Genomic DNA, 72,089 nt, shown 5'->3' with positions numbered 1-72,089 from the left:
CTAAAATCCATCAAATGAGCCTACTCATACTGGAAAGAAACTCTTCTGATGGTCAGGTTTGTCCCCTGAACTTGATGAGGACCTTTCAAACCTTCCTCAGACTGCAGAGCATTCTAGTATACTTCCACCAAAACTTTCTTCCCTTTCTCCTTTACCCTGAAGGAATTTGTGGTCTAATGGCTCTGCCACGCTTTCCTGCCTTGTCCACATTTTTTTTCTCGTATTTACAATCCCAACAGTCACCTGTTTCTCAAGAACCGCTCTCACAATCCCTAATCCTTTCCTTTCTCAGGCAAGAGCTGGTTTCCAGCCTGAGGGCAGGGTTGAGCAAGTAGGAGGGGTCAGTATCCTCAGAGCAGGGGCGCCTGGATGGCTCAGTAGGTTAAGCCTCAATTCTTGATTTCGGCTCAGGTCATGATCTCAGGGTCATGATCTCAGGGTCATGAGACTGAGTCCCACATTGGGCTCTGTGCTGGGCATGGAGCCTGCTTGGGATTCTCTCTCTCTCCCTCTCCCTCTGCCCCCCACCCCCACCCCCCACCCTGTGCATACTCTCTTGCTCTCTCTCTTAAAAAAAAAAATCCCCATAGCAAAGACCGGCCGGCTTGGGAGCAGGTGGGGCCCAGAAGTTTCTAGAAGTGAAGCACAGTGTCTCCCTGGAGTCCACATTCCAGACTTCTTCATGAAGAAGCATTTTGTGCATTTCTCAGGAGTTTAATGTATTCTTTTAATAATTTCTTTTTTCTTTCTCTTCCTTTCTGCAGAGAAAATGGTAACAAATTTAAATTGTCTCATTTTGGTGAATGCTGACTTTTGATGGAGTTATATTTTTGTGGGGATTTTATTGTAATCCCATTTTGCAGTGGCTTCTACAGCCAATTAGAGTTTGTAAATGGAATCATTTCTCTAATTTCTCTTTCCACAGTTGCATTGTTAGTGTATAAGAAAGCAACTGATTTCTGTGCATTGATTTTGTATCCTGCCACATTACTGAATTGTTGTATGAGTTCTAGTAATTTGGGGGTGGAGTCTTTTGGGTTTTCCACATAAAGTATCATGTCATCTGCAAAAAGAGAGAGTTTGACTTCTTCTTTGCCAATTTGAATACTTTTATTTCTTTTTGTTGTCTGATTGCTGTTGCTAGGACTTCTAGTACTATGTTGAACAATAGTGGTGAGAGTGGGCATCTTTGACGTGTTCCTGATCTTAAGGGAAAGGCTCCATTGAGGATGATATTCGCTGTGTGTTTTTCATAGATGGATTTTATGAACTTGAGGAATGTTTCCTCTATCTCTATACTCTGAAAAGTTTTAATCAGGAAAGGATGCTGTATTTTGTCAAATGCTTTTTCTGCCTCAATTGAGAGGACCATATGGTTCTTCTCTCTCTTATTAATGTGTTCTATCACATTGATTGATTTCTGAATGTTGAACCACCCTTGTATCCTGGGGATAAATCCCACTTGGTTGTGGTGGATGGTCCTTTTAATGTATTGTTGGATCCTATTAGCTAGGCTTTTGTTGAGAATTTTGGAATCCATATTCATCAGGAATATCAGTCTGAAATTCTCCTTTTTGATGGGGTCTTTGCCTGGTTTGGGGATTAAGGTAATGCTGGCCTTATAGAATGAGTCTGAAAGCTTTCTTTCTGTTTCTTTTTTTTGAAACAGCTTCAGGAGAATATGTATTATTTCTTCTTTGAATGTTTGGTAGAACTCCCCAGGGAATCCATCAGGCCCTGGACTCTTGTTTTTTGGGAGGTTTTTGATCACTGCTTCAGTCTCGTTACTGGTTATTGGCCTATTCAGGTTGTCAGTTTCTTCCTGTTTCAGTCTTGGTAGTTTATAGGTTTCCCGGAAGGCATCCATTTCTTCCAGGTTGCTTAATTTATTGGCATATAGTTGTTGATAATAATTTCTAATAATTGTTTCTATTTCCTTGGTGTTAGTCTTCATCTCTTCCCTTTCATTCATAATTTTATTAATCTGAGTCCTTTCTCTTTTCTTTTGGATAAGTCTGGCCAGTGGTTTATTGATCTTATTAATTCTTTCAAAGAACCAACTTCTAGTTTCATTGATCTGATCTATTGTGTTTCTGGTTTCTAATTCATTGACCTTTGCTCTAATCTTAATTATTTCTCTTCTAATGCATGGTATAGGCATCGTTTGTTGCTTTTTTCTAGTTCTTTAAGACGTAAAGTTAGTTGGTGAATTCAGGAGTTTTCTATTTTTTTGAGTGAGGCTTGGATGGCTATGTGTTTCCTCCTTAGGACTGCCTTTGCAGTATCCCATAGGTTTTGGACTGATGTGCTTTCGTTCTCATTGGTTTCCATGAATTGTTTAAGTTCTTCTTTGATTTCCTGGTTGACCCAAACATTCTTGAACAGAGTGGCCTTTAGCTTCCAAGTGTTTGAATTTCTTCCAAATTTTTTTCTTATGATTGAGTTTCAGCTTTAAAGCATTATGGTCTGAGAATATGCAGAGAATAATCTCAATCTTTTGGTATCAGTTGAGACCTGATTTGTGACCCATTATGTGGTCTATTCTGGAGAAAGTTCCATGTGTGTTTGAGAAGAATGAGCATTCTGTTGTTTTAGGGTGGAATGTTCTGTATATATCTATGAGGTCCATCTGGTCCAGTGTGTCTGCTCTTCTTTCTTTGTTGATTTTCTGCTTAGATGATCTGTCTGTTGCTGAGAGTGGAGTATTGAGGTCTCCTACAATTAACATATTATTATCAATATGACTCTTTATTTTGGTTAACAGTTGGCTTATGTAGTTGGCTGCTCCCATGTTGGGGATGTAGATATTTACAATTGTTAGATCTTCTTGTTGGATAGACCCTTTAAGAATGATATAGTGTCCTTCTGTGTCTCTAATTACAGTCTTTAGTTTAAAATCTAATTTGTCTGATATAAGAATTGCTACCGCAGGTTTCTTTTGAGGTTCATTGGCATGGAAGATGGATCTCCATCCCTTCACTCAGTCTGGATGTATCTTTAGATTCAAAATGAGTCTCTTGTAGACAGCATATGGATGGGTCCTGTCTTTTTATCCAATCTGCAGCCCTGTGCCATTTTTATGGGAGCATTTAGGCTATTCAAGTTGAGAGTGATTATTGAAAGATATGAATTTATTGTCATCATGTCCTTGTTTCAATAGATTGTCTCTGTAAATTTCTGTTCTGTATAACTCTTGGGGTCTTTCTTCTTTTATAGAACCCCCCCCCCCTTAATATTTCTTGCAGGGCCGGCTTAATGGTCACATATTCTTTCAGTTTCTGCTGGTCTTGGAAGCTCTGCATCTCTCCATCAATTCTAAATGACAGCCTTGTCGGATAAAGTATTCTTGGCTGCATGTTCTTCTCATTTAGTACCCTGAATATGTCTTGCCAGGCCTTTCTGGCTTGCCAGGTCTCTGTGGATAGGTCTGACATTATTCTGATGTTCCTCCCTCTGTACGTAAGGAATCTCTTCCCCCTAACTGCCCTTAAGATGGTTTCCTTGGTTCTAAGATTTGCGAGTTTTACTATTACATGCCAGGGCATCGGTCTATTTTCCTTGATCTTGGGAGAGATCCTCTCTGCCTCCAGGACACAAATGTTTGTTTCATTCCCCAGATTAGGGAAGTTCACAGCTATCATTTGCTCAAATATATCTTCTAGTCCTCTCTCTCTCTCCACCCCCTCAGGGATCCCAATAATTCTGACATTGGAACATTTCATGGTGTCACTTATTTCTCTAATTCTTTTTTCATGGATTTTGAGCTGTTTCTCCCTGGCCTCCTCTTTTTCCTTCTTTTCTATCAAATGGTCTTCTAGATCACTAATTTGTTCTTCTGCCTTCTTTACCCTAGCTGTTAGAGTATCTAGATTAGACTGGATCTCATTGATAGCATTTTTAAGTTCTGTCAGTTCAGCTTTCATTTCTACCCTTAGAGATTCTATGCTGCCTTTAATCGATTTCTCCATTCTAGCTATTGTCTTCATAACTGTTACCCTGAAGTCCATTTTCAACATCTTGGTTATATCTGTAACCATTTGTAAATCTGTAGCAGAAGTCACAGTCTCTGAGTCTTTCCTATTTTGGGGGTTCCTCCTCTTAGTCATTCTTGAAACCAACAGCCTGTGATATTCTGTTTGTAGAGATCCAGATATATCTTCTTATATCTCAGGCTGATTTCATGGGTGTTCAGAGTGGTCTGGTCGATATCCAGCTCAATTCAGGGGACCAGTTGGAATAGGGTCCCCTACTCCTCTGCCATCTTTCCCCCGTCCCACTTTTATTTATTTTTTAAATTAAATTCAATTTGCCAACATATAATACATCATTAGTTTTTGATGTCAATCGGAGAAAGACAAAATTCATATGGTTTCACTCATATGTGGAATATAAGGAATAGCACAGAGGATCATAGGGAAAGGGAGGGAAAACTGAATAGGAAGAAATCAGAGAGGGAGACAAACCATGAGAGACTCTTGGCTCTGGGAAACAAACTGCAGGTTGCGGAAAGGGAGGTGGGTGAGGGGGTGGGGTAACTGTAACTGGGTGATTAAGGAGGCATTAAGGAGGGCACATGATGTGATGAGCACTGGGTGTTATATGCAACTAATGAATCAAGAATCAGAAACTCTTGTTGAGAGCTTCAATTATAGCCATTATAGTGAGTGCATTTATTTATTTATTTTTTGTAATAATTAAAAACACTTTATTCAAGATACTAAATTTACATATATACACTATGGCTTTAATTAAGAAAATATAAACAAAAATTAATAGAAGATAATATTCCAAATATTAAAGTTGTTGCTTCTTGGTGATGGAATTATATATGTTTACTTTTCCAGCTTTCTGAATCTTTCATCTTTTTTTTTAAATTTTTTTATTGTTATGTTAATCCCCATACATTACATCATTAGTTTTAGATATAGTGTTCCATGATTCATTGTTTGTGCATAACACCCAGTGCTCCATGCAGAACGTGCCCTCCTCAATACCCATCACCAGGCTAACCCATCCTCCCACCCCCCTCCCCTCTAGAACCCTCAGTTTGTTTTTCAGAGTCCATCATCTCTCATGGTTCGTCTCCCCCTCCGATTTCCCCCCCTTCATTCTTCCCCTCCTGCTACATTCTTCTTCTTCTTTTTTTCTTTCTTAACATATATTGCATTATTTGTTTCAGAGGTACAGATCTGAGATTCAACAGTCAACCCTCCCCAGTGTCCATCACCTAGTCACCCCATCCCTCCCACCCCACCCCCCACTCCAGCAACCCTCAGTTTGTTTCCTGAGATTAAGAATTCCTCATATCAGTGAGGTCATATGATACATGTCTTTCTCTGTTTGACTTATTTCGCTCAGCATAATACCCTCCAGTTCCATCCACGTCGTTGCAAATGGCAAGATCTCATTCCTTTTGATGGCTGCATAATATTCCATTGTATATATATACCACCTCTTCTTTATCCATTCATCTGTTGATGGACATCTTGGCTCTTTCCACAGTTTGGCTATTGTGGACATTGCTGCTATAAACATCGGGGTGCACGTACCCTTTCGGGTCCCTACTTTTGTATCTTTGGGGTAAATACCCAGGAGTGCAATTGCTGGATCATATGGTAGCTCTATTTTCAACTTTTTGAGGAACCTCCATACTGTTTTCCAGAGTGGCTGCACCAGCTTGCATTCCCACCAACAGTGTAGGAAGGTTCCCCTTTCTCCGCATCCCCGCCAACATCTGTCATTTCCTGACTTGTTAATTTTAGCCATTCTGACTGGTGTGAGGTGGTATCTCATTGAGGTTTTGATTTGGATTTCCCTGATGCCGAGCGATATTGAACACTTTTTCATGTGTCTGCTGGCCGTTTGGATGTCTTCTTTGGAAAAATGTCTGTTCATGTCTTCTGCCCATTTCTTGATTGGATTCTTTGTTCTTTTGGTGTTGAGTTTGATGAGTTCTTTATAGATTTTGGATACTAGCCCTTTATCTGATATGTCATTTGCAAATATCTTCTCCCATTCTGTCAGTTGTCTTTTGGTTTTGTTGACTGTTTCCTTTGCTTTGCAAAAGCTTTTTATCTTGATGAAGTCCCAATAGTTCATTTTTGCCCTTGCTTCCCTTGCCTTTGGCGATGTTTCTAGGAAGAAGTTGCTGCGGCTGAGGTCGAAGAGGTTGCTGCCTGTGTTCTCCTTTAGGATTTTGATGGACTCCTGTCTCACATTGAGGTCTTTCAACCATTTGGAGTCTATTTTTGTGTGTGGTGTAAGGAAATGGTCCAGTTTCATTCTTCTGCATGTGGCTGTCCAATTTTCCCAACACCATTTGTTGAAGAGACTGTCTTTTTTCCATTGGACATTCTTTCCTGCTTTGTCAAAGATTAGTTGACCATATAGTTGAGGGTCCATTTTTGGGCTCTCTATTCTGTTCCATTGATCTATGTGTCTGTTTTTGTGCCAGTACCATACTGTCTTGATGATGATAGCTTTGTAGTAGAGCTGGAAGTCCGGAATTGTGATGCCGCCAGCTTTGCTTTTCTTTTTCAACATTCCTCTGGCTATGCGGGGTCTTTTCTGGTTCCATACAAATTTTAGGATTATTTGTTCCATTTCTTTGAAGAAAGTGGATGGTATTTTGATGGGGATTGCATTGAATGTGTAGATTGCTCTAGGTAGGATTGACATCTTCACAATATTTGTTCTTCCAATCCATGAGCATGGAACGTTTTTCCATTTCTTTGTGTCTTCCTCAATTTCTTTCATGAGTATTTTATAGTTTTCTGAGTACAGATCCTTTGCCTCTTTGGTTAGATTTATTCCTAGGTATCTTATGGTTTTGGGTGCAATTGTAAATGGGATCGACTCCTTAATTTCTCTTTCTTCTGACTTGTTGTTGGTGTATAGGAATGCCACTGACTTCTGTGCATTGATTTTATATCCTGCCACTTGACTGAATTCCTGTATGAGTTCTAGCAGTTTTGGGGTGGAGTCTTTGGGATTTTCCACATAAAGTATCATATCATCTGCAAAGAGTGAGAGTTTGACTTCTTCTTTGCCGATTTGGATGCCTTTGATTTCTTTTTGTTGTCTGATTGCTGTGGCTAGGACTTCCAATACTATGTTGAATAGCAGTGGTGATAGTGGACATCCCTGCCGCGTTCCTGACCTTAGGGGGAAAGCTCTCAGTTTTTCCCCATTGAGAATGATATTCGCTGTAGGTTTTTCATAGATGGCTTTTATGATATTGAGGTATGTACCCTCTATGCCTATACTCTGAAGAGTTTTGATCAAGAAAGGATGCTGTACTTTGTCAAATGCTTTTTCTGCATCTATTGAGAGGATCATATGATTCTTGTTCTTTCTTTTGTTAATGTATTGTATCACGTTGATTGATTTGCGGATGTTGAACCAACCTTGCAGCCCAGGGATAAATCCGACTTGGTCGTGGTGAATAATCCTTTTAATGTACTGTTGGATCCTATTGGCTAGTATTTTGGTGAGAATTTTTGCATCCATGTTCATCAGGGATATTGGTCTGTAATTCTCCTTTTTGATGGGGTCTTTGTCTGGTTTTGGGATCAAGGTAATGCTGGCCTCATAAAATGAGTTTGGAAGTTTTCCTTCCATTTCTATTTTTTGGAACAGTTTCAGAAGGATAGGTATTAATTCTTCTTGAAATGTTTGGTAGAATTCCCCTGGGAAGCCATCTGGCCCTGGGCTTTTGTGTTTTGGGAGATTTTTGATGACTGCTTCTATTTCCTTAGTGGTTATAGGTCTGTTCAGGTTTTCTATTTCTTCCTGGTTCAGTTTTGGTAGTTGATACATCTCTAGGAATGCATCCATTACTTCCAGGTTATCTAATTTGCTGGCATAGAGTTGCTCATAATATGTTCTTATAATTGTTTGTATTTCTTTGGTGTTGGTTGTGATTTCTCCTCTTTCATTCATGATTTTGTTGATTTGGGTCATTTCTCTTTTCTTTTTGATAAGTCTGGCCAGGGCCTTATCAATCTTGTTAATTCTTTCAAAGAACCAGCTCCTAGTTTCGTTGATCTGTTCTACTGTTCTTTTGGTTTCTATTTCATTGATTTCTGCTCTGATCTTTATTATTTCTCTTCTCCTGCTGGGTTTAGGCTTTAGTTGCTGTTCTTTCTCCAGCTCCTTTAGGTGTAGGGTTAGGTTGTGTACTTGAGACCTTTCTTGTTTCTTGAGAAAGGCTTGTATTGCTATATACTTTCCTCTTAGAACTGCCTTTGCTGTATCCCAAAGATTTTGAATAGTTGTGTTTTCATTTTCATTGGTTTCCATGAATTTTTTTAATTCTTCTTTAATTTCCTGGTTGACCCATTCATTCTTCAGTAGGATGCTCTTTAGCCTCCATGTATTTGAGTTCTTTCCGACTTTCCTCTTGTGATTGAGTTCTAGTTTCAAAGCATTGTGGTCTGAAAATAGGCAGGGAATGATCCCAATCTTTTGGTACCGGTTGAGACCTGATTTATGACCTAGGATGTGATCGATTCTGGAGAATGTTCCATGGGCACTAGGGAAGAATGTGTATTCCGTTGCTTTGGGATGGAATGTTCTGAATATGTCTGTGAAGTCCATTTGGTCCAGTGTGTCATTTAAAGTCTTTATTTCCTTGTTGATCTTTTGCTTAGACGATCTGTCCATTTCAGTGAGGGGGGTGTTAAAGTCCCCCACTATTATTGTATTGTTGTCGATGTGTTTCTTTGCTTTTGTTATTAATTGCCTTATATAATTGGCTGCTCCCATGTTAGGGGCATAGATATTTATAATTGTTAGATCTTCTTGTTGGATAGACCCTTTAAGTATGATATAGTGTCCTTCCTCATCTCTTATTACAGTCTTTGGTTTAAAATCTAATTTGTCTGATATAAGGATTGCCACCCCAGCTTTCTTTTGGTGTCCATTAGCATGGTAAATGGTTTTCCACCCCCTCACTTTAAATCTGGGGGTGTCTTTGGGTCTAAAATGAGTCTCTTGCAGACAGCATATCGATGGGTCTTGTTTCTTAATCCAATCTGATAGCCTGTGTCTTTTGATTGGGGCATTTAGCCCATTTACATTCAGGGTAACTATTGAAAGATAGGAATTTAGTGCCATTGTATTGCCTGTAAAGTGACTGTTACTGTATATTGTTTGTGTTCCTTTCTGGTCTATGTTGCTTTTCGGCTCTCCCTTTGCTTAGAGGACCCCTTTCAATATTTCTTGTAGGGCTGGTTTCGTGTTTGCAAATTCCTTTAGTTTTTGTTTGTCCTGGAAGCTTTTTATCTCTCCTTCTATTTTCAATGACAGCCTAGCTGGATATAGTATTCTTGGCTGCATATTTTTCTCATTTAGTGCTCTGAATATGTCCTGCCAGTCCTTTCTGGCCTGCCAGGTCTCTGTGGATAAGTCTGTTGCCAATCTAATGTTTCTACCATTGTAGGTTACATATCTCTTCTCCCGAGCTGCTTTCAGGATTTTCTCTTTGTCTCTGAGACTCGTAAGTTTTACTATTAGATGTCGGGGTGTTGACCTATTTTTATTGATTTTGAGAGGGGTTCTCTGTGTTTCCTGGATTTTGATGCCTGTTTCCTTCCCCAAATTAGGGAAGTTCTCTGCTATAATTTGCTCCATTATACCTTCTGCCCCCCTCTCTCTTTCTTCTTCTTCTGGGATCCCAATTATTCTAATGTTGTTTCGTCTTATGGTATCGTTTATCTCTCGAATTCTGCCCTCGTGATCCAGTAGTTGTTTATCTCTCTTTTTCTCAGCTTCTTTATTTTCCATCATTTGGTCTTCTATCTCACTGATTCTTTCTTCTGCCTCATTTATCCTAGCAGTTAGCGCCCCCATATTTGATTGCACCTCATTAATAGCCTTTTTGATTTCTACTTGGTTAGATTTTAGTTCTCTTACTTCTCCAGAAAGGGTTTCTCTAATAACTTCCATGCTTTTTTCAAGCCCAGCTAGTATCTTTAAAGTGATGATTCTACATAGGACAGAAAGGGAAGTACCTTAACTTATGTGTACTGGTTGACAATTTAGGTGATGTTTTGATGTACAGAATGAAAAAGAGGAATAAATTATTTGAAGTAGAAAAAAAAAATAAATAAAGTGATGATTCTGAACTCTAGATCTGACATCGTACTAATGTCCGTATTGAGTAGGTCCCTGGCAGTCGGTAGTACCTCTTGTTCTTTTTGTTGAGGTGATTTTTTCCGTCTTGTCATTTTGTGCAGAGGAGAACAGATTAATGAGAGAACAAAATGCTAGCAGGGTAACAACGTCCCCAGAAAATATACTCTAAACAAATCAGAAAAGACCTGAAGCAGTGGGAAAAGAAAGGGAAAGAGAGAAAAAAGAAAAAGAAAGAAAAAAAGAAAAAAGAAAAAGATAAAGATAAAGATAAAAACAAACAAAAGCAGAACAAAACAAAACAAAACAAAAACAGAATGTGATCAAATATGATCAGGCTGGTTTATAGATCAGTGCCACACACTAGATTTTGGGTGTATTTTGGTCTGTTAAAAGAAAGTCCCTCCTATGGGCGCCTGGGTGGCTCAGATGGTTAAGCGTCTGCCTTCGGCTCAGGTCGTGATCCCAGGGTCCTGGGATCGAGTCCTGCATTGGGCTCTCTGCTCCTTGGGAGCCTGCTTCTCCCTCTGCATCTCTCTCTCTCTGTCTCTCATGAATAAATAAATAAAATCTTTAAAAAAAAAAAAAAAAAGAAAGTCCCTCCCAAAATTTTAAAGAAAGAAAAACTTATATATGTACAAAAATAAGGGTTGATATGATGAAGGGATGGAATATGACTGTAAAGATGGAAATTATAAAAAATTTTAAAAAAGGATTTGACAAGTTGTTTGAAAAAAGAAAGAAGAGGATTAAAAAAAAGAAAGAAAAAAGAGAGAGAATGTGATCAGGCAGGGGAGTAGAAAAAAACCATACACTAGAGATTTAGAGTATATTTTGATCTGTTAGAAGAAACTATCTCAAGATTTTAAAGAGAGAACAACTTATATATATATGCCAAAAATACCGGTAACTACTATGAAGGGATAGAATATGACTTTAAAAATGAAAAATAAAAATGTTTTTTTTTAAAAAGGGGATTGATAAGATGTTGGTTGAAAAAGGGAAAAAGAAAAATTCAAAAAAAAAGAAAAAAAGAAAAAAGAAAAAAAGACAGTTAAAAAAAATAATTAACTTTGAAAGACTAAAGAATCATGGTAAAAAAAAGCCATGAATTCTATGTGCAGTATTCCCCTAGCGCTGGAGTTCTGCCGTTCTCACTGATCGGTGAACCTGGTCTTGGCTGGCTGTTCTCGCTGATCTTCTGGGGGAGGGGCCTGTTGCCGTGGTTCCCAAATGTCTTTGCCCCGCCCTTGCTGGTCCGGGCTAAGTAATCTGCTCGGGTTTGCCCTCGGGAGCTTTTGTTCCCTGCAAGCTTTCCGTACAGCTTTGGAGGTGGAGAGTGAAAATAGCGGCCTCCCAGTCTCCGCCCCGGAGGAGCCGAGAACTCGGGGTCCCGCTCCTCAGCGAGCCCCCAGAGAAAAGCAGTCAGTCACTCCCGTCTCCCTGGTCTCCGGCCGCACTCCGTGCTCACCCGGCCTGTGACTGCGCGTTTCTATCTCTGGCACCCGACTTGGTGTGGAGTCTCCAAACCCAGCAGATCCCCGCGGTGCGCTCCCGCACCTCTCCTCCCGGGGGAAGGAAGGTGAGTCTCCCCAGATCTGCCACTTGTTGGGTCCCTGCTGGAGGAGCAGTGGCCCGACTGTGCCGCGGATCACGGTTTATGGCAACCCCGAGCTGAGAGCCCGCGCCTGGGCTCCGTCTCTGCAGCCGGCTTCCCCGCTCCGATCCTTGGGAGCTCTGCCGCACTCAGGCACCCCTGGTCTTTCTGTGACCCCGAGGGTCCTGAGACCACACTGTCCCGCGAGGTTTCCACCCCCCGCTTAGCCACCAGAGTGACGTCCCTCAGCGGAGCAGACTTCTTAAAAGTTCCGATTTTGTGCTCCGCGGCTCTATCACTTGCCAGAAGCGGCTGACGGAGGCCCCTCCCCCGCCGTCTCTCCTCCCGAATATCGCCTCGGATTCACTTCTCCACACGTCCTACCTTCCAGAAAGTGGTCGCTTTTCTGTTCAGAGAGTTGTTGCTATTCTTTTCTTCGATCTCCTGTTGAGTTTGTAGGTGTTCAGAATGGTTTGATCCCTATCCAGCTGAATTCCTGAGAGGAGACGAAATCCAGGTCTCCTACTCCTCCGCCATCTTGCTCCGCCCCTCTGAATCTTTCATCTTAATGAGAAACATGTATTTACTATCATAAGGGAAAAAAATAATCCTCAATAAAGCAACAAAATATCTAAAGGCTTTCAATGCTAAATAATCTAATTTTATCTAACTTAACTTTCCCAGGGATATATACCAAAGTGTTTCCTCCCTTTCCCAGGTTGACATTTTGAGTTAGGCTGGCTTTATTAAGATCCAGGGAGGAATAGAAAGCTTTCTGGATGCTTTCCAATCAAGCTGAATACCTTCAGCTTGTACAGCCATGATTGCTATCCATCCCACAGTGCTTTCTAAACTACTATATGAGCATATGGATCTTGGCTGTCCTGAACCTGCTTATTCCTTTACAAACATCCTAATGCTGCTAGTTCCTCTGACACCAGCGTAGAGCTATTACAACAAACTCTATAAGGCACATATTACAAAGTAGTTTTGTGTTTTCATGATGATTACCAAAGTTCCACATCACTCAAAATTGTAAATGCCACTTGGTTAGCACATAACTAACTGAAATTCCAGCCCAAATTAATGTTTTCCATTCATCCAAGTACGAATGAATCAACTGTGCATATGGCACCATTCCGGGTCCCACCAAAGAGCCTAAACTCTTAAAATGAATTATGTACCTATAATATAGGAAGCTAAGTGTCTTAACAGAGCCATTCATGGAAGGGTCTGAAGGAGTTTGGAAATGAATTTTTTTTCCATCTCTGTGAAAAAAGTTGTTTTAGAGAGATAGCCAGTATTGACCACAGGGTTATCAATTGATTATGGAACCCATGTTAATGGAGGCACAGTTTGCCTTAGGACAAGTATCTAGTGGCCAAAATCAAGGAAAGAGCTTTTCCACTTTTCCCATACCTAGCTTCTATCTGGCTGTTTGTTCACTTCCCAAATTCCTCTTGTCTTAACTTTCAGGACACCTATACAAAAATTATATACTGTCTTTTAAAAGATGCCTCAGGCAATCATCAATACAAAAGGCAAGGGCACTATCACTCAACTTAACACTTTTCAGATCCAGAAATACCTAAATATCACAATGTTAAGTTACATAAAAATAGATTATTTAGCATGGCATTGTACTTATAAGCCCTACAAGAAAATGTAAATAAGTAGAAAAACACGGCATTTATAACTGGAAGCCTCAAAATAGTAAAGATGCCAATTTTTCCTAAAGTGACTCAGAATCAAGAAAAAAAATCTGTCAAAATCCCAGCAAGATTTTCTGTAGATAAAACCAAGTTTATCTTAAAATTTATATGAAATTATGAAGAACTAGAATTGCCAAGATAATGTTGAAGAAACAATTTGAAAAAGTCAAAATACCTGATTTTGAGTCTTAGTATCTTAGTATCTACTTATTATATAGATATAATAATTAAGACAGTGTGGTATTGGTGGATATGCATATTCGATATACCAAGGTCTGCGGGGGTATCAATTGCTTCACTCTATCTATGTGAAATGTCCAGAAAAGACAAAGCAGTAGGGAGCAGATTAGTGGTTGCCTTCGATGGGAATGGGAAGACAGATTACCTACAGTCAGGTTAGAAGAAGCTTTTCTGGGGTAATGTAAATAACCTAAAATCGGATTGTGGTGATGGTTATGTATCTCTCTGTATTTGTCTTGGTACCAAGACCAATTAAATCCCTTTCAAAATGATTTTGGCAACAAACTGCCAGACTCTTCAGACATGACCTCTTTATGTCTGACCATTTTAAAAATGGCAGCTGCCCCTGGAGGCTCTGCCCGATTGACGTCCATAGAGAACCAAGATCTTCCACTGCTTGAACATCAAAAGCAGTTAAGTGCCAAGAGCTGACCTGGACCAGACTGAGGCCTATGTCAACTGCGGGCCCACCAACTGACTTCACGTTTGGTTTGTTCACTTCCTACACCCTTCTGTTATCTTGTTTGTTGTGTGGCTTGTCTTCTGTCCTGCTCTGTGTGCTGTGTAAGAAGCCAAGTTTAATCACATGGCAAATTGTCATTGACTTTAGAATTCTGAACCTGCTTTATAATTGTGATTTAACTTTGCTTTATTACTGAATAAAGCTGACATTGTGGAAAGACACAACTCGTGTGTGCGCCTTTATAGTGGGCTCATGACAGTTGTGTCCCACATGTTCTCTAACTTAGTTCTTATAAAAACCTCACTAGACATTGTCTCCATTCTTTAGCAACATGAAAGTGAGATGGGGAGTTTCACAATATTTAAAACCTGCTATTTTGGTAATGAAAAGGCAATTTTAATAGAGCTGTTCTATTACTTTTAAAATAGATTCATTGAGATATTTACTTAGCAAAAAAATCATTCTTAGGTATAACACAACAATGTTTGTAAATACACAGAGATACATAACCATCACCACAACCGATATTAGGTTATTTATATTACCCCAGAAAAGCTTCTTCTAACCTGACTGTAGGTAATCTGTCTTCCCATTCCCATTGAAGGCAACCACTAATCTGCTCCCTATTGCTTTGTCTTTTCTGGACATTTCACATAGATAGAGTGAAGCAATACATAGGTGTTCATAATTGCTTCTTTCACTAAGCATAATGATTTAGAAGTTCATATACTTCAAATAATCTATAAGGAGTTCATTATTTTTACATGATGAATGGGATATTCCATTTTGTATTGATGAACCATATTATGTTTGTTTACCAGTTGATGGGTACTTGGATTGTTTCTGCTTTTCCGTTCTTATGAACAATGTTATTAAGAACATTAGTGGGGGGCCTGGGTGGCTCAGTCGGTTGAGCATCTGCCTTCCGCTCAGGTCATGACCCCAGGGTCCTGAGATCAAGCTCTGTGTGGGGCTCCCTGCTCAGCAGGGAGTCTGCTTGTCTCTCTCTTCCTCTGCCCCTCCCCTCTGCTGGTGCGCTCTCACATGCGCGCTCTCTCTCTCTCTCAAATATATAAATAAAATATTTTAAAAAAGAACATTAGTATGCAAGTATTTGTATGGACATATGGATTTTGTTTCTTTTTCTCTTGGGTGAATAACAGGAGTGGAATGGATGGTTCATATGACAGGTGTATGTTGAACTTAAGAACTTGTTTTCCAAAGTGGCTTCTCATGTTCTCTCTAGCAATGCATGAGGTTACACTTTGTCTAAACTTTGTCTACACCCTCATGAACACATTTTTTAATTGTCCTTTTTTAGATTATAGCCATTTTGACATTTATTATTTTCATAATACCATTTAAATCATTAAATGAAATCAGTGTATATACCTTATGATCATAATTTTTTAAAAATATCAAATCTAAATAAAGATAATATATCAAAATATTAAAATTGGTTGCATCTGGGTGATAGAGTTAAGGTTTTCTTTTTTTGCATTTTTGTTTCTCTTTTGTTTCTCTTTGTAATGAAGATATATTTACCATCACAATGGAAAAATTAACTTCAATAAATAAAAAAAGTGTCAACGTATTTTATTGCTAATCTGACCTAGTTTTACCCAATTTAACATTCCCCAATAGTGACCAAAGTTTCCCCACCTGTCCCCAGATCGACATGCAAAGTAATCATTGCTTTTATTAAGCTCCAGGGAAGAAATGAAAAGCATTCTGGGCACTCTTTCAAACCAGCAGGATGTCAGGATACAGTCATTATTGCCATCCGCTATGGACTGAATGATCGTGTCCTCCGAAACTCATATGTTGAAATCTTAACGCCCAAGGTGATGGTGCAGAGAGGTGGGGCTTTTGGGGGAGATGGCATAAGGACAGAATCCTCCTGATCAGGATTCCTGCTCTTACGAAAGAGACCCTAGAGCACTAGCTTGCCCTTCTGCTATGTGAGGTTACAGTGAGAAGGTGGCCATTGAGGAAGCTGGGTCTCACCGGACACTGAATCTGCTGGCACCATGACCTTGGACTTCCCAGCCTCTGGAACCATGAGAAAAAAATACTGGTGTTTATAAAACACCTAGTTTGGGGTATTTTTGTTATAGCAGCTAAGACACCATCCATTCCATAATGCTTTTTGAACCAGTAAGTGGACACTCAGAAATTAGCTTTTCTGACCCATCTTGTTCTTCTACAAAAGGCTTCTTGGTGCTGTGGCCCTCCAACTCCTCTGTGTTAGAGCTATTACATGGTATAAGGCACGTGGTTGCAACTAGTTTTGCGTTTTGCTGATCATTGCAAAAGCCACCTCACTGGACACAATTGTAAGTGGCAGTTGGTACCTAAACTGGGAAGCTCATCCAAAATAATATTTTCAATTCATACAACAAATATTAATTGTGAAACCTGAGATTATAGAGTAAGAGTTGGATATAGAATCCAAAGGTCTAGGGGGAACAGAATGGCTTAAGAAAAGTGTTTTGTGGCCAGACCAAAGAAAGACCCCTGTGTTTCCCTTCACCTAGCATCCAACTCAAATGGATTTGCCCTGCTCCTTCTTCATAGTCACCACCAAGACCCCTCTTGCTTCTAGTTACTCTCCAGATACATATACAAAGTCTGGATATCCTGAACTGAACAAATGCTTCAGATAACCATCAGTCCAAATGCAGGTAGAGAGTATACTTTAATAAAACTGTCCAATATGAAAAATCCAAAGTATACTAACCAGAGTTTTATTTATTCTATACCGTGACATGGCACTTAAAATTCATACATCCTTTGAGGTAATAATATTTAATAAAAGATGCATAAAATAACATTTACTAAAATACTATATGTCAAATGCCATTGTTCTATAATAGTTGAATTATTCGAAATGACAAAGCAAAACTTGCAAATACAGGTGTCTGCAGTGTTTGTTTGTTTGATAAATAATTTATACTCAGTAGTAAGTCATTCAATTCACCAAGGGTGAATTAATTAATATCAAAGGACCACTTTTATTTTTTCCTCTCTCTTTTTTTTTAATTTAAATTCAATTAGCCAACATATAGTACATCATTAGTCTCAGGTAGTGTTCAACAATTTATCAGTTGCATATAACACCCAGTGCTCATCACATCACGTGCCCTCCTTAATGCCCATCACCCAATTTCACCACCCCCCCACTGACCTCCCCTCCAGCAACCCTTAGTTTGTTTCCCATAGTTAAGAGTCTCTCATGGTTTTTCTCCCTCTTTGATGATTTCCCATTCAGTTTTTCTTCCCTTACCCATGCATAATTCACTTTTAAAAATGTGACATATTCTCCATCTGAGGATTCAGGAATGCTTGGGATACTTAACATTGTGAAGGACCATAACTCTAGATTACCATATCCACATAACATTATTCAGTAAACCCCAGCAAGGCCTAGAGTTTACTAATTTTACTGTTCTAAGCTAAAAAAAAAAAATTGCTCTTCTAATAGTAGTAAATGTAGGTTAACCCCGCCAGAATTAGGTATAGGAGATATGTCTATTATAAAGTTTGACTGATTTTCATTGTTTTAGGTTTATTGAAGTAAATTCACACACAGTAAAATGCAACTTTTATAGCTATAAATTAGACACACTTACACAGTTATGTAAGCCACTCCACAATTAAGTTACAGAATTTTTCCATCATCCTAAAAAATTACCTTGTGACATCTTGTAAATTCCTTCCACCAACCCTAACCTCTGAAAACCACTTACCTAATTTCTGTGTTTATTAACTATATTTGTGTTGAATTCAATTTAGAGTCACAGAAATTGTATAAATAGAAGTGAGTTCCTGACAGTATTTAACTAGCTTCATGCAGTGCTAACCCTTTACATAACCAAGACATGATGACAAAACCAGCAAATTGACATGGTATACTAGTATTGACTAAATTAAAGACCATACTGAGACTTCACCATTTTAAAAAGGAATTCTACTTCTGTTTTTCCTTTTGGTGCCTCATTCTATGAAACTTTCCATTTAAGGGGAGCTGTGACATTGGGAAGAGTGGAGCCTGCTCTCAGTTCCCATTTGCCCTGTTTTCATCATCTCGGTCTCAAAGTCATAGTACTTCCTACCTTTTCCTCAGCTTCAGTGGCAAGTGCATTATGTTCTTCATGAACCTATATTATATAATCCATTGTCTAACGTTAACTTTCCTGGTTGATATCAAAACCTTTTAGCCTTCTGTGCTAATAGGCAGTTTTTCTTGCTTGCTCTCTGCTGATTAATACATATAAAAGAAGTCCAGTGAAATATACATAAGCACGTCCTACAATTTTCAATTCTAGACTTGCATTCACTTTTCTCACAAACATCTTAGGTCAGAACAATTAGTCTGCTGAGCATTTCTCTGATGGTGTCTACATAAAAAATTAAGTATGCATAATTTCACTTTAAAATATTAAAGGAACATTTTCTAGACTTGAAAGAATTTAGGTTCTTGTATTGAATTGGCTATGAATATTACCAGTTTCAAAGTTTCTTTCTAAATCCTAGATTTCTTCAGTGTTAAAAAATCACCAGACAAATAAGTGACAAATAGGGTCATACACAACTTAACTGTGGACAGTTTGAATATATTATCTCTAGTATTTGTGACAAATCTATGGGACAGAAATTATTGCTCTCATATTTAAAATATGTAAATGTGGGGCACCTGGGTTGCTCAGTCAGTTAAGTGTCTGACTTGGTTTCAGCTCAGATTGTGATCTCAGGGTCCTGGGATCGAACCTTGTGTGGGGCTCTGCATTCTGTGGGAAGTCTGCTTGAGGACTCTCTCCCTCTGCCCCTCCCCCTGCACTCACACACTTTCTCTCTCTCAAATAAATAAATATTTTTAAAAACCTTAAAATACATAATATGCATTAGAAAGTTTAGACGTAGACGGGATTTGAACTGAACTCCCAAAGATCATTCCACTGAGTCAGTCTGTACAGCTGATTGATTAGTTACAAAGAAAATAACTAAAAAATCTCTCCTTTACTTTAAAAGCTTTCAGTAGCTCCCATGTACCTCTGAAGTAAAGATATATTTATTTAACATATAATATAGGCCAGTGTCCCATCTGGTCTCAATTTCCGTCCCCAGCCTTTCTTCTCTCCTATCCCAGAATTCACATTCTGTATTTATCCCAGGGGTTCTCACACCTGCCTGCACTTAAATTTCAAAACACACCAATACCAAGGATTCATGTATTAATCATTGATTCACAGTCTTGATGGCGAGTTGGTGCATCCTTAGGCTTTAAGAAGTTTCCAGGTGGTTCTAACATTCATGGATTTTTTTAAACCACAAAGGATTTAAACACTTGTTGAATTAACATTTACATTTACAAACTCTTTTTTCCCTGTTTGATGCCCTTGTTCCTTTCCTTGCTCACATGCCTGGAGTTTTCACATATCTGACCTATCTTACAATCCATAACCACACTTACTACCCTCCTCTCTTCTCATACTTCAGGGTTCATCAGACTAAATTGTCTCCAAGCTTCCTGCTGAGGAAAGATGTATTGTGAAGTATTTGTGAGGCATCTCTCATGACCTACTTTACAACCTCCAGGGAGGACACAGACTACCTCTGTGTTTTGTTTGCCCCAGGCCATCTGTCTTACCCCATAAAGCTCCTCACTCATATATCAATAAAAGAGACTCAGCTGGATGAATATGGGTGGTTGCATACTTGGTATGATCTCAATACTCTCAAATTGTTATGAGTTGTTTTGTGATCTAAAATGTGACCTATCTTGGAGAATGTTCCATGGGTGCTTGAGTAAAATGTGTATTCTGATTCTGTGGGTACAATGTTGGTATATATCTGTTAGGTCCCTTCAGGCTGCAGTGTTGTTCACATCTGTTGTTTTCTTATTGATCTGTCTGGATGTTCTATTATTGAAAATGGGGTATTTAAATTCCCCTGCTATTATTTGTTGCTATGATATGCTTTGATTTCATTCTCTATTTCTTTTATATCTTTAAGAGATATTATCTTTTTGATTACCATGGGCTTACATAAAACATCTTATGGTTATAGCAATCTATTTTATGCTGCTAATAATTTAACTCTAATCACATACAAAAACTCTACACTTTTACTTTTATTTTTATGTTATTGATGGCATACTTTGCCCATTTTTAAATGTAACTTTTTTATTGTTGAGAAAAACACTATTTTTTAAATTGTTGAGTTGTAAGAGTTCTTATGTATTCCGGATACAAGTCTCTTATTAGATATATGGTTTGTAAATACTTTTTCCCATTCTGTGGGTTGCTTTTTCTTTTTATTATGTTAATCACCATACATTACATCATTAGTTTTTGATGTAGTGTTCCATGATTCATTGTTTGCGTATAACACCCAGTGCTCCATGCAAAACATGCCCTCTTTAATACCCATCACCAGGCTAACCCATCCCCCCATTCCCTCTCCCCTCTAGAACCCTCAGTTTGTTTTTCAGAGTCCATAGTCTCTCATGGTTCTTCTCCCCCTCCAATTTCCCCCCTTCATTCTTCCCCTCCTGCTATCTTCTTCTTCTTCTTCTCTTTTTTTTAACATATAATATATTATTTGTTTCAGAGGTACAGGTCTGTGATTCAACAGTCTTACACAATTCACAGCTCTATGTGCTATGGTGAGCGCTGCTTTTTCTTTTTATGGTGTCCTTCAAAGCATAAAACTTTTAGTTTTGGTGAAGCCCAATTTATCTATTTTTTGCTTTGTTGCTTGTGCTCTTGGTGTCAAATAAAAGAAAGGACTGCCTTATCCAAGATCAGGAAGATTTTCTCCTACATTTTCTTCTAGGGGTCTTATAGTTTTAACTCTTGTCTTGTTTACATTTAGTCTATAATCCATTATGAGTTAATATTCGTGTATGGTGTAAGAAGGTGTCCAACTATATTATTTTGCATGCAGACATCCAATTGTATCAGCACTTTAAAATTATATATTGCTTAGGAACAAATTAAACAAAGAAGTGTATGATTTATATACTGAAAAATACAAAATATTGTTGAGGAAATTAAAGAAGACCTACATAACTAGAAATACATCCCAGACACATAACTGGAAATAGTTTTAGACTTAACGTGTCTAAATGGTCATACTTCCCAAAATGATCTACAGATTCAACACATTCAAAATTTCAGATGCCTTTTTTGGACAGAAATTCAGAAGGTTATTGAACATACTTTCTGTAATTTCAATCCTCTGAAATTGAGTCAAGTTTATTTCATAATCTAACATTTGTTATGTCATATAGAATGTTGTGTGTGCTAGAGAAGAAATAATATCCTGCTCTTTGGGGGTGAAATTTTCTGAAGATATCTGTTAGATCTATTGGTTTATAGTGATCTTCAAGTCTTTAATTTCCTTGTGAGCTTCTGCCTACTTGTTCTATCTCATTGAACATGGAATATTGAAGTCTCTAAGTACCACTGTCAGATTGTCTATTTCTTTTCTCAATTCTGTCAGGTTTTCCTTCACGTGTTTAAGGCTCAATTATTAAGTGGATATATGTTTTAATTTTATGTCTTTTTGATGGATTGACACTTTTCTCATAAAATTTTCTTTTTATCAATCAATAATTTTTGTCTTATATTTCATCTGATGTTGGTGTAGCTACTTCAGCTCTCTTCTTTTAAAAAAAAAAAAAAGACTTATTTATTTGTTTGAGGGAGAGGGAGAGAGAAACTTAAGCAGACTCTGTGCTGAATGTGGAGCCCAACACAGGGCTCGATCTCACGACCCTGAGATCACAACCTGAGCCGAAAGCAAGAGTTGGATGCTTAACCATCTTCACCACCCAGGTGCCCCTCAGCTCTTTTCTTATTATTTGCATGGCATATCTTTTTTCATTATTTTACTCTCACATTATTTGTGTCTTTAAATCTAAAGTCTTTCTGTTGTAGACAGCATTCAGTTGGTTCATTTTTCTTTTATCCTGCAAATCTCTGCCTTCTGATTGGAGTGTTTGGTTCCATTTACATTTCATGTAATAAGTGGTAAGTTAAGGCTTATCTCTGTTCTGTTGTTTTACTAGGTATTTTCCAAATATCTAATCTCCTCTCTGTTCCTCTATTGCTACTTTATTTTGATAAACTTTTGTTTTCTGGAATAGCATTTTCATTCCTTAATAATTTATTTACTATATACTTTGAAGTTATGTATCTTCCAACATGAGATGTTCTGAGCATGTCTGTTTTGGACTTCTTTAGGGATAAGATCCATTTGTTGGCCACATTCTTCCACTTATATACAGTTAGAAGAGGATTACAAGCCTGCCTCCAGTTTCAAAGTTCAGCTTCTTTGATTTCCCCGATAATTGAAATTATCTGCCTACATGGAAGATATAGGAATTCAGGAAAACATGTCAGTTATCTGTTTTTATCGTTCTCCATAAATTTGACTCTCTGTCTTCAATTTCTAAAACACTCTCCTAAGCATCATAGATTTCAGGATATTGGAAAGGGGAACCTAATGATCATCTAGTTCACCATTCTCAAGCCAGCATTATTTTGGGAACTTCTAAATTGATATGACAGGCTGGATGTGAAAGATTCACTCATCACCACTTCAAACAAGATTTTTTATTTTCCTCTCTCTATATAGATATGGATTCCACAAATATCAAATTTCAAGAGATAAAGTTAATGTTAAGACATTTTGTAAATCATCTTTGTGCTCCAAAGTTGTCATTTTACAGAAGACAAAATACCTATGAATCAATTTAATCAGAGAGATTTCTTCACACATAGAGGACTTTAAAAATAGGAAGATATATCATGTTTTTAGATGAAAATTCTTGAAAGTATAAAAGACAAAAATTGTGACTCTATTAACTTGTTTGGACAATTTTATTTTGACTTTTAATGGATAAATCTTATAACTGAACACAATGGCTTTAAGATAAAAAAATACAATTTCCTAGATAATTTTGATAGTAGAAATAGCATAATTCTATATAGGTATTACAATATTTATTATAGAGTATAGATCTATAAATACTTATAAACCTTATTTAAATCTATAATTATCTGTTAATAAAAGGTAAAATAAAAAATTAAATAGCTCTACTGAGTCTAATATGTTTGTAGTGTAGAAAACTTTTAAGAGGTCATGCCTATGTCTAATTATAGTTTCTCAAACTCTTTTTCTTGCTCTGATTCTCTTACCCCTTTCTAGGCCACTTGTTTGGAAAAGTTGCACATCTCTTCTATATCTTAGAATCTGTAACTGTTCTTGTTACTTTTTCCTTCCCCATATTTATCACATCAGATTGTCTTCAAATTCTCTCTAATCTTGCATGAGCTACTGTAGAGCCTCTAGGCAGAACATAAGACTACCCCTAAGTCTTATCCACCTTGGGCCATTTGTTTTACCCATCAAGTTCCTCACACACAGATAGATCAAAGAACTCCTCAATTGGATCTGTGCAAATGAGGGAAAAAGTCACACAAGATAACCAATCTCCAGAGCTGTTAACCTCCATCTTCACTACCTTCTCTGTGGGAGGTAGGTCATGTGGGGGGTCATGAAATGTAGCCATGGTGTATAACTTTCCTTCCAGAAACAATATAGCTCCTATTTTCCTGAGGAAAATACTGAGATTCAAAAGTAAATGCTTTCTTTAAATGGAACAAACATTCTTGTAGGCTAACCAAAGGACTGGGAGAGTAAGTGCTCTTTCTTATTTATGAAAAGAGGACTTTATTCCTACATTTTTTCTTTTGCTAACTACATAGTTAGGAGGTCTTCTGTTCACATGTTGTGTCTTGTTGATCTTTGGGGTTGGGGTAAGAAAAAGGGACTAGTTGACTTTAATTTGGATTCTAGATGTTAGAAAAGTTCCTTTGCAAGTAGTAAAATTTTGGAAAAGTGGATCCAGATTCTGTTTGTCCATTGGAAATGTATAGAATATACACATGTATCTCTTTGCTCTGCCAACTGAAAGCACCTGGGAACAGCAAATAGCATACCTAACACCTAGATTGTGATTTCTAAATCCTTGTCTCCAATGAAAGGAAGTCAGTCTTTGGAGAAATGGCTGATTTTAGGACTGAGGCATCTTGCAGTGCCAGAAAATAAGGAAGTGAAATAACAAAACAATGGTGGTGGACACAAAGAGACACAGATCCCAATGACCCAAACTGGAAAGAAGTATGCTTTGGTAAAAAGTGTGCTTATGAGGATAAGCATATATTTCAGGGTAGAGACTGTTCAAATGAACAACATGAGTTCAAATTGACTTTTTGGAATATGATTAACAAATTGGTTGTAAGTTGCTTGAGGTAAATGATCTTATCTGTTTTGTTTACCATTCTATCCCTACTGTCTCTCACCACAGCTGGCATAGAGTAGACATTTAATAATGTATGTTGAATTTTTAAAAAGCTTTAATGCAGATATTAACAAATATTAGTTCTCATGCATCTATTACCTAGAGCAAAGGATATTGCGTAGCCTATTGGAAAAATTTCTGCAAGAGCTTGTAACAATTTGGTCACACAGTTCTCTAGGTGCCTACACTAACTTAAGGATGGAATGGATGAATAAAAGTGTACTATTCACTTGTTTTTTTTTTTTATTTTTTTAAAATTCCATTTAGTTAACACATAGTATATTCTTAGTTTCATGGGTAGAATTTAGTGACTCATCAGTTGCATATAACACCCAGTGCTCATTACATCAAGTGCCCTCCTTAATGCCCATCACCCAGTTATCCCATCCCCTCACCAACCTCCCCTCCAGCAACCCTCAGTTTGTTTCTTATAGTTAAGTCTCTTATAGTTTGCCTCCCCCTCTGTTTTATCTTATTTTATTTTTCCCTCCCTTCTCCTATATTCATCTATTTTGTTTCTTAAATTCCACATATGAGTGAAATCATACAGTGTTTATTTTTCTCTGACTGACTTATTTCACTTAGCATAATACCCTCTAGTTCCATCCACATCATTGCAAATGGCAAGATTTCATTCTTTTTGATGACTGAGTAATATTCCCCTGTGTGTGTGTGTGTGTGTGTGTGTGTGTGTGTGTGTGTACACATCTTCTTTATTCATTCATCTGCCAATGGATATCTGGGCTCTTTCCATAGTTTGGCTATTGTGGACATTGCTGCTATAAACACTGGGGTGCATGTGCCCCTTTGAATCACTATTTTTGTATCCTTTGGGTAAATACCTAGAGGTGCAATTGCTGGGTCTTAGGTAGTTCTATTTTTAACTTATCGAGGAACCTCCATACTATTTTCCAGAGTGGCTGCACCAGCTTGCATTCCCACCAACAGTGTAAAAAGGTTCCCCTTCCTCCACATCCTTGCCAGCATCTATCATTTCCTGACTTGTTAATTTTAGCCATTCTGACTGGTGTGAGGTCGTATCTCATTATGGTTTTGATCTGTATTTCCCTGACACTGAGTGATGTTGAGCATTTTTTCATGTGTCTGTTGGCCACTTGTATGTCTTCTTTGGAGAAATGTCTGTTCATGTCTTCTGCCCATTTCTTGACTGGATTCTTTGATTTCGGGGGTTGAGTTTGATAAGTTCTTTATAGATTTCAGATACTAGCCCTTTATCTGATAAGACATTTGCAAATATCTTCTCCCATTCTGTAGGCTGCCTTTTGGTTTTGTTGATTGTTTCCTTTGCTGTGCAAAAGCTTTTTATCTTGATGAAGTCCCAATAGTTCATTTTTGCTTTTGTTTCCCTTGCCTTTGGAGAGTGTCTAGCAAGAAGTTGCTGCAGCTGAGGTTGAAGAGGTTACCACTGCCTGTGTTCTCCTCTAGGATTTTGATGGACTCCTGTCTCACATTTAGGTCTTTCATCCATTTTGAATTTATTTTTGTGTATGATATAAGAAAGTGGTCCAGTTTCATGCTTCTGCATGCCCAATTTTCCCAACCATTTGTTGAAGAGACTGTCTCTTTTCCATTGGATATTCTTTCCTCCTTTGTCAAAGATTAGTTGACCATAGAGTTAAGGGTCCATTTCTGTGTTCTCTATTCTATTCCATTGATCTGTATGTCTGTTTTTGTGTTAATACCATACTGTCTTGATGATTACAGTTTTGTAATAGAGCTTGAAGTCTGGAATTGTGATGCCTCCAGCTTTGGTTTTCTTTTTCAACATTACTTTGGCTATTCAGGATCTTTTGGGGTTCCATACATATTTTAGGATTGTTTGTTCCAGCTCTGTGAAAAATGTCGATGGTATTTTGATAGGGATTGCTTTGAATGTGTAGATTGCTTTGGGTAGTATAGACATTTTAACAATATTTGTTCTTCAAATCCATTAAAATGGATTGTTTTTCCATTTCTTGGTGTCTTCTTCAATTTCTTTCATAAGTGTTCTATAGTTTTCAAAGTACAGATCTTTTACCTCATTGGTTAAGTTTATTCCAGCTTATGGTTTTTGGTGTGACTGTAAATGGTATCTATTCCTTGATTTCTCTTTCTGCTGCTTCATTTTTAGTGTATAGAAATGCAACTGACTTTTGTGTGTTGATTTTATATCCTGCGACTTTGCTGAATTTCTGTATCAGTTCTGGCAATTTTTTGGTGGAGGCTTTTGGATTTTCTACATAGAGTATCATGTTCTCTGTGAAGAGTGAAAGTTTGACTTCTTTGCTGGTTTGGATGCCTTTTATTTCTTTTTGTTATCTGATTGCTGAGGTTAAGACTTCCAGTACTATTTTGAACAACAGTGGTGAGAATGGACATCCCTGTCATGTTCCTGACCTTAGCAGAAAAGCTCTCAGTTTTTGATATTTGTTGTGGGTCTTTTGTATATGGTTTTTATAATGTTGAGGTATGTTCCCTTTATTCCTACATGGTGGAGGGTTTTTATCAAGAAAGGATACTGTATTTTGTCAAATGCTTTTTCTGCATTTATTGAGAGGATCATATGGTTCAATTTACTTACATATTCACTGAGCAACTTCAATTCGTCTTGTCTGGTAAATGTTTCCTAAACACCAGAAGTCTCACAGGATTTCTATTTAGATGCAGCATTTCATTCAGTCAAAAACACATACTATGTTCTCAAGTTCCCTGATCATAAGATTTACGTGATGCAGTTGTTAATCCACTGTAACCCAATGACCCTATCCTGGAAATTTTAATGCATATGAATGGTGTGATCTCAGGAATCTATTATGTAAAGGCACTCAGATCATTCTTATCATTGTGTGTATTTGGAATGCACTTCCATACATGACATCCTATTATGTGATAAACATTTCCCTAGGCTTCCATTAAAGAATGATAAATAATATAGTAAATACATATCTTATAACCTTTTTATTTAAAACAATGTCTAATGACAGAACTGTTTTATATCTTATAAGTCTCAAACAAATAAGAGTAATACATTTTAGAAGTTCAATAAAAAACTTGATACAATTAGGATTTTAGAAACATATTTTCACCAAATCTTATAATTGGATGGAACATGAAAGGGCCTCAAGTCCCATTTTTCCTAGAAATAAGGTGTCTCCTAACCAGTAGGTATTTCTAGGGTTTAGTTGAGAAGTTCATGTGTAACTGTAAAATATGGGAGAAAATGGGATGGCAAGAGGAGCCACATGATTACACATGTGATTACACAGCCACAACACAACATCAGCAATCAGTATAATAAGCAAATCTAAATAGACCCTCCACTTTCTCTAAGGCAAGTTAGAGATCTTAGCATTCAGCTATAACAAACTAGTTTGTCTCAAAATAACCCTTTCTTTGAAAACAGCTAGAAAAATTAGGTTAAATAAATCAATAGTATATATAATTTATCATATAAATATTTATATAATTTATTTTATATAATAAAAAATATATATTTATATAATAAATATATATATATAACTTACATATGTGTAGTCCAAACCCTTTGTGGCAGATGAAGAAATGGAAGCCCACACTGTTGATGTGACTTAGTCAAGGTTGCACAGTTCATGGAAGAGTTGGGATCAGAGCCCATATTACACCAATTTCCAGAGTTCCAGCACTTTCCTCCACATGTATCTGAAGTGGGTAGGATCTTGCTTTGTTTCTTTGGTCTTAGTCTAAACTCCCTGTAATCAATACCACTAATTCTATGGAGCAAGATGCTACTGTCATGTGAAATTTTCAGTCCTTCCTGTGCAAGGAGAAAGGGACTAGTGAAGACTGTGTTTGGGGGGGGGGGAGGGGGAGTGGTGTGACTTTAAAATAGTCAGCATAATTGGCTGAAGGAAACACCATAGTGGGAGTAGTGACTCATGTTCAATAGTGAAGAAAACTGCATATCGACCATGAGTTTGTGAGTGGGCTCTGGAGTCAGATGATCTGAGCTTGAATCCATGCTCTATCACTTACTAGCTATGGGACCTTGAACAAGTTACCAATCTCTGTACTCTATATCCTCTGTAATGAAGATAATTATAGCACCTACAGCATGGCATTACTGTGAGACTGAATGAGTTGATACAAGTAAAATTCTTAGATGAATGTCTGACACCATTCAGCCAATGTTAGCTTCGATCTAAGAGGGGAAATTGGATGTAAGTAGCAGTCACTGGACATGACCAATAGGGCTTTCCTATGAGGCCATTAGGTGTCTTAGAAATTTCCAATAGGATCTGCTTGTTGAAACTACTTGTGGGGTGTGGTTTTAGGGTATTAAAAATCTCCTTCAATCCAGAACTGATACAGTGTCTGAAAATCTCAGCTCTATATAATGACATTAAAGACTATATTACAATGAAATGTGTTATCTATAAGTAGTACATGTAATCATATAGGTCATTACCACCTCATCACCGATTCACTTATCATCTGAGACAGTTAGTCATTTTAGCCAAGACTTTGTGGTAGGAAACACCATAAAGAATGATATTAAGAGGGTATGATGAGTACCAGCAAAGCAGTCATAGCAGACACTGTTGGTGGGATACCCTTGGCATTCACCTCTACACACCAGAAGGTTGCTTACTCGAAAACCTAAGCAAGGTGGAAGTGCAAGAAAGTTAATGACCCTGGGATGACCCTTCAACAATGATGGTAGGGATGTCTGTGGCTAATATCCCAGCTTCCTAGACCCTTAGCTGGAACAACTGGGAGGTGTGTTCTATACTGTCACCCAGAGTTCCCCATGGGATTGAGATCCCATTGCCCATATTGGTAACCGGCATGAAAGTGTGTACTCTTTGTTGGATTTTTATTCTTTCCCTTCTCACTCCATTACTCTCTTATTTGTTTCCTGGTGTGTCTCATAACTACACTACTCACACACTAAATTCTGGTACCAATTCCATTGTGTGTAGAAGGGTCAGTGTTTCCCTTGTACCACTAAGCAACACTCTGACACCAACTGGATGTCCTACAACTTGACTCAATTCTGACACTATCTACCTGGAGATAACATCAGGTTGTACAGGTTAAAGGCACAGTCCAACAAGACTGTCCCCACTTCAGATGCCAATCAAAAAGTCAGGTTCTTATAGATGCTTCTGACCATCTGGTTATAAATCTGAGATTTCCATGACCCACTCAATTAATTTGCTAGAGTGGCTCACAGAACTCAGGAAACCTGTTTACTCACTAGATTACTGATTTATTACAAAAGATATTAAAGAATGTGAATCAACATCCAGGTAAAGAGATACATGTGTTGAGGTCCCAAACAAAGGAGCTTCTGTCTTCGTGGAGTTTGGGGTCTGGCATAATGGCATGTGGAAGCATTCTGGTTCACCAGCCTAGAAGCTCTCTGAACCCCCTCTTTCTGGTTTTTTTGGAGGCTTCATTACCAAGGCATGGTTGATTAAATCATTCGCCATTGGTAACTGATTCAAATTCCAGTCTCTCTCACTTCCCTAGACATCAGGGGATGGGACTGAAAGTTCTAGCCCTTTATTCCTGCCCTGGAAACCAGCCTCCATCCTTAGGTGCCTTCTAAAACTCATCTCATTAACGTAATCCCATTGTGGTGGAAAGGGGCTTGTTATGAAAAAAAAGACACCCATTTTACCTTTATTGGTTCTGAAGCATTTTCAGGAACTGAGGACAAGAGAACAAATACAATGACAAAGATGGTTCCATTGCTCTTATTGCTCAGGAAATTCCAAGGGTTTTGGGAACTGTGAACCAGGAACTGTGGCAATGACCATATATATATGAGAAATATATTTTGGTCATCTGAGTGACCAAATATATATTCCTTATAAATCACAATATCACTCAAACCTGTGCCTCAGGATCTTCCTTTGCGGAAACTCAAACCAAGATGGCAGCCTTCAAGTATTTGGTTGGGTTCCCCCATGACTCTTGTTCTTTCTGCCCCTCCCTATTCCCCACATTTCCAACTGCAATTCCAACCCCAGAATTTCAGGGCTGTTTTTCCTGACATAGCTATTACTACAGTGTGGGAGTAATATTTCTATGGCAATCTTTCTGGGGTAAGGAGTAGGTATTCAGAATTAATAGTACCACAGAACCCTCCTGAGACAAACAAGGCACATAGAATGACATTTGGGAAGGAAAAAATGTCAAAAGAAAAGTTTTCTCTGCAGAGCTCAAGACCTCAACCCCTTTGACAATTTCTAAATGAAATCACGTAGTCAAGTTTGGGTTAGCTGCAAGTTATCTGACATCTCTTGCATCAATACCACCATCAACAAGATTTGCTGGTTATATCTGTCCTCAGACTTGCTTACCCAGATGGTATAATAGTGATCACATCAAATTCATCAGGCCCCTTGGAAAGTGTAGTTTTTATACTGTAGGGACCAAGGGCAGGCCACCCCAAGATGGCCACTTTGACATGAAGACTATTTTGATTTAAAAAACAATGGAAGCCCAGTAGATTTAAGAAAAGCTCTTTACACTCCCCTCTACTCCCTCAGCTGCTGAAAAAGAGTTTAGATGGAGCAACTCTTCCAAGAAGAGAGCTCTCACCATTGATAACTACATTATGATATGAACTAGGTATGATAGACATGGAAGAACCTGGAAAGACCTGTCTGATCCAAGTCTTCTATGTCCTATTGTTTCTAAGGAGCTCAGCAAATATTTGTTTACCAAACATTTACTCTTTTTCTTCTTCTTATGAATTACATTCCTTCCCTTTGAAGTCCCAGACCCTTACCCCCAACTCCTTAATTCAGAATGGCATATATACCTTATTTTGCTTGAATGTTTTTGGAATTTCCATGTCTGAGTGGATTCCCTGTACTTTTGCTATTAAATATGATTTTCTCCTCTTAATCTATCTCATACCAATTTGATTCTTTGGTTGGAAGGACCTTGGAGGGGACAGGAAGTTCTTGCTCCCTAACAATACAGAATTGGAAAATATTAACATTTCTAAATCTTTTAAGGCATACAATGAACTGAAGGGATCAAGTACTTTATGAAAATAAACATAATAACCACTTAAATTCAATATTGCTAAAATGTGACTAAACTACTGTAGTATTTAGACAATGATGACAAGGCAAAAACAAGTAATGTTCAAAGCAATCTTTTCAGACCAGGCATACAATTCTTTAACCCTTTTTCCCTTCTTACAAATCAATGAAAACGCTTATCAAGACTTAAATAAAGGATGGCTCATTGAAACCTTCAAGTAAATAATAGTACTCCATGTTTATACAGTGTTTTCTTCACTGTGGAGCTCCAAGAATTATCAAATAATCATGGGACCTGCTAGGTCACCCACTTTACACCCAACACCATCTTATCCCTTGCCTTTATGAACAATTTTTGAAGGTGATTTCAAGCATATAATCACTATATTCTTTTTAAAAATTTTTTTCTTTTTCTTTTTTTAATTAGCCAACATATAGAACATCATTAGTTTCAGATGTAGTGCTCAATAATTTATCAGTTGTGTAAAACACCCAGTTATAAATTCAATTTAATTAACATATAGTGTATTATTAGTTTCAGAGGTAGAATTTAGTGATTCATCAGTTGCATATAACACCCAGTGCTCATCACATCAAATTCCCTACTTAATGCCCATCACCCAGTTACTTCATCCCCTCACCCACCTCCCCCCAGCAACCCTCAGTTTGTTCCCTAGAGTTAAGAGTCTCTTATGGTTTGTCTCCCTCAATGGTTTCGTCTTATTTTCACTATATTCTTAAATGGTTCCAGAAATAGAGATTTATTAATTCATCATTTATTTTTTTCAATTATTCATCAGTATAATAAATTTTCCATTCGTTCATCCATTCCATCTACCCACTCATCCATCTACTTCCAAGTGTTTATTAAGCAGTCACCACATGTGAGGTCTTATGCTAAGTTCTCACTATACAGTAGTGATCAACACAGATATGGGTCCCAGCTTTCATGGAGCCAATGGTATGGTGAATTCTATAGCATAAATTCTTTTTTTTTTTTAAGATTTATTTATTTATTTTAGAGAGAGAGAGCAGGGGGAGGGGCAGAGGAAGAAGGAGAGAGAGAATCCCAAGCAGACTCCCCACTGAGTGGGGAGCCCAACACAGGGCTCAATCTCACAACCATGAGATCAAGAGCTGAGCTGAAATCAAGAGTCAAATGCTTAACTGAGTGAGCCACCCAGGTGCACCTACAGCATAAATTCTAATAAGATTTCTATAATTCTATTATTTCCATCTAAAATATTTTTTGAAATAGATTTTTCCTAAGACTTAGGCAGTTAATCTGAGATATAATATAATACATTTAAACTACACAGATATAAAGGTAAGAACACTCAAAAAGAGAATGGAGGCTTTGTGTATATAAAGCTGAGTTCAACACCCCCATGCCTGTGCAGGCTAAAGTGACTAGATCGCACTGTGAGGTGTGCCCATCCCCCACTTGGCAAAACAGGGTGGTAGCCCATGGAAACCAATATTTTAGTCAACTTCTGTTTGAATGTTCTGTTGAGTTGGTTTTTTTTTTTCAGTACGTGAACAGAAGCTGCAGGCAAGGCAAAGTTTGAGATGAGTATATTCCAGATTCCCATGTCAAGTTAAGGCTCACAAATTCTTCTTCTGTTCCCTGGTCCCTGAAGCTTCTAAAAGGGCAGATTAATAATTATTTCTGATTCACGGAATAAACTGAATCATCATGCTGAGAGAAATGGAACATTTTCTCCTGAGAAATAGCTGCACATATTGATTAGCCTTGCATGTGTCTATGGTGGAGTTAACTCACACAGAGAGCCGACTTCTCAAGAAGAGTATATGTGTTCACCTTTATTGACAGGGGTTTCACTACCGCAGTTGCTGGAGCTCTTGTCTTCTTTTATCTGGGTCAAAGGTGAGTTGTACAAATCCGGTGATCGAGATCTTTCCCTCCCTCTACCTTGGGAAATTGTTGACAAACTACAAGAGAACCAGGCTTTAAATGTATAGGCCCAGAATGGTAGAGCAAATTGTTTGTCCTGCACAAATTCTGAACAACTCACATTTGACTAAGCTTTCTGTTCTCATGTTCATGTCTCCATTATAACAATTGTTGGATCATAATATAGTTGTTTTGTATGTATCTCCATTATTACTATTCTCTACGTGTCACCTTTGTAATAGTTTTTGGAGCATGGTATATTTGTTTATTTGCAGGTCCATGTTTGTTCACTGGACTGTGAGTTTCTGCAGGGCAGGAGTTGTGTCCTTTCCCCTTGGTATCTCCAGCAACCAGCCCAGTACCATGTACATAGAGGAGCTCAGTAAGTGTTTGTTGAGTGAATGAATGAATGAAGGAATCTCTCTGAATGCTCCATTAGGGAGTGTGTCTGAATTGGTTGTTAACACAGTCACTCTGCGCAGTTGGCTGGTCTGACCACATGTGGGCCTGTTTTGTTTTTCTACAACATTACTAATATTCAGGGTATTATTATATCCCACTATCTTCCAATGGAGTTGCTTTTGTAGTCTGGATGAAAAAAACTGCTGTATTATTTCAAATGATTGTGAAATAATAAAGCAAATGAAAACCTCAGATGCCAGAAAACATTATTTTCATGGAACTTCACAAAAAACAACTCCACAAGATCCCCTTACAAAATATACACAAAAGGAGAAAATAAGGTTACAGATTACTGAGTGTCATGCATTATTTTGACAATAGGAACAAGAATGTTTGCCATGCAGGGCGCCTGGGTGGCTCAGTTGGTTAAGCAACTGCCTTCGGCTCAGGTCATGATCCTGGAGTCCCTGGATCGAGTCCCGCATCGGGCTCCCTGCTTGGCGAGGAGCCTGCTTCTCCCTCTAACCCTCCCCCGTCTCATGTACTCTTTCTCTCTCTCATTCTCGCTCTCTCAAATAAATAAATAAATCTTTAAAAAAAAAAAAAAAAAAAAAAAAAAAGAATGTTTGCCATGCAGCAATGTGTGGTTAAGATAAAAATATCTTTTCAAGTAAGCCAGGGCATTTTCTTCATGTTAAGCCACAGGATGGAACAGTGAGGGAGAAGTTGTTTATTGATTATAGCATTTAAAAGTGACTTTTCTGAATCAATTCTTGTTTAAATAGGACAAGGTGGAAAGCTAAAGCCATTTGGGAGTTTGGGATTTTGGAGGATCTGGACATAAGGGCATAAAGACATATGCTCGTCATTGGAGCATACATCAGGGATAGAAATTTTAGGTTTCTGATTTCATCTAGTAGGATTGAGTGGGGACGTATTTGACAGAAAGCTCCACATAATAGTGGATTAAATACAAGTGTTTATTTTCTTTCATGTAAAAGAAGTCCTCAGGTAAAGAGTACAGGATTGACATAAAGACTCCTTCTTTTTGCTTCACTGCCATAAACACTTAGTTTCTATTCGAGCTTGCCTCATGGTTCCAGCATTGTTGCTAGTGATCTAGCCACCACATCTATCATCCAAGTAGGAGGAGGAAGGAAGGGGGAAAGGGCACTCTTTCCTACTGAAATACCTCTCTTTAAAGGAACTTCCTGGAAGCTCCCAGCCAATGATTTTTCACTTATATCTCCTTTACCACTTCTAGCAGCGAAAGAGGCTGGAAAACACCATTTTTAAGCTGTATAGATTTGTGGCTCCAAGTAAAATTTGAGTTTTGTTACCAGAGAAGAGAGGAGATGGCTGATGTGTAGCAAACCAGCACTCTCTGCTACTAGGTGAACCAGACAGAACACAGCTGAAAAACCATCATTTTTCTTGGAGTTATTGGATAATCAGGGGACTAATGGGATAATGTATGTATAGATGCTCCAAGTGTGAGCACATTTCATGCCTGTGGCCAGAGCAGGTATGCCAAGAGTACTCTCCAGGGGAAAGGCAGGCTGTTGATGTGTTGGAAATTCTCATGGGGTAGTTAATATTCATTACGTTGGTGAATTTACCAAAGTTCAGGGTTTGACCTTCATTACTGCGGGGACTGAAACTTGATTTTTATCAGCACACAGAGTGATTTGACTCTTAAAGAGAAATTCAAATAACCCTAATTTAGAGGTTAAAAAAATTATCATAGATACGGAAAAGCAAAATGTTTATTAATTTGCAATAAGAAATCACTGTCACAGGGAGCAAAATGCTCACAGAAGTTTGCTTGGTGAGCATGGGATTAGAAACAGACCAAGTAAGGCAGCTGAATGCTTAGTGAAGTCAGGCTAAAGTGAGAATGGGCTTACTAGGGGCTCACCTCCCTCCCTTCCTCATCAATTCTGGTTGGTCCACTGCCTGTGTCGCCTGCTTTTCCCTGTACGCATGGCTGTCCTCCTCCCCTTCAGACTGGGTCACTCATCTTGCCAGTCGTTAACCTTCAAGCAGATTGCAGGCTGTCTTGTAAGCTTGTGAACCTCAACATCTCTTCAGAGTACTCTTGCGGATCTCTGCTCTGAGCCAGTATCTAGGGAGTTTAAATTTTAACTTTCAGAGGACAATTTCGTTCTACTTACTCCTAAGTTCTCAAGAGAAATCTCAGTGTAGACCCCATCGGCGGTTTCTAATAGGCTGTTACATCGACATTTACGGTCAAAACAAGAAAATGAACACAATCTCTTCATGCTAATCTGGAGTTGACTGATATGACTCAGCAAAAGGGCTGAACAAGTTAACATTAGTAAACAGGAAGTCAATGTGTGAAACCTTAAAAGCCGGGCTGAATCATTCCAGATACAAGGAGCATCTGTTCAGCCAGCATGCACTTGATCCTCAAATCTCTCTTAAGAGAATATATGAGTAGCTGTGCAGGGTGCCTCGATAATCTTGTGAAATTGTAAGCTTTGGAGAGATCTGGGTGCATCGCCCTTAGACAGGTGGAACAGTGTCTTTCTCCATCACGTGTGTGCCCCGTCATAAACCAAGAGCTTAGTCAAAGAGGAAGAGGGTCTCTGACAGACTCAGAGCAGTTCTCGCCTTTATTGAGATACCTTTCTGAAGCAATCAAGTGGGAAGCACTGCTTTTCCTATCATCTCAGGATCAGTGGAGATTTATTATGTGCAAAAACTATGAGGGTCAGACAGTAGGACTAATTCTGCTACCTGGTTCTAGACTGGTTTAGTCACCCACCTGAATTTATATTGATTTATTTCATGCATGATACTGGTCCTATTTCTAGGGCTGTCACTTTCTATTAAAGCTGGTTGGACATAAAATAAAGCATGAAGCTTTTTTCAGCGTCTGGGGGGAAGGCAAATATGCTCTGTCCACATCACGAAGAAAGGAAAAAGTGGGATAATTTAGAATGACAACAGCCATTCATGTTCCCCTAAAGTTTTTGAGCAGTTTTCACAATCAAGATATTTACTTCATTTTTACTCTCAGCTTTTCTTTGAGGTCATAGATGGAATCGAATACTGTCTCCAAGACAGACTTCCCCAAACTAAGACACCATATTCTTTTAGGTTATGTTGGGAAGATTTTGATATGTTTAATAAAATATTGCTTCCCTAGGAGGATGAGGGATACTTTTCAATTGTGGGCTCCATCATCAGCTACTTGTCAAAATAAACTGTTTATCTTCCAATTTAAGAGTCACCAGATCTGCCATAGCTGTTGACAGAAGTTTCCTCTCTGGCAATCTTATCTAGTTTGACCATTGGATGGGAATAGCATGGAGTCTAAAATCAAAACAAGTGTCAGGTTTTAGTGAAACTTTTCAGGATACTCCCCAACTGCAATCAGAAGGAATCTCAACCACCCTTTTGCTAGATTAAAGAGACTTGCAACTATATATTCCATTGGATTTGGAATTTAGATGAAATATATAATTCTTTTTTAATGGTGAGTTCAGAGTCTCTGCAATTTCCCCTTTCTTTTCTTAGGAAATATAGTCTGGGATTTATCGGTCAAAATCAGCATATTTTTAATGAATCAAAATGATACAAAATGGAATACTGAAAGAACCTTTTTTTAACTACTTACTTTTTTTTTTTTTTACTACTTACTTTCAAAGCAGTTCTATAATTTTAATTAGGTTCCTTTTAAACCCAGTGCTTCCACTTGTCAAAGTATTTCTAGTAGAGTAGTCCTGGTGAGTGGTTCCTGAGAACCATGACAACAAACAAACAAATAAAAGCATCCATTTTTATATGAATGTAAGAAACCCGATGGTGGCACCTAGAAATGAGCACTATGCATCCTCTGAAACCCAAATGAAATATAGAGACTGAGAATAACCTTTTGGTTTCCGACTGTTGAAGGAGAAGCCTGAATGACTCCCCTGTCCTCCGCCACCAGATTAGAAATTGTCAGATTCTCATTACGGGGCGGCCACAGTCAAGGACAGTGAGACCCTCCGGGACATTGACTGAATTGCACTCTGGTCTGCAGTCCTCGGTTCACACCGAAGGGCTTATAAAAGAACAATTGTTCTTGGGCGCCTGGGTGGCTCAGTTGGTTAAGCGACTGCCTTCGGCTCAGGTCATGATCCCAGGGTCCTGGGATCGAGTCCCGCATCGGGCTCCCTGCTCAGCGGGGAGCCTGCTTCTCCCTCTGACCCTATCCCCTCTCATGCTGTTTCTCTCTCTCTCTCTCTCTCTCTCTCAAATAAAAAAAAAAAAAAAAAAAAAATCTTAAAAAGAACAATTGTTCTTTCTTGTAAGATGTTTTTAAGGATGTTCACTATTAGCGGCTTTCAGATTTGCCCATTTATAGGAATCAGTTGAATTGTTTGTAAACCGTGCAGACTTCCAGGCCCACCTCAAGCCCATTCAGTCTGAATGTCTGAGCAAGGAGTTGGGGCAATGTGTGTTACAGAAGGATCTTCTCAAGTGATCTGATCCAGTCGGTAGGGATGTGGGAGCCCTGGAACAGCATCCTTTGACACAGATCCCCCCCAAGAAGTCCTCTCCAGGCCCTGTATCAGCACCAGTGGTCCTATGTCTGGGCAGATAAGTTGATTTTTATTTCCTGGATACTGTAATTCATATAACTGACTGTGTTGCTCTTTTTGTATTGATTCCTGTGAAGCATACGAGGCAAACACGACTCCTTCTAGCAACAGTATGGGAAGAAAAGGGTGGCCCTTTGGGTAGTAACACTCCTGTCTTCATCTTCTTCTTCAAAGGTCTCATTTCCCCCTTGCTTCAGTTTCTTCACCAAATTATTTATTTATTTATTTATTTATTATTTAAATTTTTTTTTTTTTTTTACCTTTTTACCCCCTTCACCCATTTCTCCCATCTCCCAACTGCCCACCTCTGGCAGTCACCAATCCGTTCTCTGTAGATGATACCACATATAAGAGAGACCATAGGATATTTGTCTTTGACTTATTTCACTCAGCATAATGCCCTCGAGGCCCATCCATGTTGTCACAAATGGCAAGATTTCATCCTTTTTTATGGCTGAATATTATATATATATATTACATATAATTATATATTATATACATACACATTATAAACATATACATATATATGTATAATATATATTATATATATTACTGAATATTATATATATATATATATATATATATCAATCACAGTTTCTTTATTCTTCCATTGATGAACACTTAACTTGCTTCCACATCTTGGCCATTGTAAGTGATGCTGCAGTGAGCATGGGGTGGTACAGATAATTTCTCAAGTTAGTGTGTTCGTTTTCTTCAGATAAATACCTGGCAGTGGAATTTCTGGATCATATAACATTTTCTATTTTTAATTTTTTGAGGAAAAATTATTTTTAACTTCATATTTAGTTTTATGGCACATATTTTTGTACATTGCCTTAAATCCTGTGTGGAATGAAGTGTGACAGAAATCAATAATAAATACTATCCTAAATATTTGTATTAGCCTTGATGATTCTTTTTTCACTTGAATTGGGGTGTTTGAATTTACTGTTTCTTATTTTAAAAGCGCAGTTTAGGGTAAAACCACAGCAGAAATCACAGCATAAACCTGGTTGAAGTTGGTGCCTGGCTGAAGGCTTGTTTTTTTTTTGCCCTTTGGGAGAGTGTGAATAGAGTGGGGAGTAGATCATTTGCTTTTTTCTCATTTGCATAAAAGATAAGGACATAGTCTTCTAAGTTTTATTCAGAATGAAATCAGCATAGTAAAAACACAGCAGTTACAGATGTGAAAGAGAACTTGATTCCTTGACAAAATCAGTCCTACGGGGGCAGGAGTGGACCCTAGCTGTGCTCCACTTTACATCCAACTACATATAAAGACAAAGGTGGCCTCTAGGACATCTTATGAAAATAAAACAAGCAACTGGTAGACCCAAGAAAATCATTTGTGGTCATAGTTTGCCTGAGATGGAGCAAGCTTGTTTTTAATCCAAGCCTGGTATTTCTGGGTTATTAGGGTGTAGATTCCAGGCTTCTTGGCATCACCACATTTACGACCTGCAGAGACTAAGGCATAGAAGGCGCCTTTGCAAACCAAGGGGCCACCTGAGTCACCCTAGAAAGAAGAAAATAGACAGATACTTGGTGAGAAGCTATTGAACTTTTTCTACCATTAATTACCTGTTACTCAAAGGATTATTATGTGGGTCCTTGGTTTCTCTGTGTCCTCAAGAGTTCCTGATATAGCCCCTTACTCAGTGTGGGTTGTCTCTGTCTCTGGCCAGGGCAATGATTCTGTCCATCTGTCTGTCTCTGTCTGTGTCCCTATCTCTGTCTGGGACCATGTTTCTGTCCATCTGTCTGTTTGTCTGTCTGTCTGTCTGTCTCTCTGTCCATATCCCTGTCTCCGTCTAGGACTACTAATATATACAACCTTTGATAATCAGTGACTATAGAACTTTATTCATTAAGGAATGAGTAGATATAAAGTTTAAAGGAATCCACTGAAATGAAAGAAATGTTTAAATTGTGGATTTCATCTTGGTGCTCATGGATCTGAAATCAAGTTGCTACTGAGATGGGCAGAGAGGAGAAATGTATCGTACTAAATACATTGGTGGCAGGGACTCTGTCTTTTTTTTTTTTTTTTCCCGTTTTTGCATTCTCCTGTAATTGAATATAATGCTTGGCACAAATACAACACTTTGTAAATACTTGCTCCGTGAACAGATTCTTGAGGACTCAGACCTAAACATGTAACTACAATTCTGTCAAGGAAAGTAACAGCGTGACAAGAGGGGGCTTTCAAATCTGAAGAGCAGCCTTTGCCTCTGCTGCCACTCCCATGGGGAACTGTAGCACTTTGTGCTCTGGTTGCCATGGAAAGAGAGGCTGAGGGGATGACAATCTTGGGGCATGGCAGATACAGGTGATCTTTGAAAGCATCATGTCCTCCCCTCAACAAGGCTTAATACAGTATGATGTCAATAGTGCATTCTAATTTCTTAAAAATTAGTAATCCATCTGTGCTACGTGTCACCTGCAAACATGAACACCTATGTTTTTTTACTGCCTCGGGAAACAAGAGATTCTGAAAAGTATGCCTCCTTTCCTTTCAGTCAATCTGTCAACATTATTTAAGAAACACATACTATATATTTGAGCTTTTTGCATCTGGGCTTTCCAACACCTCTCTATTGATTGCCTACAATGGTGGGTTTTTTTGGGGGGGAAGGGAGTTATATTTTACACCACTAGTGACCTCAGAGTTGGTAGGCTTTCTAAGGATGGTAAGATCCCTTGGAAGAAGCCTGTAAAAGTTATCAGATGCAGTCTATCATCCTGATTCACAAACATTTAAAGAGTTCTTATGTGTTGGGGAAGTTCTTATGACTCATTCACATTGATGAGAAAGAATAGAGAACTCAGTGCAGGAATGGAGAGGACTCTCTGGAGTTGTGATTTTCTGTTCTCCATACCTCTCCTCTGTGCTAGGAGCACATGGAGGCTCGACTGCATGCACAGCATTCTGAGATGTCTATTTGATGGATGGGCTCTTACCTGGCAGGAATCCTTCTGGCCCCTGGTGTCTCCTGCACATATCATGTCTTCAGTTATAATAGGGTTGTGGTTATAATAACTTGGGCTGTTGCAAAGTTTTCGGTTTATAACCGTAACAGTGACTTCATGCAGGGTATCAGAGGTCCTTAAAAATTGTGGGTCGGTGGCTCCCCAGCCAGTAACCTGGCATTTTGTTCCAGCTCTGATATCATTTTTGGAGCTTGGGTGGAGCAGCTGGACATGTTTGTCAAGTGTTGCAGCCGTGTGAAGCTGACAGATTGAAAAGAACATAAATTATCATTTGTCCCCAGTAGTATTCTGCTATTAGTCTGAGCAATGTATGTGTGGTCCCTCTGGTCTAGGAAGGCATCCCTCTTCTTGAATCTACTTTGGTGGTAGTCTGCAGCTGTATTTGTGGTTGTTACTTTTCTGAAATGCTCTCCAATCCCTGTAGAGCTCAATGATGCTCAGGGAGGGAGCTTAGACAGAGCAGGAATTTTGCCCAGTCTTAAGCAAACTGGCCTTTGCTCTGCATTGGATGGTTTTCTGTGGAATAACATCCATAGGTCATGACTTTGAGGGCTGGGCTGTTTCCTGCGGGATAAGACCCCTCAGTATGGTCTAGACTAAGTCTGGACTAGACTAAGTATGGTCTAGACTAAGTTATAACTCACTTATGTGTCCCTGAATTCACTTGGTTGGCTCGGTTGTATAAAGGACTTGCAATTTTCATTTGCTAATGATAAAAGCATTTGGGGAAAAAAGCTTTCAGTGGGGATCTTTGGGCTTGTTGGGATGTTCCCCTCCCACATATGTGAGCATCGGGGTTGCTTTTCTTTGTTTAAACACAGACCTGATGCATTTGTGATAAATTCTTCTTTCTTTCAAGGCAGTATATAAAGTAAAAGGGGCCCTTATAGAATATGTCACGTTTACCTCAAACATCGGGACGGTGCTAACAAAATCCTTTTCTGTAGATGATATAAGAGCTGAACTATGTTGTATAAGAATGCTGGAGAAATTGAAGGAAGGCAACACTACATACCTTAATCAGCATAATATCATTTGATTTACGATATGATGTAAGTCTTGAGAATGGTATGAATTTTTCAATTGCAAATGTTTGTTTGGAGTCCTCTTTCTTTGAGAGAGAGTGTGCTCCTAAAATCACTTGGAAAAACTGGACTTTTTCATGCCTAAAAAAAAAGCAAAGAGAATAGAAGGAAGAGAACGAGTCCCAAATACCCCAGTGGGGAGTAGAAATGGTGGAGAACATAGAGGAACAAAGGCCATCTTTAAAGTAACCTGTTTGGATTAGGTGGAGTGACAGAGGTCTTAGTGGACCCAAGCATGAAAGGATGATATAAAGGGCCAAAGACCTGCTCTCAGACCCACCCCACCTCAATTCCCTAGTATTTCAAAAGAATATCAGAACTTATACCCTACTGTGGGGAAAAGGAATGAAATTCTAATTGAGATCAAGTTTACAACAAAATTATGTTAATTTATGTAAAAAGAAATTATATTTCTCGAGTTGTGGGTTGAGATTTATACCCACCATTGTTAATTTTTTTAATTAAGGTACAATATACATAACATAAAATTTATAATTTAAACCATTTTTAAATGTACAGTTCTGTGGCATTGAATACATTTACATTGTTGTTCTTTAATCACTACCATCAATCTCCAAAATTCTTACATCTTCCCAACATTAAGTGTTTTAATAACGAAAAAGTAAAGACTCAACTCTGCATTCACTAATCTGGTATATCTAGACCTCATCTCAGGGCCATATGGAGAATAAGATCCATTACATGGCTGTCAGATAAGCTATGTTCTGTCCTGTCAATTAGAAAGATAATTTGGACAAGAAAGGAAAACTTGCCTCAATGTGAAAAATCATTGCTAATTTGAAATAAAGACACTGTAGGGTTAGTAGCCATTGATAACTCCATTGTGAAGATTTAGAGGATAGAAACAGGTGAGTTAGATAAAGAAACAAGAGTTGTTTTGCTTTGTTTTGTCTTATCCCTGGTCATATACAGCTCCAGTACCAGTGTTTTGATAGTGCGACAATTGATTTGATTTACTGCATGTCGACCAAATTACATTTACATCTAGTTATGGAAATAGAAATGTTTTCTTTTTTTTGAGATCTTGACAACACCTTGGGGCATTCAGCATTCTATTAAAAAAAATCCCATTTTAATGTGTGCCTTTAGGAAGCTCCTTCAAATCCTTTAGGGAATAAGGAAGATTCTAGAAAGACTTACACTTGTTTACATGTAACTATTTCATTGTCACTTGAAAGAGGGATTAAGACAGATTATAATAAAAACATCCACACCCACATAAGTCAGATGGGGAAAGACAAATACCGTAGGATTTTGCTTATGTGTGGAATCTAAAAAACAAAACAAATGAACAAACAAACAGAAACAGAAACAGATTCACAGACACATAGAACAAAGTGGTTGTTACGAAAGGGGGGTGGTGGGCGGATGGGCAAAATAGGTGAAGGGAATTAATTAAGAGGTACAAACTTTCAGTCATAAAATAACTCAGGGGGATGAAAAATACAGCACAGGGAATATAGTCAATAATATTGCAATAACTTTCGTAACAGATGGTAAATACGCCTATGCTGAGCATCCCATTATGTGCATAATTGCCAAATCACTATGTTGTACGTCTGAAACTCATATAATATTGTATGTCAACTATACTTCAATTAAAAATAAAAACACACACATACTCCCACATATGGATTCATAAAGATTAATAAGAATTAAAAGGCACAGAAACATACAGAAAAAGGAAGAAAGTGTTGTTTCAGGTTCGAAGAAGGAGCTCAGGACTACAGTGGGGTGGGTTTGCCTATGGCAGGACTGTGGCTGCCAGGAATGACCACTCTTCAGTTTCTACCAAAATAGTTTATTTTGGTTTATTTTGGGAATTTCAGCTCTATTTGTTGAAAAGTTTGCCTATTGCAAAATCAGGATGGGGATGAAATTTCTCAAAGGATGTGGATCAGATTTCCTAGGATTGATTCAAATTCAAATTCAACATACTCATTAAACCCAAACTGTGGAGGGGTGGGGGGGAGGGTGGAGAATGATACCAAATCCCCAGGACTACTGCTTTAACAGAAAAGATGGAAACATGCATAAAAAACACAAGGAAGGCTGTGGGGTACAAATGTGGGTGTGGAAGATGAATTTTGATTAGGGGATGTTTGCTGAGAAAATTTCTGGTTTTCCTCATCTTTTACCAACGTACTTGATTAGTTAATGCCTTTGAAATATTTTGGTTATTTTTGCCTCCACTGGGACATGTTAATACCCAATACAACGCAAGCAGACTATGAATGCTTTTTGACTTTCTGTTTCCTGATACACTCCAGCTGGAATCTGAAAGGCCATTTTTTCTGCCCACAGGATACCTGGAATTACCTGAGTTCTAGGATGCCACCTCCTTAGCTAAACCCAGGTCTGAATTCACACAGAGATGTAATAATACCAGTGTTTTTCATTTGTTTATTGTAGGGTTTCTCCACAGGTGGTCTTTGCTTCAGAATTCTCTGGAGATGTGTGTTTAAAATGCAGTTTTCTGAGTCCCGCCCTGGACTTACCTGGAACAGAACTACATGCAGAGCAGGAACCAGAGTGTTGCTCACAGTAATCTTTTTCTGTCTACTGAAACATTATTTCCATTGGGTTTAAAAAGAACCCTTTCTCAGTGTTGTTCAAGCTGATGTGCGGTATAGTCCTCATTGGTGGAAGGGTTCTTTGGCCAAAGGTGACACACATGACAAGTAGGGAAATCGGGACTCAAACGCGGCTTTTGTGATTCCAAGTCCAAGGCTCCTTTCCATGACACTCTGGAAGCCCCATGTCAAGCCCCTTCAAGCCCCTTATTTCCTCTGCCAGTTTGCATCAGCACTGAGCCTTGTTTCTACTTAGATCCACTCCTCCAGGGCTGACAAAGACTGGGTCCTGACTCCCTGGAGGTCTCTTTAGTCTAAGACACGAGGGAATTACCTGGCTGTTGGAGAGGGGCTATTACAGTCCCATCCTCAGCACGCATGGATCATCAGACTTGTGCCTCAGTGACTACCACGGAAGGTACAGAAAATAACTTGATGACATGATATAACACTTATTACGTTATTGTGCTGTGCCAGGTTTTGTGCGAAGCATTTTACATATTGTCCCTCATTTACACCTCACAACAGTCCTGTGAGGGAGGTATTAGGATTATCCCCACTTTGCAGATGAGAAGATTGTGGCTCAGGTGAATGAACAAACTTGAGAAAGTCCCACAGATATTAAGGGGAGACTCCAGGATGCAAATGCAGGCGGGATTGAAGCTCAACTGGTTTGAGCCCCCGGGGTCTGAATCTACACCATTCTACTCTGGATGCCCTGGGGCGGTCTGAGATGGTGGGGAGGCCAAGTGGAAGGGGCTGCGGCGGGGGGGGGGGGGGGGGGGGGGGGGGGGGGGGGGGGGGTTGTTCATCTAATTACAGCCCAGGCAGGTGAGAGGAGGGGATGCTCAGTGAGGGGTGAGATTCAGAAAAACAATGGAAAAGAGTTGGTGAGAGTTTTGCTTCTGATAAATTGAAATGCTGTAAATAAGATTAGACAAGAAGCTTTTTTACTGGTTTCCTTTTCTAGTTGGCAAGGCAACTAAGAGGGGCCAAAAGGCGCAGTAAGGAGCTGCGTGGATGGGGAGTGAGAAAGGGGCACCCCAGATCTGGCCTCCTTCACCATTTTGCTGAGAGCAGAGGCTCAAGTTAGTAAGTATTCCCCCAGGATACTTGGGAGTACATTTGTGGGAAGCCACCATTAAACTATTTCATAAATATTTTGGATTTCATAAAGCTTAATATTTTTCTAAGCACCAATCCACCTACATTTTTACACCCAAGTGTCCTGGAGAGGAAATTTGATCCATATATTCTGGAGTTCTTTAAACTCTGGCCATTTAAAATGGTATTTAGCAAGAGCTGATTTTTCTTTTCTTTTTTTCTTTTTTCTTTTTTTAATTCCAAGATCTCTTTTCCCCAATTTGTCAGTTTGAGGACCCACTCCTATCAAGTCAAGGTCACTTGACAAAATTTTAAATTCAAATTAATAGTATTATTTACTTTTGGAAAGCACTTTATGGCTTGTGAAGGACTTCACACACTGTGTTTTTGGCTTGAAAAAAAAAAAGAAAGTCTTCCAATTTATTTCCTTCTTTCTACCCAGACTTTCTTGAGCATTTATAAGTCAAGGTCTATGTCTGGGGAGGTTAGAATCCACTTGAGTGTGTGCCATAAGGATATTTGAAGATGTGCATATTCTGAATTGAATGAACATTTCTTGATAGTCACCCTCTGCCTCGCTGGTCCTTAGGAGACAAGTGTTCTGAACGGGATAGAAGTGATAGGGATGCAAGGGTGGTTTCTATGACAGCAGAAACCCCATATGAATGACGTAGTCATATTAAACTGAAGATTAGTAGCTTGCTATTTAGAAATAAAACAGAAGTTCTCACTTTCCGCAGGCTTCAAAATTTCTAAATTTGTGTCTAGTCTTATTAAAATGTGGGCAATCGACATGGAGAAGCAAGTCAGTTCAGTTGTTCCATAGTCTGGTTAGCAAACCATTATGGCCAAGAGATTCTTAAGTGAAGTGCTATGTTTGTAAGGAAAGAAAGCCCCATCTCTCCTTGGCTTATTCAGGCAAGAGACAGAAGAAAGAAACATAGAGACAAAAACAACAAAAACCAAACAAAAACCAAATCCCCCCAAACCAACAAGTAAACAAAGCAACAAACACCAAATTGGTTTTCTATGGCTTTTCCTTTTGCAAAGGTTGCAGCATCCCAAGAAGAGCTTGGGACTTTTTAGCTGAAGTAAGAGAATCACAGACTGAAATGTACTTTGAGAAAAGCTTTTGTTCTAAGTATCCCAGAAAAATAGCTCTTTTTTCCTTGTAGAAATCATCTATAACTTTTTTTTTCTCTTTTTCTGCTGGGAAGTTTGTTGCCCCTAATGGCTGATTCCCAAACTGTGGGCCTCAGGCCTCTGGGGTGGGAGGCAGGGCAGAGAAGTTAACATAAGGGGTCTAAAAATCCATTAACAAAGCAGGCTTCTCGTACATATAACAATAATGGCTGCAACTTATTTCTGCTTACTATACGTGCTAAGCATACTAAAATACTTAAATAGGTACTATTGAATCCTCCAAACCCCATGAAACAGGTACTACTATTATTATTCCCCTTTTGTAAAATGGGAAAGCGGAGATACGAACACAGGCTGTCTAACAAGGTCAGGAAGGCCGCTGCCCCAATTACCATGGATGTTGCCTTCCCTGGCCTTCCACGGAGGACTTGGATCTGTCCCATGGCCTGCCTGGGAAAGGTGGCCCAGTTCTCCCTGAAAAGGAAAACTCAGGGCGGAAAACTTGGATGGGCAAGAGGGTAAGTCAACTCCACCAGTTGGTCAGTGATCACAGAAGCTAAGGGTAGATGAAAGTCTTGCCATTTACTACAGCATGGACGGACTTAGAGGATAGTATGCTAGGAGAAATAAGCCAGAGAAAGACAAATACCATATGATTTCACTTACATGTGGAATCCAAAAAATAACAAAGAAACAAACAAACAGTAACAACAAAAAAGAGAAACAGACTCACAAATACGGAGAACAAACTGGTAGTTGCCAGAGGGGAGGGGTGGAGGGATAGGCAAAATGGACGAATGAGTAAGAGGTACAAACTTCACAGTTTTAAAATAAGTAAGTCACAGGGATGAAACTACAGAACAGGGAATATAGTCAATAATATAATACTTTAATCGTGGTGAACCTATCATAATGTACATAATTGTTGAATCACTGTTGTACCCCTGAAACTAATATTATACGTCAACTCTATTTCAATTAAAAGAATATACATATATATGATTGAACTGTTATTTATACCCCTTGATATTACATCTGTGTTCTTCAAACATTACAGTGCTCATTAAACTTAGAATGTTAAAAAACAAACTTCTCTCTGGGAGAGGCGAGCTTCTTTTCTAGCCGGTGGAGGTAGAACGCACAAGGTCAGAGCAGGTACTCACCGGGTGCGGCAGTGGGCCGCGGACAGCACCCACTGTGGGTGGATCAGCACGCCTCCACAGAGGTGGTGGCCGCGGTACTGGATGGAGGCCATGAATGGCCGGGAATGTGGCGACACTTCTCGCCCTCCAATAATCTCCATGCCGAAACCTACAGAAGAAAACCCAAAGATTTAATATGAAAGATCCAAGCAGATTATTTCATGTAATTATTCTTCCAATAGTCATTATATCATTTCCAAGATAAAAAAAAACCACCCTACAATCTCCTAATGGCTATAATAATTTTACCGATAAACACATGTACACTTAATAATATATAATATTATATATTATATATTATATATAATTAAATAATAATATAAAATAGTATAATAAATTTAATAATTGATAATACAGTTTCAAGGGATAGACATGGTTGGGAAAAATTTTCATTTCTAAATAACAACACAATCCCTAGAAATTCATTTGATGCATAAATGTGGTGGGTCTAGGAGATACTTACATTCTGGAGTCATATAAGCCCCAGCTGTTAGGAAAAATAGAGGAAAAGAAGAAAACTTCACCATTTTAATGGCTTTGATTGAAGAAGCCTAGATGAAATATTCTGATGGCATTGGTGAAGGAAGAAGATTCTGAAGACTGAGCTTTGACCTTGAAAGTTTTATCTTTCTCACCACAAGTGTTTCAGACAGCAGTGGTGGAACTCGAATCTTGGTTTTTCACACCTACGTTTGGAAGTGTTTATCAGTTTGAGGAGATCAGATCTATGGTTTTAGCACTTTTTGATGTATATGCAATAAAGAACTCATTTCAGGAGTGAACCCTCTTCAATATCTGTATGAGTACTCATGTTATAAATGGGGAAAGAATAAAAAATATCCAAGCCATAAGAACTTAATGAAGTTGCAGACAGGATCCAAAGATGTTCATTGCTCTATAGCAATACATTTTATTTTTCCTGGCAGAAAGTGGTGCCTATCATATTTAGTTTCTCTCTATTTTTCATCTGGACATAGATTTATTATGTGGAGAGACATGGAACATTGCACAGATCGTGGTTGCATTGCAGTAGGTTTAGCTAAAGCCTGAACATCATCCAGAAAAACCCATATGTTTTGTAGCAAACTTATTCCTACTCATGCCATTTACTCTAAATTTGATCAAATTTGGGTTAATTTTAGTTACATTTTTGGGAAATTTCATAACGTATTAGAGAGGAACATTGGTAACACATTTTTAATTCTGAGTCTCTCCTTTACTCATTTTTAATTGAAAATAATCATGTGATTATCCAGGGCCTTGATAATAATATCTTTTAAAAATCAAAGACCGCATTTCGTCATTCTCCTCAGGAACAGATGATAAATATATAGCCTTGCTTTCTATGGTACTTTCTCTTTCACTACCAAGCTATTAAACTTAAGATTCCACATGATTCTGTTTGTGCTTCTTGCTGATCAATGGTGCAAATTTTATGAGTACAAATAGATAAATCTGGCACTGGAACCCCAATCCAGAAATACTGACCAAAATTTACCTTGAATTCACAGAAATTATTTTCTTTTTTCTAAGATATAGGCATCCTATCCCCTATTTTTTTTTTATAAAGGAGAATTGAAATCCAGAGCTATTATGCTTGGCAGATTGCAAGAGAATCCTACCAAATTGTTTTTTAGCATAAGACAGTAGGAATAATAATAAACAATATTATAATTATATAGGATATATTATAATTTAATTATACAAGTGTCTTAAATTGTTATTATTATTTCCAAATTCTCTTTACATGATCATTTATATACTTTCATGTTTTCTTAATTTACCTAAGGTTCCACAGCATGTAACGGGGACCAAATTATTTGCCTGACCTGAAATAACTTGTATGTTAATAAATGTGCTGCCAGAGCATAGAATTTGAAAAATATCCTGTTTTCACTTTACAAGGATGCAGCAAAGTAAAGTAAAGCTCTTCTGGGTGTTACATAAGCAGAATTAACAACAAAATGAATGCAGAGCGGTGACTTCCTGTTGCAGAGTCCCAGCGGGTGAGACAAGGGGAAGCGGATTAAGAAAAGCCACAAACTTCATAAACCAAACTTGTTAGTTCCAGCCAAATGTCCCTATGAATTTTCAAGTCATCTTTGTCACTGCTAATGTGCCTTAGGTAGATCACACATAAGCCACTTTTCCAAGCTGCGAAGTGGACCTGGTGATGCCAATTCCCTCCTATATCCCAGTGATGCTGGGGACATAAGGAAAATCATGTGTGATGTGCGGAAGTGGTTTGAACTCCGAGGAGGAAATGAACTGTGTAAGAGACAAAGCTTCATTTCTGGAGGGGTCGGGAGGCATGGTTAAAAACATCTCTCAGCTGCTTATTTCTATGTAGTGAGGACTCATACCCACGTAGCTTTTTACAAATTGCTAAGCATTTTCAACTGAATTTCCAGGGAGGTGGCCGTCAGTCTTGTTTTGTGGATAAAGAGCTGCTAGAGATTACCGAGCTAGCAGGTGGCAGGGTCGGTTCTTCAGCCTTTAGGTGCTGGCTCCAGGCTCCACGTTGCTTTCAACCTGACCACATGTCTCCCCCGCTTTGAGAAGTCCCTGAGGTTTAGATGTGCTAAGAGGCAAGCTGGCTCTGCAGAGGGGAAAAAGGAGTTAGCCATACACACTGCAATGAGACGTGGGTGAGATTTAGTTCAATTCGGAGGACAGTCTCATAACTCTTTCTTGTAGCTGACCCGGAAAATTCTGAGAATCAATTTGGTTTATAGTAATGAGTTATTTGCTTTTGGCTTCAGACCGATGCGCCAGTTAATAGTATCATTTGTTATTATATTCAGGATCCTGGATTTGAGAACAGTGAGCTGTGTAACATGATGAGCTCGGCGATCCAATTTATTTCTGGGTGTTGGTTTTGTTCTGTTGAGTCTGCTGTGGGGAGAGCCGTGTTTGCTTTGGATGGCTTTCGCAGCAGCTGTGCTGGGCTGAGCGAGTGTGTGGCGGTGCTCAGCCCCGGACCGGCTTCACAAATCAGGGACCTTGCGGTCCGCCTGGGCTGCCTGGTGCTCAGCGGTCCTCATGAGCTGCTCTTGGAGAGAGCAAAAACAGCGTTTTTGTTTTCCTTCATCCCTCCTCTCTCTTTTGATCCTCCAGTGTTTCGGGAGACCCTTATGGCACAGCTGTCTGCCCAAAGACCACGTGTGGTTCTCTCCGTTGGGTTGCTTTCTTTCCTAGACTAGACACCTGCTTCATCACTTTCCTTAGCCTTGCCCTCTAAAGCCATGCCGTTCAAAACGTGTCCCCAGAACTGTCTCCGTCCGTGACCTGTTCGTTACCCACCTAGGGCAAGCTAAGGACAGAAACTGAGTGTCAGTTTAGAAGCAGTTACAGCCATTTGTCAGGGCTCCATACTAATTTATTTTAGTTAATGAAATGCTATTTATTATCTGTTCAGTCTAATCATAAAATAGGGCATATATTCTTTATGCCTTTTATAAAATTTAAGTTTCCTATTTACTTGTGTTGCATTGTATGAAAGTATTGGTCCACAATGGACTAAAACTGAAACCAAACAAATGAACAACAACAACGAAAACCCCAAACACACCTGGTCTTCCCGGCAGGTAGTTCGACCACGGCGCTGCACACACAGCTGCAGAGCAGATCTGTTGCAAGCTCTTTCCTTCTCTTCCCTTTTAGCCTCCTTTGAAAAAATTTCCCAACACCAAGATTTCCAAGACTCCCCTGGCTGTCCCATCCTCCTCAGCCCCAGGCACGTGAGATCAGGATTTGGCAGAATTCCCCTGGGTCCTTCCTTTACGGCCTTCCACCCTACGAGCCTTGACTTCTGTCCAATAATGGTTTCACTCATTTGATAAATGAATCTGCTAACAAATATGGTGAAACTCCGGCAGTTTTGAAAATTGGCTGGGGGGGCGCCTGGGTGGCTCAGTCGGTTAAGTGGCTGCCTTCGGCTCAGGTCATGATCCCAGGGTCCTGGGATCGAGCCCCGCATCAGGCTCCCTACTCAGCAGGGAGCCTGCTTCTCCCTCTCCCTCTGCCTGCCTCTCTGCCTACTTGTTCTCTCTCTCTATCTCTCTGTCAAATAAATAAATAAAATCTTTTTAAAAAAAAAGAAAAGAAAATTGGCTGGGAACGGCTGTTGGGGTGCTGTATGAGGACATTGTGTCCAGAGGTCCCAAGAAAATATACACCCAGCTTCACATTACAGCCATGCCTCCCATGAGATTTTTTAAAATGGATGAGCTTGAGAACAATCGCTATAAGGAATGCAAAGTATCCCTTGACGGGGACCTGGGCTGGGGATTTGGCCTGAACCTCAAGGGCAGAGGTTTCTCAGTGGTCTCCATAGTCAATGGTTTCTCTTGGGCAGAGAAACTGGGTGAGCTGGGTTGCAGCATAGGCAGCTCTGCTTTTTCCTAAGCCCCATAAATACTTCCAAGAACTGTTCCAGGACCTCCCCTTGCTGGAATGGTGGTGGGGATGAGAGTGGATTGGAAGGAAATTTGTTGTATCTTCCTCCATCTTAACTTTTTTCATCAGAACATATTTTGCATGTGAATCACCACCTTCCTTTCTTAAATAGGAATTTATGGTGAAGGGGGCTCCTAGTGCTCCCTGAGCTGGCTGCCTCGTCAGACACTATCCTCTCAGCTGGTTCTCTAGGCTGCAAGCTGACATCTCTTCGTTTTCTTTTCTTCTTCAGGGTGGCTTTTGATGTTCATTTTCACTGAGCTGAAATGTTTTGGGAGTGATGAGGAGAGTCCCACACGGGGTGGTCCCTGCGATGTCCTGGACCTGAGGCAGATCCAGAAAATCTTGCACTCACGCTGTCTCCAGTCTCTGTCCTAAAAGATTTACGCATGTGAAAATCCTTTCACCAGGGATGACTGCCAAAGGAAGGTTTGTAGCCCTGACCTCTCTTCCCAGCTCCAGGCCTGTGGGGACACTGGCCTTGCACAGAGGAATTGAGGACTTTTGAGCCTGGTAGGGTTTTAGGGAGAAAACTGGGATCAATATGTAGGTCAAGTCAAGGAAAGAACCAGATGATAATGACCGAAAGAAAAGAAGAAGCAGGAAGGGAAGGGAAAGGGAAGGAAATAAATATTGTAGAGAAAGAAGGAAACAGTCAGTTGAAGATGAGAGAACACATCCATTTATATTTGAACATCTCAGATGTGTCCCAAGCCAAATATATCAGCTTTCTACAATAGAAACAGGTCTTTAAAAAGGAATCGTCTTATTCTATTGAAAGCAAGTCCGTTGTTTGAACTAATCAGAAGGGTTTCATAAAATAAATAAAGTCACAGGAGGCAAAATAGTAAGTATTTCAAAGGGGATGGTCAGATTTGTTAATGAGGCTATGGCCCAGCTGAAACTCAAAAAATCAATGTTTCATTTAGATGAGATCAAGTAGAAATTATCATGTAGTTCTAAGCATGATAGAAATACTTTTACCAAAGGCTGATGATTGACCAAACAACACACATGCACGGGCATCATACACATTCTAGCACATCTCCATCCCCTCCCCGCCACTATCCCTGAATCCCCATCCTACTTTTTATCACAAATTGCAGGTGGATCAAAGATTGTCTATGAAAAATGAAATAATTATAAATCTAAGTGAAATCGTAATTTTTAAAAAGGATTTATTTATTTATTTATTTATTTCCGAGAGAGAGCATGAGGGTGCCTGGTGGGGATAGAGGGAGAGAATCTCAAGCAGATTCCCTGCTGAGCTCGAAGTGGTTGCTTAATCTCACAAACCCTGAGATCATGACCTGAGTTGAAATCAAGAGTCAGACGCTTAACTGACAGAGCCACCCAGGTATCCCTGAAATGATAAATTTAAATACTGTTTGAGAGGGGAAGGCAGAAAGGAACCATCAGTATTAGAGCATATAAAGTTTTATGACTTAATGTAAGGCAAACAACACTATAGGTATATCCAAGACTTATGACAAAATGTTTGTCATTTGTATTGAAAAACATTCCCCCTGAAAGAGAATATCTTTAGTATATGAAGTGGTCTTACAGATTGATCAAAAAAGATAAGAGTCACAATAAGTGGGCTCAACTGCTGAGCAAATCAATATAAATACCAATAAAATAATATTTTAGTCAATTTTCCTCAATAGGGACCTATAAATAATATTTTGAATAATTATTTAAAATAATATTTTAAAATCTTGGTAATTATAGGATAAAAAATAAAGCACATTGCACATTTTTTTGCAAAGTTTAGGAGGTATAGGTTTGATATATAAGAGCATAACAATGATAGTAAGTACTGGTAAAAAGACTACCAGACTAAGAAGATAGAAGTCAACAAAGGCATGATCTACTAAATTCTCATGGTTGACGGGTCAGTTGATGGATTTTTAGCAACAATGGAATTGTGATATTTCTTTTTTTTTTTAAAGATTTTTTTTTTTAATTTATTTATTTGAGAGAGAGAGAGAGAGAAAGCATGAGCAGGGTGGAGGGGCAGAGGGAGAGGGAGAAGCAGACTCCCTGCTGAGCAGGGAGCCCAACATGGGGCTCAATCCCAGGACTCTGGGATCATGACCTGAGCCAAAGCCAGACACTTAACCGACTGAGCCACCCAGGCGCCCCTGGAATTGTAATATTTCTTTTATTTTTAAAATTTTTTTTAAATTTTATTTTATTATGTTATGTTAGTCACCATACAATACATCGTTAGTTTTTTTTAATTTAATTTTATTATGTTATGTTAATCACCATACATTATATCATTAGTTTTTGATGTAGTGTTTCATGATTCATTGCTTGCGTATAACACCCAGTGCTTCATTCAATACGTGCCCTCTTTAATACCCATCACCGGGTTAACCCATCCCCCCACCCCCTTCCCCTCTAAAACCTGCAGTTTGTTTATCAGAGTCCATAGTCTCTCATGGTTCGTCTCTCCCTCCGATTTCCCCCCCTTCATTTTTCCCTTCCTTCTCCTAATATCCTCCATGCTATTCCTTATGTTCCACAAATAAGTGAAACCATATGATAACTGACTTTCTCTGCTTGACTTACTTCATTTAGCATAATCTCCTCCAGTCCCATCCATGTTGATGTAAAAGTTGGGTATTCATCCTTTCTGATGGCTGAGTAATATTCCATTGTATATATGGACCACATCTTCTTGATCCATTCATCTGTTGAAGGGCATCTTGGCTCTTTCCACAGTTTGGTTATTGCGGACATTGTTGCTATGAACATTGGGGTGCATATGGCCTTTCTTTTCACTACATCCTTGTCTTTGGGGTAAATACACAGGAATGCAATTGCTGGGTCATAGGGTAGCTCTCTTTTTAATTTTTTGAGGCACCTCCACACTGTTTTCCAAAGTGGCTGTACCAACTTGCGTTCCCACCAACAGTGTAAGAGGGTTCCCCTTTCTCCACAACCTCTCCAAAATGTGTTGTTTCCTGCCCTGTCAATTTTTGCCATTCTAACTGGTGTAAGGCGGTATCTCAATGTGGTTTTGATTTGAATTTCCCTGATGGCTAATGATGATGAACATTTTTTCATGTGTCTGTTAGCCATTTGTATGTCTTCTTCAGAGAAGTGTCTTTTCATGTCTTCTGCCCATTTTTTGACTCGATTATTTGTTTTTTGGGTGTTGAGTTTGAGAAGTTCTTTATAGATCTTGGATACCAACCGTTTATCTATAGTGTCATTTGCAAATATCTTCTCCCATTCTGTGGGTTGCCTCTTTGTTTTGTTGACTGTTTCCTTTGCTGTGCAGAAGCTTTTATCTTGATGAAGTCCCAAAAGTTCATTTTTGCTTTTGTTTCACTAGCTTTTGGAGATGTATCTTGAAAGAAGTTGCTGTGGCCGATGTCAAAGAAGTTATTGCCTATGTTCTCCTCTAGAATTTGATGGATATCTCACATTGAGATCTTTCATCCATTTTGAGTTTATCTTTGTGTATGGTGTTAGAGAATGGCCGAGTTTCATTCTTCTGCATGTGGCTGTCCAATTTTCCCCAAAAAATAGAAACAGAAGGAAAGCTTCCAGACTCATTCTATGAGGCCAGCATTACCTTTCCCCAAACCAGGCAAAGGCCCCATGAAAAAGGAGAACTTCAGACCAATATACCTGATGAATATGGATTCAAAAATCCTCAGCAAAATCCTAGTTAATAGGATCCAACAATACATTAAACGGATCATCCACCACGACCAAGTGGGATTTATCCCCAGGATACAAGGGTGGTTCAACATTCGCAAATCAATCAATGTGATAGAACACATTAATAAGAGGAGAGAGAAGAACCATATGGTCCTCTCAATTGAAGCAGAAAAAGCATTTGACAAAATACAGCATCCTTTCCTGATTAAAACTTTTGAGAGTATAGGGATAGAGGAAACATTCCTCAAGTTCATAAAATCCATCTATGAAAAACCCACAGCAAATATCATCCTCAATGGGGAAAAGCTGAGAGCCTTTCCTTTAAGATCAGGAACACGTCAAGGATGCCCACTCTCGCCACTATTGTTCAACATAGTACTAGAAGTCTTAGCAACAGCAATCAGACAACAAAAAGAAATAAAAGTATTCAAATTGGCAAAGAAGAAGTCAAACTCTCTCTTTTTGCAGATGACATGATACTTTATGTGGAAAACCCAAAAGACTCCACCCCCAAATTACTAGAACTCATACAGCAATTCAGTAATGTGGCAGGATACAAAATCAATGCACAGAAATCAGTTGCTTTCTTATACACTAACAATGCAACTGTAGAAAGGGAAATTAAAGAAATGATTCCATTTACAATAGCACCAAAAACCATAAGATACTGGAAGAAACCTAACCAAAGTAAAGGATCTATACTCTAGGAACAATAGAACACTCATGAAAGAAATTGAAGAAGACACAAAAAGATGGAAAAACATTCCATGCTCATGGATCGGAAGAATAAACATTGTTAAAATGTCTATGCTACCCAGAGCAATCTATACCTTCAATGCCATCCCAATCAAAATTCCAATTTCAAAGTGCTGGAACAAACAATCCTAAAATTTGTATGGAATCAGAAAAGACCCCGAATCACCAAGGAAATGTTGAAAAAGAAAAACAAACCTGGGGGCGTCACGCTGCCTGATTTCAAGCTATATTACAAAGCAGTGATCACCAAGACAGCATGGTACTGGCACAAAAACAGACATACAGACCAATGGAACAGAATAGAGAACCCATATATGGACCCTCAACTCTGGTCAAATAATCTTTGACAAAGCAGGAAAAAATATGCGATGGGAAAAAGACAGTCTCTTCAATAAATGGTGCTGGGAAAAGTGATATTTCTTTTAGATCATGAACTGTGTAAATCGTCTTTCCTTCTTTCAGTTCCTTAATTCACCTCTTTTTCTCTCCAAGGTCCAAAATACACACTTTCTATTCTCGCCAGAATTTCAAATCACTGACCTTCTTGCAACGTAGCCATGTCCACTAGCTCTCTTCTGCACACGTCTGACCTCTTTTCAGTCTGAACAAGACAGTCATAGTAACAAGGTCCACATATCAACTCCAGGCTTGTCTACCTTCATAACCTTCTACAACAGAACTGCCCAAATACACAACACCCTTGCCATTTGCTTTCTCAGATTCCAGCTTAAAGAGTACTCCTGCAGAAATCACAGAGCCTAGTGGGCCACCCCACCAGCTCAAAAGTAGGGTGTTCACTGTGCTCTAGAAATTCTTTCACTCATCTCTTTTTCATTCTCTAGATCACGGGCCACAATACCCTTCCCAGACTTTCTTCATCTTCCCCAGGATCCTGTTTCCCACTTTACTAGATACCATCATGTCGCCTTCTACTTCAGAAGTTGAAGGAGAATCTGTCTCTTTATCAAACTACTCATCTTTTCTTCCTGGTCAAGTGGGAACACCTCTGAAGAGGGACACCTTTATTCTTTTCCTCATCTCCTGGGGACTTTAACTTTTAATTATTTCTTTAAATAGCAACTTGAATTTCTACATGTTCACTAGCTCATTCCTTCAATATTCATCCATCCATCCATCATCCATCCATCTATCCCTACATTAATTTTGTATGCAAGCAACAGACCTATCTATTCATGAAAGATATTCACTTGAATATGTTTGATCCTCAGTTTATCATTCCTTTTCTTTTTTTCATAATCAATTTCTTACTATCTCTTGTTATCCTGACAAATTGTTTTCATTTCTCACTTTACTAGTGAAATACATTTTCAGTGACTCTTGTCATGGCTTTTCTCAGTCGTCATTTTTTTTTTACTTTTTTGCATCCTTTTACTCTGCTGACCAGCTTTTCCTGGAAGAATCCTTTGTCCCTGACTCCTGATATGCTATGTGTATATTCTTCACCCCTTTCATCACTATTTGTCTCTTTACTGCCACTTCCTCTTCCTGTTCTCCAAATTCTCTCTAGAAGTCTCTCTACTCTCTTCAGCCAACCTTTCCCAAAGTGTGTACCCATAGGTGTGATGATAGCAGTTGTCCTGAAGCAAGAAGCGTTCTGTTGTCCAAGAAGTTTCAGGAACAAATAGGCAATTCAATGAAGATAAGTGTAGTTTTGGTCTTCAAGACTTCTTCAAGCCTTTAAATGCTAATATGCATTGTTAATATCCAAGGGGCTCTGTGGAGCTAGAGTATGCTCACTTTCTCAACTTTATCTTACCACAGAACATTTCTTTTTATAGAACATGTCCGGACACCTGAATTCCATACAACTCATGATGGAAAACAGTGAATATCTTCAATTTTCCATCATGACCTCTTTTCATAATATTGCTCCACCAACTATTCCCCTGTAGCCTCTCCTGCTACCGTCCACATGTTGCGCTTCCTAATCATTCTGGGTGGAAGTAACTTTTCCCTCTTCCAAAAGCAAGAGGAAGCCTTAGAAGTCATGTTAACATCTTGCTTGATATTATTATGATATTTATCATATTCAGCCTATTCATCTGAGATCGTTAGCTTCTCAAGAACTGTGTCTGTGCACTTTGCACCAGCAAGGAATGATTTCGGCTGCAAGTAGCAAAAAACCCAACCCAGAGGGACTTAAACAACAAGGAAATTCACTTTCTCATGTAACAAGAAACTCAGGGGTAGGACACCAGGGTTGATTAATTCAGGGCTCAATGTTACTATCAAGAATCAGGGGTTCATCCTCAGTCCTTGTGTTCACTAACCTCATGACCCCAGGTGTCACATTTGGGTACAAGGTTAGAGGGAACTAAAAATCCACAGCAATTCCTGCAGGTGTATTTTAGGATGCCACACCTTTCCCAGAAGCACATTGGCATCTCTCCCTCCCACATTTTGTTGGACAGAGTAAGATCACATTCCTTCCTGAAAGCAGTCACTAGCAAGCAGAATGAGGTTTCCCATTTCCCACTGGACTGGCTTGGGTACATCTGTGGAGCTCGGGTTTGGATCATCTTTGAGGAGGAATAAACCTGAACAAAATAGGGATTCTGTTAGCAAGGTGGGAATGGACAGAAGTATATTTATATCTTACTACCTTGCTCTGCTCCCCACAGAGTAAAATGAACATTCTATGGACTTGCTAAGTGAGCAAAAGAACAGGTAGGTGGTTGTGCCAAATTATGTGTTTAGTCAAGATTTTATAACTTGTTACCTGTCTACTACATTTCCTGACTTTTTAGGAGGAAGACTCAAAATTTACCTGAGAAGGAATATTCATAGGTGAATATTTATAGTTACTAACTCTATATTTGAAATAGTAAAGCCTTTGTCCTCCCTATACTCTTTTATACCAGGAATATAATAGAGCCATTTTGAGTAAATGTCTCCAAGGGAATTCACAGTGATAAAATCAAAATAACATAAAATAGATTCTAAATTAAGATTTTCATTGTTTTCATCAACAAAATTATAACTTTGGGAAGCTTCTTTTTCTTTTCCCTCATATTCAAGATAGCAACCATATCACATTGTAAGTGATTTGATGCCAATAGTTGAATCAGTCTGTATTTTAATTTAGTATTTCCTCCAGACATTCTTTGAACATGTGTCAACAGGAAAGAACATGTTTCAAAATCCACTTCTAATCATTTCTCCCTTAATAAAGTTTGAATGTTTCTTTTAGTTCTCTCTGTGCTTTCTGAAATTTGCCAAAAAACAAATAAACAAATAAAACAAAATAAAACAAAACAAAAACCCAGAACTATCAGAACTGGTCAAGACCAAATTCCTAAGAAGGTAAAATTGACCATGGGGACACTTTCATCTCTATTCTCAGTATCTTGATTTCTCTTAACAATCCTCATCTGCAAAGATTTATTGTCAGCAAATACCAGCCAACATCTCATAGCTCAAAAATATTTTAAGGTGTTGCCTCTTTATCATGTATTCTCATTTTATTTAATGTTTCTTAAATAATAATAATAAAAACTCTACAGATCTTTAATAACGGGCTGTCAGGTATGGTGGCAAGGATGAAGATGGTTTGGGTAGAGAATATTCCTTGTTTTGATCAAGTCACACCACATTGGCATCATCTATTCTGGCTAAGTAATAGGCCGGTTCTAGACATATTTTGTTTTTGCATATTATTGGGTAATTGATAAGCCAGAAGCCCCTGAGCTGCCAATGCTGAGATGTTTAAAACTGTTACACTAGAAGTGCTAAGGCCCAATGTGTGTAGACTGTGTGGTAGGTGGCCAGAGAAATATTTTAAAGTTTGGATTTCAATCAGAGAGTACTCTTCTAACTAGAATGAGTTTTAAACCTTTCTCTGAAAAAGCAAAGAAGAAGAAGAGTGAGGGCCCTAGGAACTATGTGCTTCCAGTTCACAGACTGCATTCACACACACAGAGAAGCCATTTCCATGTAACATGTAGCAAGAATATAGGAAGCCGGGCAGTGAGATAGCATGATGTTAAGGAAGACGGCCCTTCTCTGAGTGGCACTGGGCTTATGGTACTGCCAGACACCTGTTGTAAGAACAAAGTCTCATGCAGTCAGAAGTCAAAAAATTGTCTTTGTGACTCACTTGATAGGATTGAGGCCAGTAGGTTGCTGCACCAGCTGACAGTATTCAAAGAGACCAACTCAGCCAAACCCAAGGATGCTTGGTGTGGATCTAAACCATGGTGCTCAGTAGTCTAAAAGATGAGGAGGCTTTTAATAATTCATAGTCCGGGGGAGAAAAAAACTCTCCTAGAAGACCTATCAACTTTCCATCCCAGACATCTAGAATAGTCTTAATTGTTTGTTCTTTAGGCTTTTATTTTTATGAAGGTGTCAAGAGATCCATATAGAGAAGAGACTGGTGACGGGGAAGGTCACATGCATCCAAATGACCAATCCTCTTGGAGAAAAGGGTCAGAAAAAATTGATAAAAGAAATCCCTTGGTCAAAACCAACATATGGTAAATCTATTATTTTATCTAAAAAAAATAATTTTCGGGCGCCTGGGTGGCTCAGTCGTTAAGCGTCTGCCTTCGGCTCAGGTCATGATCCCAGGGTCCTGGGATCGAGTCCCACATCGGGCTCCCTGCTCGGCAGGAAGCCCGCTTCTCCCTCTCCCACTCCCCCTGCTTGTGTTCCTGCTCTCACTGTCTCTCTCTGTCAAATAAATAAATAAAATCTTTAAAAAAAAAAATAAATAAATAAATAAATAAATAAATAAATAAATAAATAAATAAATAAATAAAATAATTTTCTGGGGAAAATCTCTTCCTTCTCAAGTTTTAAAGTACTAATAATTACCATTGGCAAAAATTGGCCTCTGAACTATATTTTTAACTGATTAAATAAAAGATTACTGTTCCAATGGGAAAACAAGGAATAAAAGCAGTAGGCAGCCAGCATTTTGCCAAATGCATCAGAACGAAGCCAAGACTTTATGATAATTTAGCAGTGAAGGCTTAGTCCCTGATGACATTCATTTTCTAGATGGCAAATCAAGTCCTGGACACAGAAGAAGATCAACATGGAACATACATAGAAGAATCATCTGAATATGGACAATGCAAGTAGAAGACAAGGGACAATTCAGACGAGTTACAACAGGGATTAGTGTTTTCTCCAATTCATTAGTAAACACAAAGTTTATACCTGAAGTCTTACCAGTGATACTATTTAGTTGAGATACATGTATATGTTTATATATGTGATTTTCAAGGTAACTGTTTAGTAAACTTGACATAATTGGACTTAATCATTATCAACAGATCCTTTTAGAGTCCAAAGTCCTGAGTTAAAAAAATAGCCCATGTACAGTTACTTACCCACCTGAATCAGAAGTCATAATTCTAGTGCCCGTAATGTACCTCTTTCAGGATGTTTCAACAAAGCATTTATATGTCTGCTCGGACCACAAGTGTGAAAATCACAGGATATTATTGCTGAAAGATACAGTTTCAATCAGATCTTGGCAGGAAACAGAATCTGACTCAGGCCGCTCAAATGAAGAGACTTTAATTAAGGAACTACTCACAAGAGGTGTGGGCAAGGCAAAGGGACTTGAGCGCCCAGGGACATGAAACAACAGGGAGCCACTGCTACTCCTGATAGCCCAGGAGAGCTCAGCTGTGGAGGAGGGTGCCCAACAGGAGCCGTGAGCATGGAAAGACTCAGCCCCTGCCATAAACACAGGCTAAAGCAGGGAAGGAGTAGGGAAGAAATGCCAAAACTCTCTCTCCTCCTCTGATCCCCATTGGTATCCAACCCAAGCTGGAAGGCAAGGGAGCCTAGGTGATGTAGCCCATGGAAGGCATGGAGCATGGCAGGAAAGGGCAAAGACTGGATTTAGGGTGGGTGGGACAAATGGTGGGAAAGTACCTTAGAAATCTGTCCTTTGAGCTCAGATGGTCCATAGACAGGTCCTTGGTGGGCAGAGTGGATAGCAGGTATGTGACTATATGAAGCAGCTTATACCTGGTAGAGGTAAGAGTTCACTTGTTAAAGGTGAGTCTGGCCTCTCCGTGGATACCTGGATTCCCCAGTGCCTAGAGCAGTTAGTCCTGGTCAGCCTGTGATCATGCCAGAAGAGGGGCTGATGCTTCCCTAACCACCGGTGCTCAGAGGGAAATTCTGTAGCTGGCTTATGGCATCTTGGTCCTCAGCCAGGAAAGACCAGTCTCTCTGTAAGCATGAGTGCTGAGCTGGTGGAATAGGGCTGGAGTTGAGTACTGACATGTCATGTTAGTCTTGTGTGCAGTTTCTGATGACACCAGGTAAGAAGCTGGCGTTCCGTCATCATGCAGCCCAAAGTATAGCTCTGTTTGGCTTCTGGTGCACTGCTCTAGGATAGGCCATGGGGAAAGTGGTCTCATCTCCCCCGTGAACTCTGCTCTGGCAGATCGAGGGCAGGTGTACTGCTTCGCCAGTTGCCCTTGTTTACAAGAACCCCAGGCAGGAACCAACAGGGGAGTGTGGGTGGGAGCAAGGCTCCCACAGCCAACATGGAGAGTCCCCTTGCTCCCTGGTCCCTTAGCCAAAATCTTTTTTAATCAACTGCATGTCCACTCATGAAGCCAAGATGACTGTGCAAAACTCATCTACGTTGCTTCACAGAGTGAGGTGATCAGTGGGATGAATACCGAACGTTGTGATCCAGCATGTGCAACATTACTCTGTCACCTGCCCTGTGGCTGGTGGGCAGACAGCATAATGGGACAAAGAATTAAACAGGAAAAGCAAAATACATGCGCCCTTTGAAAACAGTTACATAAGTGTCCTTGAATAAATAAGTAACATTTATTTGTGGTGCACTGCAAGTTGCTCAATGCCATCCCCATTTATTTTTGATTGCTTGACATGCTACTAAGTTATGTCTTTAATCTCTTCATCATGAGTAAGGTTTTGACTTCCATACATTTTGAGGTGGGAAAAATGTTGCTTTTTATTATTCCCCTGAAGCCCACTTTGTCAGGGATCCAAGTGGCTATAGCAACTAAATCTCCTGTTAACTCTTCCTCTCAACTCAATCCTTGAAAATTAGCTGGAACAGATTAGAGTGAGCCCTCCGAAAGTCGTCTTTTGGTTTGAGAGGGGCAGGGAGCTGGAAGGCTCATCTGTTCTTTGATCCTCTGTGACTTCTCTGATCCTGGGAGTCGGTACGACTCATCTCATGCAAGGTCTTGTTGTTCTGCTCACTTGGAAACTTCAGACTGTTATAAATAAGGCCCACTCCTGGCCGCCTTGAACTTCAGCCTTGCAGCTGGATTCTGCAAGCCCCAGAGCCCCCAAAACCCTGGACCAGTGCTGAGGGCTCTTTCCACATGTGCAAGACCATGCTTACAAAAATAAACTATTTTAACGGTTTGGGGCTAAACTGACTTTTTCTGGTATAAATTAAGCTTCATCCATACCTGCCCCCCACCGTAAGTAAATGGCGTCCGCGGGGTTAGTGGGTGGTGACACAGCCGGAGCTTCTGTCACTTCCTGGGGACCTTCTCTCTCCCCTCTTTTTCCATTGGGTGCATCCACTTGGGTGCTCTGAGACCAGGAATCACGGGGTCGTGGGGAGCCATGGCAGGAGGAGGCATCTGGTGGAGGCCCAGCCCAACGCCACATTGTTATTAACACATTTGAGTGCTCACCGCTTGCCAGGAGCTGGGCCCCGTGCGTCAGTTCAACCCTTTGAAGTCCGAATTCTCGTGTGTTTCTGCACCTGGGGAAATCAAGGCTTCCCGACGTAAATGCTGTGCTCAGTTTGTAGTATTAACAAGTTGTATACCCAGGATTGGAACTCAAATGACCTGACCCCCAAATCGGCCATTCTTAGCCACTGCTCTATATGGTGAAGTCAATTGGTTGCTTCCACCCTCCTTTCCTTTCTGACAGAGGAGCTAGGGGTCACAGAGAGTAGTGGGCTTGGTGCTGGGCAGAAAGGAAAGCAATCCGATCAACGTTCCCAGTCACGTGTGAGTGATGTAATGCTGGCAATGCCTCCGCCATTTTAATTTTAGAAGAGGGTGACATGAGGACACACTCCTAAAGCATGGCACCTTGAGACTGTGGGCAGCGCGGGAGGACGCTGGGGGTGGGGAGGGGCATCCCCTTCACTATCACTTGAGGAGCTGGGGTTCGTGAGGCTGTCTCTGGTTTGCTTATTTCTTCTCAGAGGCTATGCCATATCTTGTCCCCCTCAGATGTGCAGGACCTGAGGCAAGCACTGTGAAGACCAGGACAACAAACATAAAACGATTTCTGCTCACAGGAGCCAGATGGCCCCCTGGATGTAAAAGACAGTGCTAGAAGTGTAGAAATGCCTAGATGGGTGGGGATCAACGAGGAGATCAGTGAAGGCATCACACAGTGCCTGGCATCTCAGCCTCAAGGGGCGAAGTCTTTCGATGGATGGAGAAAGGAAGGTAAGTGGGTGGATGGAGGAGCAGGCCCAGGCTACACTGGTCATTGACTGTGGACACATTTGTCTACAATCTGGTCATTTTTGTTTTCTATGAAGAGCACATTTAGTCACTTACTAACCTATAAATACTAATGTTGTATTACTACTATCGGGCAAGATTTTAAAAAACTGAAAAGTTTAAAAAATGTATTTAGTTAAAAAATAAATTAAGTAAAATTCCAAGGTATCACGTGTTTCTTAACTCTGGTTTCTTTAGCAGTTGAGTGAGCAACTTACCCTGAACCACTTCTTCAGTCAGACTTTTTCCTGACTCTAAGCTCAGAGTTCTGGTGTATTTAGGGCTCAAGAGGCTTTTGAGGTCGACATTTATTGCTCCGACCTGCTTCTCCTCTTTTCAGATACTAAAGGTCTTTGATTACGTGTCCATGCTAATTGACCTAGCAGTGGGACTATATGTGGGGGAAAGCATTACTTTGCATTTTGAAGACTCGGACTCTCCTAATTGAATGTCAAGTGCTCTGATGATGTCTCTTGCCCCTCGGAGGAGAAGCATGTCTTCCTGCAGCAGGTTTGTGTAGCTTTGCAACTGCAAGTACACAATTTTGAAGGCTAACCATGTAGGACTGTTCAACAGAGTGGGTGCCTCACCGTTTTTTGCTTGTATGGGTGTGTGTGTGTGTGTGTGTGTGTGTGTGTGTGTGTGTGTTCAGCCAGTTAGGAAGAGGTTATCGCGGCAAGCGTGCCATACTTGTTATCTCCTTTTCAAACAGCTTTGCTAAGTGGCTTCCTTGCAAGTCCCTTCAAAAGTGCCTGCCAACTATTCTCTGGGATGATCAGATACCCTACAAATCTTGTTTTCAGTATAAACTCTTGTTTGGATGTGGGGTGCTTGGAAGGTGATCATTCATGGCCTTATTTGAAGTTCCATTATTTTAAGTTCATAATGAAGGCATTAATACTAAAAAGTTAGCACGGGTCAGTGCTCATCAAATTATCTATTATAATAAGTGCTGATCCCTTATAAAGCAGCCTTGTGGACTAGACCCCATAAAGGTTAAAATTGTGATTTGCCATCTTGAGAACTCTTTGAATACAGAAAACCAAAATTATGTTGGATTCCTTTCATTCTTGGAGACATTGTTTGGTGTTTCATTCAGTGAGTACTTCCTAGATATATTTATAAAGGAGCCAGGCTCAGCATGTTGTCTGGAAGTGGTGGTGTATACACGGGCTCATGATCTGCTGTTAGAAATGTAAGCTGGGTGTGTGTGCACGTGGGTGTGTGGGTGTGCACTTTGGAACTGAAAGTGGGTACATATATCTCATATATGGGCATATATATATACAAATGTGTAAATATATACATATATGTACACACACACACATATGGATGGCACACATATCTTACCCTAAAATACCTCTAGTTTGACCAAGTTAGGATGATGTTTATCAGGTCTTTGATTCCATCACATAAAGTTGTAATGGATTAAAGGTTGGTAAAAACGTTTGCTAAGCAAACTGTTGATGGTGGGTCAACAAACATAAAAGGAGGTCTATTTGGACAACAATTGTATTTCATTGAATCTAAGATGTTATCAGTATAATATATGCCATGAAGTGAAAAAAATTCTTCAAATTAAACTCTGGCATAAAGCTTCTATAGGTCTTGAATTTTATTTATACTTTAAAAAAAATTTTATTATTGAAGTTTAGTGTTTGACTTATTGAAAGCACTCTTTTAGGTCTATGTGGACATAGATTTCTATCATTTAGAACTTTTGAACATTCATAGGAAGAAAAATATAAATTCAATAAATTAGTTAAAATAGTTTTAAATGACTTCAAATTCATATCTGGTCCTTCTGAATCACATGTCAATATCACATCTTTTTCACAGAGTACAGGCCCTGGGCCATTAAGATCATCAGTAATGCAGCATGTTTTAAAAACTAACCCCACTACTGTCTGAGATTCTCTTCCAAGTAACTGGCACGTCATCCTGCAAGTTTTGGTGTGTACATGTAAGCAATGACTTCCATCACGATGGCCAAATTCCAACTTGTTACCATGTGAAGATGTGTATCTTAGAATCAGGGAAGTATGCTAAAAAACCTTTGAAGTGTATCCTATAGTTAAAAATTCTAGGGCAACCCCTCAAAGATAGGCTTTGTCTATCTGAAATCTCCAGAGTAAAGATAAGTACTAATTCTGCCAACATGTGACTGGGAGAAATCAGTAGTCTAGAGGTTTCTCAAATTTTTGAGTGCGTCAGAATCAAGTGTCTTGTTAAAAATGTTGATTCCTTCGTCCATCCCCAACCCACCAAACTGGAATCCATGGTTGTGTCATTTTGACATCAGGACACTGACACAGGTGGTCTGGGCAACTCTGCTTTTTTTTTTTTTAGAGAGAGAGAGAGAGCATGCACATGAGGGGGGCGGGGGTGACAGAGGGAGAGGGAGGGAATCTTAAGCAGGCTCACACCCAGGACAGAGCCCGACTCAGGGCTTGATCTCATGACCCTGAGATCATGACCTGAGCTGAAATCAAGAGTAGGGCTTAACCGTCTGAAACACCCAGGCGCCCCAGGGCAAGTGTACTTTGATGCACGCTGCCCTGAGCCCTGTCCGAGACACCCTTGGTATGCATTAAGCTCTCAGAATGTAGGCTTGGAGACTTTGTGACTTTGTGGCAGCCAAAAGAAAGCAAGGCACTTAAAAAAAAAAAAAAAAAAAGTCATAATGTGGTCCTTCACTGGGAGGATCCCAGGAAGAAAAGAGCCAAGATATTTTGACGCCAGATTAGAAAGTGAGTCAGAAACTGCCCATTCTTTATAAAATTATAAATACGGGGTTTGGAAGTTACACTTCTTGTATATCTTCTTCTAGTGCTTACCTTGAACTTTTTTTTTTAAAACGTTCAGTTATTTATTCAGTCCACGTATCATGTAAAGACTAAGGCTTCTTCATCACTAGACAAACTCTGATGATGAGTCTGGTGAGGGTGGTCCTGATTAATATTTTATTACACCATAAAAGGGGTCAGCTTAAGGTTAGGCCAAGGAAGTGCCATGTTACTAGAGAAGCAAAGCAGCAGAATCATTTCCTATGATTCGTGTATTAATCAGAAACCCCAGCCTTTCCAATATTCCTAATGGAAGTTCCAAATGTCTTAACAATAACTTCTAATGTGACTTTTTAAACCTAAGTTCTCTTATGTCAATAGTTCTAATGTCTAAATGACTTCCAATGCCTAACTAATTCTTTAGTCATTTAGGAAACTGGTGATTAAAAAAAAAAAAAAAGGCAGAACAAAACAAAACAAAAGCCTCTTTTGGCCCACAAGAACAATTTATGAGCTTCTGGTCATCACATACCAGGTTGGGGCAAAGAAGGCTGTAAGGGAGAGGAAGTGGGGTCTTCCTTAGGGGAATGTGGATGCCTGGCCCTCATTCTGTGAATGAAGTGAAAGAAAAAGTTATGCCATCTTGCAGAAGGTGAGGGGAATGGAGGAACGGGTGAGACCTGAGATTAGATCACCACAGGCTCATTTCCTTTCATGGTATATAATTTGTCTTCTAGAGCAAGTCTTACCGTTTTACACTTGTGTGGTAGTTTAGAGTGGACAGCCTGTTTTCACACCTACCTTACCCTGTGATCTTCCCAATGTCTCTTTGAGAGAGGGACAGTAAATCCTTTAGATTTTACTGAGACGAATGACTTCACATTACTCAGGAAGGCTGGCTGGTGTCTCACACAGGACCAATGGTGGAACTGAGACTCAAACTCGGGTCTTCTGGTTCCAAGTGGTGCTATTTTTGCCACTCATACTGTCTTTGGTTTTGTATCAGGGCGGCACCCGGTGCTTCTGGATGTGGCTTTATATTTGGAGGTGTAAGGACACCCTATGACTAGAATCTCTTGCAGATGAATTCATAGATTCAGAGCCCTGATTTGAGAAAGAGCTAGCTGTTAGAAAAACATGCCTGACTCCACATTAAGACCCACCAGAATCGGGGGTGGAGAGAAGTGGGCAGATAGGTAGTAAGAGATCCTCACAAGTTCCCATGTCTAAACTTTCTTTCTTAAAAAATTCCTGCAAAAGTGAATTCAAAGGTGAAGTTTCTAGATTTGGTCAAGGTTAAAAAACAACCGGGTCCATGCCTGCTTCCTCGGAGGACTCCACGGGATCCAGAGCGCCGGATATGGTGGTAAAGCTCTCTGAGGGGTGCCTGGAGATCCAGGTTTTCAGCAGACATGGTGGGTGTCCTGTTTTTATCTTCTCAAACTGGCCCACACTCACTATACTTGCAGAGCTATTTGCTATAAGCAACTGCGACTGCCTCCCAGCTGCCCGGAGCCTCGACCTGCTGATTAAGATACATCAGAGAGCCCCATGCTGGCAAGAATACATGCACTTCACTTTACTTTTCTGGGCAGGTGTAGTTTGGGGTTTTTTTTTTTTATTTTTAAGTAAGCTCTGCACCCAACGTGAGGCTTGAACTCATGACCCTGAGACCAAGAGTTGCATGCTCTACCAACTGAGCCAGCCAGGCACCCCTGAGCAGATGTAGTTTTTAAAAATTGCCTGTAACATCCAATCCCTGTTTACTATTAAAGTTGTCTTTATTAGAAATGAAAACTTAGAGAACTGGAAAGATATTTCTTTGGGGATAATATTTGCTCCAAGACCTAAGATTATTTTTAAAGAATGAAGCAAATTGTAGAAATTTAGATTCTTGGTAATAATAGTGAGGATGACCCTTTTGGTCTTCTTAACTCATTACTGAGGTAGCGAAGAGAGAAGAGGGGTCTAAGGTGTGCATCATGTGACTTGCCTAAGATGACAGAGCTTCGTAGCGGCAGTGCTGTTTCTAGAATTCCTGCAAGTTGTTCCCAGGGCAGGAGGCTCTGGGAGGAGTCCCCAGAGCCTGTGACAGCTGACCTGTCCCTACTTTAAAAGTCAGTTTGGCAGATGTTTCATCAGGGTCCATCGGCAATGAGGAGCTCCCACGAACTTCTTCTTGGGGTGGGTGTGGTGCTGCCAGACCTAAGGCTGGAAGGTCAAGGGGACAAAGTTGGTCAGCTGTGCAAGAGCTGACATGATGGAACTCTGCTCAGACCCCATTCCATCCCCAGCTGCTTCTGCTCTCTCTGGAAACCTCTACCTCATTCCCCAAAAGAAGCACTCAGTTCGCAGCTCAGTTCAGTCTGTTCAAGAACCAGGGCCTCACTTCGCTTCCCCTGGGGAACACATTGGTGCACATTTTAACTTACTACGCTCTGAAAATGATTCTGGGAAACAACTTGGTCACGTTTACATGTTTACTAATACTGAGCTCTTGTTATGTGCTAGACCTTGCCCTAGGCACATGCAAAATTGCCATCAGCTGGTGTCAAAGCAGAAAGACTTCAGGTGGTACCCAAAACAAAAACTGAACTAAACACAGTCTCATGCATCTAAATTTCTCCACTTGCCCCTTGGAAATGTTTGCCTTCAAGGCTGCCTTCATAATTCAATTTAAATTAAACCTATCTGGGGGTACCTGGCTGGTTCAGTCAGTAGAGCATGGGATGCTTGATCTCAGGGTTGTGAGTTCGAGCCTCATGTTGGATATAGAGATTACTTTTTAAAAAATAACAATTAAAATTAAAAAAAAAAAAAACCTATCTGGTAAAGAGGTTTGGGAGGAAGGCACAGTAAACATGGGACAATTTGACTTGACCATGAGGGTTTGGAATCCTTTCAGAGCCTTTCCCACTTTGCCTATCCAGAAGAAAATGCTGGGTATTTGGTTACAAGCAATCAGAATGTGCAAAATTAAACACAAATTGCCAGAGCACATTACCTAGGCTTATTTTCCTTCTCAGTATAATACCAAGTTTAAGAAAAAAAAGTCACGATGGCAATTTAAATGAAAAAGGTGTACTGGGTTGAATAGTTATTCAGTTTTATTGTTTCTCCGGCTCCCATTGCAGAAAGCCACACGCTTTGGATCCCAAGGTGATATGGTTTGACCCACTATAACTTGAACTGGTGTTTTCAGAGTTGTGAAAAGCTTATGTGCTTCCCTTTGGCCTTTCTTACTCCTTGGTTTGACACCTGGTACACAGGCAGAGCGAGGTTAGAGATTTGCCAGCCGCA

The 72,089-nt window shown here is 39.4% G+C and overlaps 1 protein-coding gene across 1 annotated transcript; it reads right to left on the bottom strand.

The window, feature by feature from the left end:
• Nucleotides 1-39,614: 39,614 nt before the first annotated feature.
• On the bottom strand, nucleotides 39,615-49,218 carry GZMK (granzyme K). The gene is made up of 5 exons (XM_036120635.2): nucleotides 49,071-49,218; nucleotides 48,569-48,716; nucleotides 42,495-42,645; nucleotides 41,450-41,719; nucleotides 39,615-40,004 (listed from the first exon to the last, which is right to left on the bottom strand). Exons 1-5 carry the CDS (start codon nucleotides 49,132-49,134, stop codon nucleotides 39,831-39,833), a joined length of 807 nt encoding a protein of 268 aa, XP_035976528.1. The 5' UTR covers nucleotides 49,135-49,218; the 3' UTR covers nucleotides 39,615-39,830.
• Between the last annotated feature and the right edge of the window lie 22,871 nt (nucleotides 49,219-72,089).

This window comes from Halichoerus grypus, chromosome 2, assembly GCF_964656455.1.
Source record: "Halichoerus grypus chromosome 2, mHalGry1.hap1.1, whole genome shotgun sequence".
NCBI lineage: Eukaryota > Metazoa > Chordata > Mammalia > Carnivora > Phocidae > Halichoerus > Halichoerus grypus.
The sequence above is the reverse complement of the archived record's forward strand: the minus strand, read 5'-3'. Positions and strand labels throughout refer to the sequence as shown.

Excerpts from the sequence above, each read along its gene's own strand:
- GZMK (XM_036120635.2), bottom strand. The coding sequence starts at position 49,134 with ATGGTGAAGTTTTCTTCTTTTCCTCTATTTTTCCTAACAGCTGGGGCT. Across the intron at positions 41,720-42,494 it reads ATGATATTATGCTGATTAAG|CTTCACACGGCTGCAACACT; the intron begins GTATGTAGTGTT and ends TCAATCTGTCAG. Across the intron at positions 40,005-41,449 it reads GCCAGAAGGATTCCTGCCAG|GGTGACTCAGGTGGCCCCTT; the intron begins GTAAGAGCCCAT and ends TCTTCTTTCTAG.